Source organism: Primulina tabacum, chromosome 7 (genome assembly GCF_025594145.1).
Source record: "Primulina tabacum isolate GXHZ01 chromosome 7, ASM2559414v2, whole genome shotgun sequence".
Classification (NCBI taxonomy): domain Eukaryota; kingdom Viridiplantae; phylum Streptophyta; class Magnoliopsida; order Lamiales; family Gesneriaceae; genus Primulina; species Primulina tabacum.
The window spans coordinates 8,134,243-8,206,331 of record NC_134556.1 but is presented as its reverse complement, the minus strand read 5'-3'; the positions used below and the strand labels follow the sequence as shown (position 1 = coordinate 8,206,331).

General features: G+C 36.0%; 2 protein-coding genes across 4 annotated transcripts; one reads left to right on the top strand and one right to left on the bottom strand.

Annotated features, from left to right (window-relative positions):
- Positions 1-34,213: 34,213 nt before the first annotated feature.
- LOC142551097 (putative enoyl-CoA hydratase 1, peroxisomal) lies at positions 34,214-35,619 on the top strand. Its single transcript, XM_075660146.1, has 3 exons — positions 34,214-34,716; positions 34,964-35,246; positions 35,376-35,619. The coding sequence occupies exons 1-3, from the start codon at positions 34,310-34,312 to the stop codon at positions 35,478-35,480; spliced, it is 795 nt and encodes a 264-aa protein (XP_075516261.1). The 5' UTR covers positions 34,214-34,309; the 3' UTR covers positions 35,481-35,619.
- Positions 35,483-49,525, bottom strand: LOC142551096 (hydroxyproline O-galactosyltransferase GALT3). Of its 3 annotated transcripts, XR_012821481.1 has the most exons (9): positions 48,586-49,524; positions 47,529-47,764; positions 47,117-47,392; positions 40,290-40,418; positions 37,144-37,320; positions 36,939-37,046; positions 36,528-36,812; positions 36,194-36,451; positions 35,483-36,111 (listed from the first exon to the last, which is right to left on the bottom strand). XR_012821481.1 is itself a non-coding variant. In XM_075660143.1 (7 exons), exons 1-7 carry the CDS (start codon positions 49,331-49,333, stop codon positions 36,603-36,605), a joined length of 1,884 nt encoding a protein of 627 aa, XP_075516258.1. In that variant the 5' UTR covers positions 49,334-49,524; the 3' UTR covers positions 36,483-36,602. The 3 variants fall into 3 exon arrangements, 2 of the variants coding, with proteins under 2 accessions (XP_075516258.1, XP_075516259.1); XM_075660143.1 differs by lacking the exons at positions 35,483-36,111; positions 36,194-36,451 and having other exon boundaries at positions 36,483-36,812; XM_075660144.1 differs by lacking the exons at positions 35,483-36,111; positions 36,194-36,451; positions 40,290-40,418 and having other exon boundaries at positions 36,483-36,812; positions 48,586-49,525.
- Positions 49,526-72,089: the final 22,564 nt, after the last annotated feature.

Genomic DNA, 72,089 nt, shown 5'->3' with positions numbered 1-72,089 from the left:
GAATTTGGTTTTTTAAAAAAAAAAACCAAATTGGCTTCGGCCTATATGAATATATATACATATATATATATATATATATATATATAAATATTTTTTCTCAATTGCACCATTTAAAAATAATCCAATCAACTAAATACTTAAAATTCATAACTGCAGTAAAAATCATAAAATCCAACCAAACCTAAAACTAGCATTTTTAAAAATAGCATGAACATCTTAAATCCTCTCAAAAATCACTCATGCATATAAAGTCATAAAATTATTCAGAGTACTGTTAAATCATCAATTGTGCGGAAAACTAGCAAGGTACTCGGGTTTCATTGCACCATCAGCCCAATAAGTTCAATTATCAACGCCTCCTGTCTCCACAAAAATATCATCATATACATCATTCACACCAAGTGAGTCTAATTAGTCAGCAAGCCTTAACCATAATAACAAGTAATACGTACACATCCACATGCAACAGTGAAAATTACATTTATAAAATAACTTTAACATTAACATTTGTATAACCTTAAACATTATCTTTCATCCTTATACGTATACATTTCTTTTAGGGTGAAATCAGTTCATTAATTATGACCATCATTTCATCTTTTGGTCTATTGATCAATCTTAGTTGTAACCATGGTACCAGGCGATGGGGAAACAGTAATCACTTTTCCATTTTTTTCCTTCTCCTATAGTTCACGGGGACACCAGCAACCACATTTCAATTACTGGGCCGTGGCCTATCGAAATCTGGTATTGGGTTCCCTCGGGGCTTTGTCCCGTAAAAGGGTTCCACTAGGGCTTTGTCCCTCACGAATCCCCATTTATTTACCGTCACAATCAAATCACTTTATTCAAAACATTTTTACCATTTTCGTCACTTTATAAAAATACATGCATAAATATCATTTTTTTTTAAACAAAGGATGCAACACGTCTTTTAGCATTTAATATTTTTCATCATAAAATTTCATAACCTTTCAAAATAAAATTTTTAACGTTCATTATAGTTATCAGGACACTGTCAGGACTCCTAAAATTTTTCAGGTGTAAAATGAGTGTTTTGCCCCTAAAACCCTAATTTTCCCATTTTACCTCTTGACCTTAAAAATTCGACCTAAATCCATCCAAACTTTCATAACACCTTAAAACACACTCATGAACATTTCTTAGACCTAAAATTAAGCTGGTTGACTAACTTTCGTAATCCATTTTAAAACTTGGACCGGAGTCTCGGTTTTAACCCGAATCATTTAGAAACTTAACCAAACTTTCCCAAACTTTAATCATAGCTTAATAACACCTAATCAACCCATATACAACAAAATTAAACCTATTTAGAACCCTTAACAACGCCTATAATCCTACTAAATTTTTCTACACAAATCAACCAAACCTTATCCCCAACCAATCACATGTTCCTTTGATCCTAGCTCCAAAACGACGAGACCAGACCCTTACCAACCCCCCTAAGACCATGACTGAACCCCTAGGATGCTGTTGGACCGGCCGTAACAAGCCATGGGCTCAACCAAAACCTGCACGCGCATGGCTAGGTTGTGCCATAACCATGCGTTTACCCAACCGCACCCATCCAGTCGTGTATGGACCATCATGGCTCGTGGCTCAGACCCTCATGAGCCAAGACCCGTGCTTGGACAGCCCTTACGCATCCCCCCTCTCATTTTTTTTCCAAAATTGTCGTGCTCTTACCCTTCAAGCCAAACCGATCGGCCCTCCTTCCTTGCACCATACCAGACCTAAATCATTCACCTAAGGGCCATTAAACCTTTTGTAATTCAAGCCCCTAACAACGGAAACCTGGCAGCCCCTTCATACCATCAAGAAACATGAGTTTCATATAAAAAATTCCAAGTTTTCCAAGTATAAACCGTAAAAATAAAAATAATAAAAAGATATCAGCTTTTTCATGCAAACATATATATTCACACGTATTATGGCATGAATGATGAGAAAAAAAAAGAATAAGGCGTGCCTTTGTGTGATTCACTCACAAATAGTCGAGTATAGACTCAAAAGAACTTTTGGAGGCTCTTAGCAGTTCATCCTATCTCGGATTTTGACTACTAGCTCTGTTGTCTTTTTGACCAAGTCTAGGCCTAACTCTCCTCTTTCACCAACCTCATCCCAATGTATCGATGATCTGCATTCCTCCCATAAAGCACCTCGTAAGGAGTCATACTTATAGACGACCGACAACTATTGTTATAGGTGAACTCCACTAGAGGTAAAATCGGTTCTCAGCTGCCCTGGAAATCGATCACACAAGCTCGGAGTAGATCCTCCAGAATCTGAATCACCCTTTTGGACTGACCATCGGTCTGAGGATGAAACGGTGTGATGAACATCAACTTCGTTCTCATAGCTGAATGCTAACTCTTCCAGAACGATGATGTGAAGCTCGGATCTCTGTCTGAAACAATAGACAATGGGATTCTGTGCAATCTAAATATCTCTCGGATGTACAGATCTGCATATTGAGTGATGGTGAATGTCGTCTTAATAGTATAAAATTTGCTGATTTCGTAAGATGGTCAAATATCACCCACATGACATTGAATCCTCTGATAGTCCTTGACAATCTCACTACAAAATCCATAGTGATATTTTCCCATTTCCACTCGGGAATGGGAAATGGCTTAAGCTTTCCAGCTGGCCTCTGGTATTTTGCCTTAACCTACTGGCACGTCAAACACTCAGACACATAACACATGATCTCTCATTTCATGCCCGGCCACTAATACAATGATTGCGAATATTTGTACATCTTCGTACTTCCAGGATGAATGGAGTACGGAGTATTATGGGCTTTATTCATAACAACATCTCTTAGTGAATCACCATTAGTAACCCAAAGTCAATCTCGACATCAAACTATGCCATCCTACTCTTAATACGATTTTCGTTTTAGATTCATCTCTCAGTCTCCATTTCTGTAACTTCTAATCAGAAAACTGACCTGCTTGGATTTTATCTTTCAGAGTCGACTGAAATGACATAGTAGAAATATTAGGAGCCTTGCCCCTAGCATACACTGCAAGCTCGAATCGCTGAGTCTCTGCCTGCAATGGTCTCTGAACTGACAACTGACCAATAACTGATGTCTTTCTACTCAAAGCATATGAGACCACATTAGCCTTTCTCGGATGGTAGCTAATCTCGCAGTCGTAATCCTTTACCAGCTCTAACCATCTCCGATGCCTCATGTTCAACTCTTTTCGGGTGAAGAAGTATTTCAAGCTTTTATGATCAATGAAAATCTTGCACTTCTCCTCATATAAGTAATGTCTCCTGACCTTCAGAGCAAATACTACTGCTGCATGCTCGAGGTCTTGAGTCGGGTAATGTTTCTCATGAACCTTCAACTGTCTAGACGCATATGCTATCACTCGATCGTTCTGCATCAGGACTGCACCCAAACAAAGCTTCGAAGCGTCTGTATAGAGAATATACTCTCCTTGCTCTGATGGCATCGATAGGACTGGCGCTGAAGTCAAAGCTTGCTTCAATTTCTCAACTCTCCTGGAAGTTTGATCCTCAAATGAACTTCGCATTTTTATTCGTGAAGGTAGAAGAAAAGCCTTGAATGAACTTTCGGTAGTAGCCAGCTAGACCCAAGAAACTGCGGATCTCAGTTACACTCCTAAGTACTGGCCACTCTCTATCTGCCTCGACTTTGCTTGGATCGACCTCAACTCCATCTCTAAAGATAATGTGGCCTAAGAACGCCATTCTCTCGAGCCAAAACTCGCACTTGCTGAACTTAGGAAATAGCTTTCCATCTTGCAATATTTGTAGGGCCGTCCTCAAGTGCTGACTGTGCCCTTCTCTGCTCCTCTAGTAAATAAGAATAAAATCTATAAAGACTATGATAAACTAATCTAGATACGGCTGAAATATGTGATTCATGAGATCCATGAAGATCGCTAAAGCATTGGTCAACCCGAATGGCATCGCCATAAATTCGTAGTGCCCATATCGAGTCCTGAACCCCGTTTTATGAACATCTGATTCCTTCACCTTCAATTGATGGTATACCAAACGAAGATCAATCTTCGAGAAAACCGAAGCTCCCTGCAGCTGGTCAAACAAATCTTCGATTCTAGGAAAAGGATACTTATTTTTGATAGCGACTCTGTTCAGCTCTATATAGTCAATACAGAGTCCATACTAACATCCTTCTTCTTCACGAATAATAACGGTGCGCCCCAAGGAGAAAAACTTGGGCGAATAAAACCCTTGTCTAGCAACTCCTGAATCTTAACATTCAGCTCTTTCATCTCGGCTGGTGCTAGACGATAGGGTGCCTTAGAGATTGGCACTGTACTCGGCATCAACTCAATAGAAGATTCCACCTCATGGTCTGATGGAATGCCAGAAATGTCATCAGGAAAGACGTTAGGAAAGTCTCTGGACACATCAACATCCCCTAGTTTGTGACTGACCGAAAAAGGTACTGAAATAACACTCGCCAGAAAAAATCTTGGCAGCCTCGCCTCATAAGTTTCCTCGCACAGATGCGTGAGATAATGTTCAGCATTTTCTTGTTCCTCACTGCCTCAAAGACAAAACATTTCCCGCTGGGTGGTCGAATAGATACTTACTTGATGCGATTATGGTAGGTCAAGCTTTGAGGGAAGCGTGGGATCCTTTAGAGTTTCCGAAAGGACCAATCATGAGGGGGCTGATGAATAGATCCAATGAAGCATTGCATGGATTCAAAACAATCGAGAGGAGCTTACAAGCAAGGTTCCAAGCCTCAAATGAGTCGTGATGCATAGGAGTGATATTGAAGGCCAAATGGATGTTATTAAGTCTGGAGTAATGTGGGTTGACCAGCGCCACAACACCCAGGAAGAAGCGCCGCAGCGCTAAGAAAAGTTGATGAGCGCCTAGGCGCTCCATGGTGTGAACCTGTAGCGCCTAGGTGGTACAGAGAAGCACCTAAGCGCTGCCTCTGTCGTGGGTTCAGCGCCTAGGCGCTGTTGGAGTTTGCCTCTTCAAGGGAAAGTTCTTCTTGAGACATTGGAAATAACGCTTCTTTCCCCTCCCATGTGGACCAGTCTTCGTACCAGATGAAGAACCCATATAAAGAATCGACTTCTCTTTCTTTATGGAGGACTCAAACGTAACAAGCATTTTCACCAACTTCTCAAGGGTAGATTCCAGCTTGTTCATGGTGAAATTCATCACAAAAGGATCAAATGATATAGGCAGCGACAAGAGCAACACGTCAGTGGTAAACTCCGATGGCAATGTGAGATCCGTACCAACGATCTTGTCTACAAGCCCAATCAATCTTGGGCCATGCTCATTGACCGAAGCCCCATCTCACATACGTAAATTGATTAGCTCCTTGACGGTATCATGTCTAAGAGGTCGTGTTTGCTCACCAAAGAGCTCTTTGAGATGCAAATGGATGTCAGCAGCACTCTTAGCATCCTCAAAACGCCTCTGCAGCTCATCATTCAAAGAAGCATGCATATAACACTTTGCTCGCAAGTCATGGTCACGCCAATCCTTGTAAGTCTACAATTTCTCAGGAGTGCAACTAGTCGGAGCCTCAACAGGGGGCGACTCAGTCAGTGTATATGCTATCCTTTCCAAATTCAAGACGATTTTTGGGTTTCTTAGCCAATTGGGGTAATTAGGTCTGGTTAAAATGTTTTTGTCGAGTATTGCATGTAATGTACCGTTTAACTACTTAAATTTGCGGAAAAATTAAGAATTTTCTTAAAATAAATCTGAACCTTCAAAATTCGAGAAACATCTGTTCATCTCAACAGAGTAGCAACCAAAGATCTCAAAAATAAATTTTGCCAAAGTACTTGTTTAAAATCTCATAATCAGTAACATAAATCAGAGTATTTTGAACATTTCATAAACTCAAAAAAAAAAAAAACTGGGCGGTCCTCGGGTCTAGCCTCCTGCTCAGTCCAAGCCAGCTCCATGGTCCCCACCTCTCGTCTCCTCAAATACATCCTCACCTACATCGATCAAGTCTAGTAAGTCTAAAGACTCAACACGTATACACTGGGAGTAACGAGTAATACGTAATAAAATAACATGCGACTTTAAAATAGATCATACATACTGGAACTTTAACATGCGTATAAAAGCTTGAACTTACATACATAACATAGACGTGCCATAACGTGAACTTTTTCTTAAACTTGCATACTTGTACATACATGAACATACATAAACTTCATCATTTTGCGTAGAGGCATGTTTCAAATCAAGTGACTCATACATAAATACGCTTGATCAGACTAAACCACAGTACTGCGCTGACAGGGAAAATCCACTGCCACATACATGAGATCCCCGTTCATGATTTAACGGGTGGATTGGTCCCTGGTCATATTTTACCGCTTTTCAATCCTGATCTAAACCCGTTCATGCTTTAACGGGGTGGAGAGGTCCTCGGCCATGTTCACTGACTTCCAAACCCATTCATAAATTGGTCACATGACATTTAGCATACCTCAAAAATGGAACATTTTCTCTTTTGCACATCAAACATACTTACTTGGCATTGAGGGATTCGTTGGATCTCACTTGGGGTCACTACTGCACATACTAACATGAACTCAACCACTTATCTTGCATAACTTAGACGTAGGTATTCGTGCTCACCCCCCCCGAAACAACTAAATAACTCATGACATTCTAGATTACTCGGGACTTGACCTCGTTTAATCATCGTACTAACCGTGATCTTGAGCCCCAAATCAAAGCTTAATGTTAAATTAAAATCATTCCAAATGAAGGTACACGGACCCCGTGCCCAGGTCCGGCTCTGGGTCCGTGTAGGTACTGGAGTGACACACCGAAAAGAAGGAGGACACGAACTTCGTGCTAGGGTCCGTCTAGGGGTCCATGTAGGCACTGGAAAATGACAATGCGAAGGAAACAAATACACGGACCCGATGTCAGGGTTGGGGAAGAGGTCCAAGTACCTACTGTAAATGCAAACCCACGAAATTTCAATACATGTGTTGCTTAACATTCGAATCTCGATTGTACGGACTATGAACCGATACCTCGAGACCCATCCTAGGATGCTATGACATTGAACCAAACCCGTTCAAACACCCCAAAGCACGACGTCCACCCTACGACACATTACAACTCATGAACACGGACTTTGACACCAAATCAATTCCTACGATTCTAAATGAATTCAATTGCATATCGACACTAACCGACCCATCAAATGCAATCCCAACACCATTCTCGACTTACTTAAACGCAGCAGTTATCACCCGTCGATTCCCAACAAATCCTGCAACAAATAAACTTCAAGAACACAATTTTCATAAAAGTCGCAGTTGAAGCAGTCCCACAAAAATCATCATAAATCACTCAATTTTTATCCAAATATTTCGAATTTTATATTAAATCGAAGGGATTAAAAAGTTCTACAATTTTTATGTTGAAATTTTTCTCATCACTATCGAAAAATCTCAGTTTTCAAAAGAAAAGTAAATTTCGAAATTTTAGATCTAAAAACGTTTCAAAATCGATCCAACATGTTTCTGCCCAAACCTTGCACATCATACATGAATTTTTACGCATAAAACAACGCAACACATACTATGACATGATCGATGCAGGAAAAAATAGAATATACGTGCCTTTTGATATGAAAATACCGAAACGACGATACCGACGCGAGAAGGAAGCGAGAGACGATCCGGGACGAACGTGGTGCAAAATTCCTTGAAGAAAACTCTCGAAAAGTTGCTGGATTGCTGAAGGGAATGGGGCGGCTGCTTTCCCTTCTAAAAACCCTAGTTTTCTCTCAAGAATAAATTTCTGAAATTGTGATTTTTTGTGTGTGTGTGTGTGTGATATCGGTTTTGTGTGTGTGTAAGTGTGGGTGTGTGCGTGAGTTTAGTGGTGTAATTTAGGAAATTAGAGCTAATTAAGTTATTTAAATAAATAATAACAAATCACAAGATAATTAAAATGCTATTATCCAAAAAGTAAAATAATTCACACACGTGTTTAACTTTAAAAGTTTGAAACTCTTAATGCTAAGAACTAAATAATTCATTTAAAATGCCCCAAACTCAATTTAAAATAAAATACCATATTAAAATTTTGCCAAAAATCGTCACCGGTATTCTCCTCGATCCCGCCTCGAATAATTTAAATAATGTATTTAAATAAATCATGCATAGCTAAAACTCATTTTAAATTAAAATAAATTATTTATCAATTAAATAAATGCATGGGTTTTACGTGTACTGAATTTTGGGCTCTACAGCTCCTCCCCCACTTATATAAATTTCGTCCTCGAAATTAAACCTTACCAAACAACTCTGGATAGCGATTCCTCATATCTGCTTCGGTCTCCCAAGTGACCTCCTCCACTGATTGATTCAGCCACTGGACTTTGACCAGCTTAATCACCTTGTTCCGAAGTCTATGCTCCTGTCTGTCTAGGATTTGGATGGGTCTTTCCTCATATGACAGGTCTGGAGCCAAATGTAACGGTTCATAGCTCAACACGTGCGAAGGATTAGCTAGGTACTTCCTCAGCATCGAGACATGGAACACATTGTGTACCCCGGCCTGATTCGATGGTAGGGCAACACGATAAGCTAGTGTCCCAACCCTGTCAAGAATCTTGAACGGTCCAATAAACCTCGGACTCAGCTTGCCTCTTTTCCCGAAACCTCATAACACCCTTCATAGGTGCTATATTTATAAAAACATGATCACCTACGGCAAACTCAAGTTCTCTCTTCCTCTTGTCAGCATAACTCTTTTGACGACTCAGGGCGGTCTTCATCCTGTCTCGAATCTTGACCACCACATCTGCAGTCCGCTGAACAACCTCTGGACCAAGTTCTGATCTTTCACCAACCTCATCCCAATGAATTGGAGATCTGCACTTCCTTCTATACAACATCTCGTAGGGAGCCATACCTATAGATGATTGGTATCTGTTGTTGTATGTAAACTCCACTAGAGGTAGCTTCGATTCCCAATTCTCATGGAAGTCAATCACACAAGCTCGTAACAAATCTTTCAAAATCTGAATTACTCGCTCAGACTAGCCATCTATCTGCGGGTGAAAAGCTGTACTAAAAAGCAACTTTGTCCACATGGCTACATGTAAGCTCTTCCAAAAGGACGATGTAAATCTCGAGTCCCTGTCGGACACAATAGAAACTGGGATTCCATGCAAATGAACTATCTCCCTGATATAGAGCTATGCATACTACGTCATGTAGAAAGTCGTCTTCACTGGCAAGAATGCGCTGACTTAGTGAGTCGATACACTATAACCCAAATGGCATTAAAACCTCTGACTGATCTTGGCAACCCTACGACGAAGTCCATGGTAATATTCTCTCATTTCACTCAGGGATAGGGAGTGGCTTAAGCATCCCTGCTGGCCTCTGATGCTCAGCTTTCACTTGCTGACAAGTAAGACATTCTGATACGCATCTGCGGATGTCTCTCTTCATACCTGGCCACCAATACATAATCTGCAAGTTTTTGTACATCTTGGTACCTCTCGGATGGATGAAATACGGAGATGCATGTGCCTCTGACAGGATATCCTCTCTGATGGAGTCAACATTAGGCACCCACATTCTTACCTCTGCATCTCACAATTCCATCAGACACTGAGTAGAGTACGCTGCCCTTGGCTTCATCTTTCAGCCTCCATTTCTGCAACTTCCCATCTGAAGACTGTCCTTGACGGATACGGTCTAGCAAATCGGACTTGACTGTCAGATTAGATAGCCTGGGAGCTCTGCCCTTATGATAAATCTCTAGACCAAATTTCTGAATCTCAGTCTGAAGGGGTCTCTGTACTGACAACTGTGCTATGACTGCAACCTTTCGGCTCAAGGCATCTGCCATGACGTTAGCTTTCCCTGGATGGTAGCTAATCTCGCAATCATAGTCTTTTACCAATTCCAACCACCGTCTCTGCCTAATGTTCAACTCTTTCTGCGTGAAGAAATACTTGAGACTCTTGTGATCAGTAAATATCTGGCATTTCTCGTCGTACAAGTAGTGTCTCCATATCTTCAATGCAAAGACCACGGCGGCTAACTCAAGATCATGAGTCGGGTAGTTCTTCTCATGCACCTTCAACTGTCTGAAAGCATAAGCTATAGCCCGACCATGCTGCATCAACACTGCGCCTGACCCGAGCTTAGATGCATCGGTGTATAGCACAAAATCTCCTTGCCTTGATGGCATGGCTAACATTGGCGTTGAAATAAGAGCTTGCTTAAAGGTATCAAAGCTCTTCTGACATTCATCACTCCACACAAATTAAGCATTTTTTTCTTGGTCAGTGAAGTGAGCGGCACTGCTATCGAAGAAAACCCCTGAATGAACTTACCGTAGTAACCGGCTAAAACCCAGAAAGCTGCGGGTCTTTGATGCATTCTTCGGTTCAACCAATTCCTTAACAGCTGCCACCTTTTCTGGATCCACCTCAATCACACTGCTAGACACTATGTAACCCAAAAATGCTACCTTCTCCAACCAGAATTCACACTTGCTGAACTTCGCAAATAACTTGTGACTCTGCAAAATCTATAAAACTGTCCTCAAATGCTGGCTGTGCTTCTCATGGCTCTTCGAGTAAATAAGAATATCTTCAATGAATACTATGACGAATTGATCAAGGTAAGGCTGAAATACTCGGTTCATGAGGTCCATGAAAATAGCTGGAGCGTTCGTCAGTCCAAATGGAATCACTATGAACTCGTAATGGCCATATCTGGTTCTGAAGGGTGTCTTATGAACATCTGCATCTTTAACCTTCAGCTGGTGATACCTTGATCGAAGATCTATCTTAGAAAACAAAGTGGCTCCCTGCAACTGATCGAACAAGTCCTCGATCCTTGGAAGTGGGTATTTATTCTTGATCGTTACCTTGTTCAGTTCTCTGTAATCGATACACAGCCTCATGCTCCCGTCTTTCTTCTTCACAAAGAGCACTGGTGCGCCCCACGGTGAGAAACTAGAGCGGATGAATTCCTTTTCAAGCAGCTCCTGAATCTGCCGTTTGAGTTCTAACATTTCAGCTGGAGTTAATCGGTATGGTGCCTTAGAGATTGGCACAGTTCCTGGCATAAGATCAATGGAAAACTCCACTTCTCGCTCTAGTGGAAGACCTGCAACATCTTCTGGAAATACGTCAGGGAATTCTCTGACCACCGGTACCTCATATATAGATAGAGTGGGCACATCAGGTGTTGAAATGAGGCTGGCCAAGAAAGCCTGACACCCTTTGGAAATTAGTCTCCGCTCCTGCATGCAAGAGATTGTGCGAGGGAAACTCCTCCATCTAGCTGGCTCGAAGAGGAACTGCTCCATACCCAAAGGTCTTACTAACACTGGCCTTTTCTGGAAATCAATCAGGACTCTGTTCTTCGTCAGCCAGTCCATACCCAAAATAATATCAAACTCTAGCATCGGCAACACTATTAGATCGGCGTATACCAGGTGGCCCTGCAGTTCTAGATCAATATCTCTGACCACGCTAGTAGCTAACAGTTCTTCCCCTGATGGGACTGTCACCGAGTAGTTCACGTCCAGGCCGATGGACTTGATGTCTAAATGATTAGCGAATGTCTCCGAGATAAAGGAGTGAGTGGCTCCTAAATCGATCAGGGCCTTCGTGGCTAATCTCTTGACGAAAATATTTCCTGAGAGTCGTTAGTACATCACAACTTATATCCCAAAGGTTCTAATATTACCCTGATGCTATGAATGACACCAAAATACCAACTAAAACACTAATGATTCCAAATCGATTCAAACATGCAAGGCAAAAATTTATTACTGTTGAATTAAATAAGTTACCAGTCAACAATGTCGTGTATGGGTTCGCCTCGTGAGCATGCATGGCAAACACTCTCCCCTGGGTTGTCTGCCTCCACTGTGGGCACTCCTTTAACATGTGGTCACTGGATCCACATTTGAAACATTTCCCTGACCCATATAAACACTGCCCCGGGTGTTGTCGGTTGCACATCGGGCATACTGGGTACTCAACGGGCCTCTGAGGAGCCTTTTGCTGCTGCATTGGACCCTTGCCCTTTGGCGGTCCCTGATAGGGCCTCTTCCCTGGCTACCCCTGGTAAGGCTTCTTAAACTGAGGACGTTGTTGTTGCTGCTTCTGCTGCTGTGGAGCCTGATAGGGCCTCTTGCCCTGCCTATCAACCTCGATATCCTTCTAGTCCTGCTCTGCCGCCAAGGCTCTAGATACTGCAACGGTATAGGTAGTAGGACCAGCAACCCTCACATCGCGGCGCAAGATCAGCCGCAAACCATCCATGAAATGCCTCAGCTTTCCCTGGGCATCATTAGCTATCAGGGGCACAAAGTGACACCCCCTCTCGAACTTCCTCACAAACTCCGCAACGCTGCTATCCCCCTGACGTAACGTCATGAATTCCCTGGTCAATCTGGATTGTACTTCTTCATTGAAGTACTTGGAGTAAAAGACCTCTTTAAATCCATTCCATGTTAGTGTCTGCAAGTTAACTGACACTAATGCACTTTCCCACCATAGCCTGGTGTCTCCAGTCAACAAGTAGGTGGCACACCTAACCCGGTCTGCATCATGCAGCTCCATGAACTCGAATATCACCTCGATGGACTTAATACATCCCTCGGCTATCATCAGGTCAGTGGTCCCCGAGAACTCCTTTGGGCTCATCCGCCTGAACCTCTCGTATACTGCCTCTGGTCTGGGTCTCGCCTCCGTGTTTTTTGCAGCCTGGTTCCCTGCAAACTATGTAAAGAACTGCGTCATACCTGCGAGCATATGCGCCTGCATATCAGGAGGTGGAGGTAGGGGATTGGCCATCCCCTCATCTCGAAGCTCTCGGCCCTCATCCCTAGCTTCCCGGTTAATCAAACGTCTAGGAGGCATACTGTTTCAGAATTTACCCAACACTTAAGCCCAACATGCATGAACATGATGTCAATAACATAAGATGCACGTACTTGAACTCAAAAATATGCACATGCTGAAATCAGAACTTAATGCTTATTACATAACATAAATTAAAAAGCTTAAAACTTACAGACTTGAGTTGTGACTTCGTGAGGTTCTTACGACTGGCAGTAGACATAACCCTTTACAAGAACACCGCTCTGATACCAACAGTAACGTACCGTACTTTTAACTACTTAAATTTGCGGAAAAATTAAGAATTTTCTTAAAATAAATCGTGAACCTTCAAAATTTGAGAAACATCTGTTCATCTCAACAAAGTAGCAACCAAAGATCTCAAAAATAAAGTTTTCAAAAGTATTTGTTTAAAATCTCATAATCAGTAACATAAATCAGAGTATTTTGAACATTTCATAAACTAAAAAAACTGGGCGGTCCTCGGGTCTAGCCTCCTGCTCAGTCCAAGCCAGCTCCTTGGTCCCCACCTGTCGTCTCCTCAAATGTCTCCTCACCTGCATCGATCAAGTCTAGTGAGTCTAAAGACTCAACACATATACACTGGAGTAACGAGTAATATGTAATGAAATAACATGTGATTTTAAAATAGATCATACATATTGGAACTTTAACATGCGTATAAAAGCTTGAACTTACATACATAACATAGAAATGCCATAACGTGAACTTTTTCTTAAACATGCTTGCATACTTGTACATACATGAACATACATAAACTTCATCACTTTGCGTAGAGGCATGTTTCAAAGCAAGTGACTCATACATAAATACGCCTGATTAGACTAAACCACAGTACTGGGCTGACAGGAAAAATCCACTGCCACGTACATGAGATCCTCGTTCATGCTTTAACGGGTGGATTGGTCCCTGGTCATGCTTTACCGCTTTCCAATCCTGATATAAACCCGTTCATGCTTTAACAGGGTGGAGAGGTCCTCGGCCACGTTCACCGACTTCCAAACCCATTCATAAATTGGTCACATGACATTTAGCATACATCAAAAATGGAACATTTTCTCTTTTGCACATCGAACATACTTACTTGGCGTTGAGGGATTTGTTAGATCTCACTTGGAGCCACTACTGCAAATACTAACATGAACTCAACCACTTATCATGCATAACTTAGACGTAGGTATTCGTGCTCATCCCCCCGAAACAACTAAATAACTTATGACATTCTAGATTACTCCGGACTTGACCTCGTTTAATCATCGTACTAACCGTGATCTTGAACCCCAAATCAAAGCTTAATGTGAAATTAAAATCATTCCCAAAATGAAGGTACACGGACCCCGTGCCCAGGTCTGGCTCTAGGTCCGTGTAGGTGCTGGAGTGACACATCGAAAAGAAGGAGGGACACGGACTACACGCTAGGGTCCGTGTTGGCACTGGAAAATGACACTGCGAAGGAAACAAAGGCACGGACCCCGTGTCAGGGTCTGGGAAGAGGTCCGGGTACCTTCTGTAAATGCAAACCCACGAAATTTCAATACATGTGTTGCTTAACATTCTAATCTCGATTGTACGGACTATAAACCAATGCCTCGAGACCCATCCTACGATGCTATGACATTGAACCAAACCCGTACAAACACCCCAAAGCACGACGTCCACTCTATGACACATTACAACTCATGAACACGGACTTTGACACCAAATCAATTCCTACAATTCTAAATGAATTCAAGTACCTATCGACACTAACCGACCCATCAAAGGCAATCCCAACACCATTCTCGACTCACTTAAACGCAGCAGTGATCACCCGTCGATTCCCAACTAAGCCTGCAACAAATAAACTTCAAGAACACAATTTTCATAAAAGTCGCAGTTTGACATGATCGACGCAACACATACTATGACATGATCGACGCAGGAAAAATATAATATACGTGCCTTTTGATATGAAAATACCGAAACGACGATACCGACGCGAGAAAGAAGCGAGAGATGATCTGGGACGAACGTGGCGCTAAATTCCTTGAAGAAAACTCTCGAAAATTTGCTGGATTGCTGAAGGAAATGGGGCGGCTGCTTTCCCTTCTAAAAACCCTAGTTTTCTCTCAAGAATAAATTTCTGAAATTGTGATTTTGTATGTGTGTTATATCGGTTTTGTGTGTGTGTAAGTGTGGGTGTGTGCGTGAGTTTAGTGGTGTAATTTAGGGAAATTAGAGCTAATTAGGTTATTTAAATAAATAATAACAAATCACAAGATAATTAAAATGCTATTATCCCAAAAGTAAAATAATTCACACAAGTGTTTAACTTTAAAAGTTTGAAACTCTTAATGCTAAGAACTAAATAATTCATTTAAAATACCCCAAACACAATTAAAATAAAATACCCATATTAAAATTTTGCCAAAAATCGTCACAGGTCTTCTCCTCGATCCCGCCTCGAATAGTCGCCTGAAACATGAAACTCGAGAAATATTTTAACGTGCATCACAAAAACATAAATAATTTAAAATAATGCATTTAAATAAATCATGCATGGATAAAACTCATTTTAAATTAAAATAAATTATTTATCAATTAAATAAATGCATGAGTTTTACATGTACTGAATTTTGGGCTCTACATTGCAGATAACGGGTTGCGAATTGAATACATTGTCAAATTTGTACTGAAAAGCAAAAACAGATAAATGTTAATGACTATTTTAAAATATTTAGTAAGATATAAAGTATGGACTTTTACTTCATAAATTTTCACTCCCACTGTTTTGACATTTTTCACTACCCTCTAGTGAAAACGGGAAACTCCTTTCTCAGTAGGTACGTAAAGTCGAATTAGCAAATTATGATCCTGAATAATATTGGCCAATAACATGACGTCATTCATCTTTACGTGTCAAGCCTTACCCATCGATATTGAACCTTAATGGACGGTCGCCATGAGTTTCCTCAATAATATGAGCCGAAATCATGGGAGTTCCACGTAGTTCACATCACCCTGTCAATGGATGTCACAGCTTTCCGGCGTCTAGGGCTCCCGCAATAATATGAGCCGAGCACTGAGCACAGGTAGCGTTCTATCATGCATCCATTGTCGATGGAAGATATGGAAATTATAAACACCTTTATAATTCCCCTTTTCAGGCTTGATATTAATTTTGAATTTTATTCAAAACGAGGGTTTTTTAATTTTGAAAGGTCTCATCATTAATTTTATTTAAAAGCTCGCCATGTTTGATCGTATGTTTGCCGGATTCATGCAACTTAGTTATTATAATAATAACAACGCACATACTCATTATTTATAATATATCATGCATATATTATAAACAGTAAACTAACAAGAATGACCAATCGCCCAATACTAATGGCCCGTGTGAACTAAGCATGTGCCTAGGTCCAATCCTAGGAAATGCATGGAATGCAAATACACAATTACATAAGCTTCTAATTTTTACATGTATTTGATCTTCATAATCATCAAGACCCACCATCTTCCAATCTTGATCTTCCTCTATACTAATATTTACAAATAAATATCCATGGCAAATAAAGATACATCTCATGGGGTGGGAAAGAGCTATAAACCAAGCCCACATATAAATTGATAATTATTACAATCATTCAACACAAAATATCCTAACATACACCTAGCGAATTGGGCTTGGGCTTTTGATCATCCTTCATGCATAATATCACATATCATATCCAATCAATTAGTTATCACAATAATCAATTGATCCAATATTATATGTCTTGATTCCATCACTAATCGCCACGATTATAAATTAAATCAACAAAGTAAACAAAATCCTTTGTTTACTTTCTAATTAATTTATTTATAACCGAATTTCTTTTAAATCACAATTTACTATAAATAATTAAAATCCAACTTCAATTATTTATTTTATGAAAAAATATATACAGATTGTGTAAATTTAAACTTAAGGGACCAAAAAGACAGTTTTCACCAAAAATTATTTGGCTCATTTAAATTTCACAAAATATGTCAACCATCTAATGGCCGAACCACTCAAGGCTCATGACACTTTGATATTCTAAAACACTTTTGGAAACCTTAGTCGTCATCGTCGTTGCCGGAGCTCCGTCGCCAGATTCTAGCCAACAACAAAAAAATTTTTTATTAAAATTGTTGGGGGACGTTTCGGGCAGCCCCATGCTGCCCGAAATGGGCTGCAACAATTTGCCCAAAACAGCCTCTCAACGGCCCTCGATTTTTTGTGACGAATTATCTCATGTCGTTAGAAATAGTTCTCAATATAAAATCATGTATTTGCTACACAAAAACTGATATAAGCTCTTTATACCACTTGAAAGGGGGATCGGTTACGGGTGCCCAAATGCGCAACAGAAATTCTTAGAAAAAACATATTTTACAATAGCAAAAACAAGCAACCCTCACTATTGTGTAGCAAATACTAAATAAAAACACAAACATAGTGTGTTAAGGGTTTTACCTATCAATCACAAGGATTGATGATTGGCTCCAACTAAGTGGTAAATAACTTAGCTCTTGAATGGGTAGACAATCTACAAGCTTCCTTGAGCACTCTTTGCTCAAAATCAAGCCCACCACCAACAAGCTAGAACCACATCACACTTGCACTAGGAAATGCAAGGCATTTCATTGAGAATTTTGATATAAATTCATCTAATGAAGAAACAAAAATTTTTAAGAAAAAGATGGAGAATTTCGGCCAAAAGGAGAAGAAAAATGAAAAGGGAGACTTTTCTTGGTCCTTGAAAAAGTTAAAAGTTGCATGTGCATGACATTCCTTGTTTATTGAAAAAGTTGTCTTCCAATTCTTCACCTCCTTGCATGCAATTTATTTGGGCTTGTGTTGCGACTCTGATTGTTGCACTCCTAAAAGCAGGTTGTCCACAAGTAGTATAATTCGGTGAGTCCGAATATCGTATTCACAGGAAAGCTAAGGTAATTACAAGTCCACTACAATGTCTTTTTGTTTTTGTTTTTTATTTGTTTTAATGGTTTGAATCTTTAATTGGTAATTTTTAATTGTTCAAATTTTAATTTAAGTAGTTGAGATTAAAGGATCCACTCTTGGTATTTTAATAAAGTTAACATTAACGAACAACATTGAAATCCACTTAATAAAATGGTTCCAATATATTAAATAATCATATTTATATTATGTTATATATTATTATCTTATAAGTATATAATATATACCAAAACTTATAAATGTGGTCAAGTATTTATTGTGCTATATATATTTGTAAACACTAAATCAAGGTTCCACTTTAAATGGTTGGTAAAACCAAACTAACATTTAAATGGTACCAAGAAATTAATATTATGATATATTTATATATAGTAAATCAAGGTTCTCACTTTAAATGGTTGGTAAAACCAAACTAACATTTAAATGGTACCAAGAAATTAATATTATAATATATTCATATATAATAAATCAAGGCATCCACTTTAAATGGTTGGTAATACCAAACTAACATTTAAATGGCTCCAAGAATTTAGTGTAACATATAGCAACAATAAATCAAAACTCCCACTTATAAGTAGGATATAAAAATACTTAAAGAAATAAATATAACATAAACAATAAATAATGATTAAATAATATAAAACATAGATTCTTACCTTTTAGTAACCTTATTAACATGCCAAGAGTTTCACCTTTTCATCTCAACTTTAGGAAGTTAGCTATTCATTATTCAAAGTGTAAAACTTTGAATATGAAATTATCATGCTAATTATATTTAAATGAAGAAATAAAGGAAAAATATAGAGAGAAATATTATGAACTCAAAGGTTTTTTCATAGAATGAGAGATATCTCAATACATTACAATGCACCCCTATTTATAGCCAAATTTGGGGAGATAACCACAAATAAAATATTATTTTTTTACACATAAGTCTTCATTGGTGTTCCAAGATATTATATTATATTACACATCACTTTTGAAAATCTTCTTCTCCGAATTTGCTTCTTCACATAAAAAGAAACATGTGGATAATTGATTTGTCTAGTTGTGGTATTTTTTTCAAACCATTTGACCAAGTAATTTGAGAGATATGGTGAAAATACTAGAGCATGGTAAAGCTGTCATTCCTTTGGTAACTTTATTTGTTGCTTAATTTGATCCCAATTGTGAGAGGATTTTTATCTCATGCTTGCCATCAATATTGTAGATATTAACATCAACTTTCTACAGGTCCAAGAATCATCTTAATCTCATTTGCAACGTCAAGTTTATTCTTGTTTTATCGAACCTCTAAAAATAGTAAAAACTTGTAATTACACAACTTATATTTTATACAATTTATTATAAAACATATAATATTTAAACATTTAATAAAACAAAAACTATATATTTATATTATAAAACTTTTAATTAATGTGCAATTTTTATATTTATCACACCTCCCAACCAGCTTATTGCTAGTCCCTAGCAATTTAAGCGTTAATAGCAATACAAACATATTGATTAATTTAAATAGAAATGTAATCAGAACTATCTAAGTGTTTAAATTAAATTTGAAAATTGTCAAAGTTATATCAAGATCATCATAATTATAATTTATGAAATAATTTGAGATGATCAATTCAAAGCTTATTTCAGGTAGTTAAATGTACACGGCCTTCAGAAATTCCTAATAAGAGTCTCAACTCCATATCCTCACAGGTTAATAAATGCTTCAATTAATGGCAACGATTTCTCTCATGGAGTTGGAATACAGATAAATGCTCAGAAAAATGGTTTACAGAATGCAGACAGACAAACGAGCCAAACTAATCAAAAGATAGAAAATCCATTGATTCAAAATCTAGTTGTTCTTATTATATATTTTTTTCCTGATATATTTTTTTCTTTTTTTTTCGTAACATCATGGAATCAGACTAAGTTTATGCTTCTTGACCACATATTTATTTAATTTGTACAATAAATTTCTCTCTTTCTTTTTTTTTTATTTTTTATTAGAGATATATGGGTCGTAGCATATAACTTAAAAATTACATAGATCTTCAATATTTTTTTTTTTTGTATTTTTTTTCAGGAAATATCAATTTTTTTTTTCAAAATAAGAACTCAAGATATAAACAATAGATAGTCTTTCTCATGATCAATAAAGGCTCGAAAGCTGTTTTCTCAGTCTTCTCCACTCACTCACAAAATATGTGTGAGTTTAAAATTTTAGACACTCTTATAAGGTATATCTTGGGACATATACTTTAATACCTGATTTTATCAAAATGGTTAATCACTCAAAAAGATTTCATAAATCATATTTGTATAGTGATCAGAATATAAAAATTGACCTTTTTTTTCCAAATAAAAATTAAACATCCTTAGATAGATTAATACATTTTCTAATTTTAACCTTTCAAATATGTAATGTATGATATTTTTGCAAAAATTACAAAGATACAAGCAATAAACATGATTTTATTATAAAATATATATATATATAATTTTTTTTTAATTTTTTATCCCCCCAATCAGAATATGACATTGTCCCTAATGTTGAAATAACTATTAATAAAGAGTACATAATGAAAGAGATATCACCTGAAATTTTATTGAAGATAACAAACTGAAACAAACGCAAACCAATCCACGATTTTTGAATCAATGATCCAACTTTCTTTTCTTACTGCTTGATTGCGACCAATTGATCTTTGTTATCATCGGATCAGGCTTATGAACAAAAGCTTCCAAATCATTAACTAATTGGTCGGCAGTCGAAGCACAGATGAGCATCCGTCGTGAATTTTCTGAAATGAAATTCTGTTCCACAGCTTTATCAAGAAATGTCAACAAACTGTCATAATAATTATTGATATTCAACAAGCCCACAGGTTTATTATGGATATTAAGTTGTGCCCAAGAAACAGTGTGAAAAATTTCTTCTAATGTACCAAAACCACCTGGTAGTGCGATAAAAGCATCAGAATTTTTAATCATTTGAGTGATTCTTTCATACATAGAAGAAACTTTTAATTCCTCCCCAATCGTAACACCTGTAATGTTTCCTTCAGCTAAAGTTGTAGGAATAATACCCAAAACCTGACTACCTCCAAGATGAGCAGATGTTGAAACAGATCACATTAACCCAATATTACCTTCCCCATATACCAAGTGAATTTTTCTCTCAGCCAATATCTTTCCAAGATTATTCGCTGCTTCTACAAACACTTCATTTTTTCCAGGACTCGACCCACAAAATACACAAATATTTTTCAATGTTTGTGTAGAGGATCCAGCCATGTTTTTACTTTCTTTTTTGGTCTGCGAAAATAGAGAGAAAGATGAGAGATTTTATCGGGGTAATATGTTATCATAACAAAACTATGGGTCACAGCTGTAAACAGGATAAATATTAAAAACAATAATGACACACGTGCATATAAACAGCAGTGTGATTGTGGCTCACAATTTTCCTCTGGTTTTACGTCCAGAAACGGCTTCAACGCCTTCTATGAGTCGAGGATATGCTTCCCATCCAATTTTCTTATAAATTGGCAATCAGGGTCTTTTTTAGTCGGATTCCCAAGACTATGACGCTCATCTTGGAATTGTTTCCATAAACGGAGAAGTTCAATATGCACATATCCACTAGAATGCGTCCCAAGAGTCAATAAGATGTTATCTAAAGACTCCTTACTCAGCCCATTCTTAATGAAACCAATTTTATCTTCTCTGTTATTGGAAACACATCCCAAAGATCTGCATCGTTTGTCACAAGTCCATCTTGCACACTTATGACAAACTCCTAAACTTTTGGCCCTTCGTTTTTTCGCATAAGTGCTTTTTCCTAATTCAAGCAAATACCGAATGAGCAATGATTGTGGAACTTCTCCTCCTAATTGGACCTTAGCTTCTATTACAAGACGAATATCTTCTGGAATTCCTTTTTGCATTAGCAATCTCAATCTTTCACACCTTCCTGCATAAATTTTTCTTAGAACATTTTCAGAAACAGAGGGAAAATATTTACAAATTTTTGAGAAAATTTCATCCATTTTGAAAAGAAAAAAAAATGATTTTTTTTTATTTTTGTATCAGCAATTGTGGGAAACTGATTTAACCGACTATGAGAGTCACGGAGTACCGTTATCCGCCATTTAACCGGGAAATAAAAAGATTAAAGAAACCTGAAATAAAAATAAACAAAATTAAATGCAACATAAAAATTTAAGGATCAGAAAGGGAAATAAACTCTTCTTGAAAGATTTCATTTTCCAAAAATGGTTTAAGCCGTTGTCCATTCACTTTAAAAACATCACCATTTTTAGGATTCTCAATATCCACAGCTCCATAAGGATATACATGCTTTACAACATATGGGCATGTCCATCTTGATCGTAATTTTCCTGGGAATATGTGAAGTCAAGAATTATAAAGCAAAACTTTTTTACCAATCTCAAAAGATTTTCTAAGAATTGTTTTATCGTGAAATGACTTGATTTTTGCTTTATAAATCCTTGAATTCTCATACGCGTCATTTCTGAGTTCATCAAGTTCATTAAGTTGCAATTTACGCAATTTGTTGGCATCATCCATGCTTGAATTTAAGTTTTGATCGCCCAATAAGCTTTATGTTCCAATTCCACAGGCAAATGACAATGTTTTCCATAAACTAACCTATAGGGAGACATATTCAATGATGTTTTAAAAGCTGTTCGATATGCCCAAAGTGCATCATTAAGTCGCAGAGACCAATCTTTTCTATTGAGTTAACAGTTTTTTTCCAAAATTTGCTTTATCTCCCTATTAGCTAATTCAACTTGTCCATTTGTTTGAGGATGATAAGCAGTAGTTACTTTATGAGTAATACCATATTTTTCATTAATGAAGCAAATGGTTTATTAACAAAGTGAGTTCCCCCATCACTTATCATGGCTCGAGGAATTCCAAATCTACTAAAATATTTTCTTTTAAACATTTGATGACGATTTTATGATCATTTGTTCGACATAGAATTGCCTCTATCCATTTGGAAACATAATCAACTGCAACTACAATATACAAGTATCCAAACGACAGGTGGAAAAGGTCCCATAAAATCAATTCCCCAACAGTCAAAGATTTCAATTTCAATGATAGGATTCAAAGGCATCATGTTTCTTTTTGAAATCGCAACCAATTTTTGACAATTTTCACATATCTTGCAGATTTCGTAGGTGTCTTTAAACAAAGTGTGCCAATAAAATCCACACTGCAAGATTTTTGCAGCCGTTTTCTATGAAGAAAAATGTCCTTCGCATGCTTGTGAATGACAAAATTTAATGACACTACTTACCTCATTGTCGGGTATGCAACGTCGAAAAATTTGATCTGGACAATACTTGAACAGATACGGATCATCCCAATAAAAGTTTTTTACCTCATTCAAAAATTTTCTTTTATCTTTGGAACTCCATTGCGGTGGCATTTTTCCTGTCACAAGAAAATTTACTATGTTAGCAAACCAAGGTGTAGTAGTAACTGAAAATAGATGTTCATCAGGAAAATTATCGTTAATTGGTGTCATTTCACAAGATGATCCTGTTACTAGTCTCGATAAATGATCGGCTACGACATTCTCGGTTCCTTTTTTATCTTTGATCACAATGTCAAATTCTTGGAGCAACAAAATCTATCGTATCAGTCGTGGCTTTGCATCCTGTTTGGTCAACAAATATCTAATAGCAGAATGATCAGTAAACACAATAGTCGTTGATCCATTCAAATAAGAACGAAATTTATCTAATGCAAATATTACAGCAAGTAGTTCTTTTTCAGTTGTGCAGTAATTCATTTGAGCATTGTTTAAAGTTCTACTTGCATAATATATCACATAAGGCTTACCGTTTCTTCTTTGACCCAGTACTGCACCAACTGCATAATCACTCGCATTGCACATGATTTCAAATGGTAAAGACCAATCAGGAGGTTGCATGATAGGAAGCTGATGTTAAATGTCGAATGATTTTATCAAAAGCATTTTGACATTCTTGAGTCCACTCAAATGCAATGTCTTTTGTTAAGAGGTTACAAATGGGTTTAGAGATTAAACTAAAGTCCTTTATAAACCTCATATAAAATCCAGCATGTCCCAAAAATGAGCGAATTTTTTTAATGGTTTTTGGAGGGGTAAATTGGCAATGACATCAACTTTTGCTTTATCAACTTCAATTCCATGAGATGACACGACATGTCCCAAAACAATTCCAGAAGTAATCATGTAATGACATTTTTTCCAATTTAAAATAAGACCTTTTTCCTCGCATCTTTTTAAAACTTTTTCCAAATTTTCAAGACAATTTTCAAATGTATTCCCAAAGACAGTTAAATCATCCATGAAAATTTCTAAACAATTTTCAACCATGTCGCAAAAAATGCTTAGCATATATCTTTGAAATGTTGCTGGGGCATTGCATAATCCAAATGGCATCCTTCTAAATGCAAATGTTCCAAAAGGACATGTGAATGTAGTTTTTTCTTGATCTTTGAGTGCAATGGGAATTTGATAATAACCTGAATATCCATCAAGAAAACAGTAGTATGGATGACCTGCTACTCTTTCTAAAATTTGATCCAAAAATGGTAATGGAAAATGATCTTTTCTAGTGGCGTCATTTAATTTTCTATAATCAATACACATCCGCCAACTAGATGGGACTCGACTTGTTAACAATTCACCTTTTTCATTTTTTATCACTGTGATGCCAGATTTTTTTGGAACTACTTGTGTTGGGCTTACCCACTTACTATCAGAAATAGGGTAGATAATCCCAACATCGAGTAGTTTGAGAACTTCAGTTTTCACAACATCTTTCATGTGTGGATTTAATCTCCTTTGTGGTTGTTGAGATGTTTTAGCATTTTCTTCTAAGTGAATTTTGTGAGTGCAAATTAGTGGATTAATGCCCTTGAGATCTTTTAGTGTCCAATCAATTGCATTTTTATGTCTTTTAAGCATATCAACTAATTTACCTTCTTGATTACTTGATAGTTTGGAAGAAATTACCACCGGATATGTTTCATCTTCTCAAAAAAATGCATACTTCAATTCTTCTGGCAAGGGTTTTAACTCCAATATGGGTGGTTCGTCTTTGTTCTCATATTTTGCATCAAATTCTTTCTCTGATCCTGGTAACGAGTGATACCTGATAAAATCATCAAGATCAATTTCAGCATTTTCTTTAACAGTTTCAATTGAACAAATATCTAATTGATCACGAGTACTCCCTTCTTGAATGTTTTCTTTCACAAGAGTTTCAATAAGATTTTCATCTTCACTTTCATCTCCTTTGACATGTGGTTGCTTACAAAGATTAAACACATTAAGCTCCAAGGTCATGTTACCAAATGACAACTTCATTATTCCATTCCTGCAATTTATAAGAGCATTAGAAGTTGCTAAAAACGGACGACCTAAAATTACAGGAATTGCATTACAAGCTTCAATAGGTTGTGTATCTAAAACTATAAAATCGACAGGATATACAAAGTTATCAACTTGGACCAACACGTCTTCTATCATACATCTTGGCACTTTAACAGATCTATCAGCAAGTAAAAGTGTTACCGAAGTAGGTTTTAACTCGCCTAGATTGAGTTCTTGATAAACTGAATATGGAAGTAAATTCACACTAGCTCCAAGGTCAAGCAATGCTTTTTTTAATTTTTCGTTCTCCAATAATACAAGAAATAGTAGGACAACCTGGGTCTTTGTATTTCAAAGTATTATTATTTTGAATGATTGCACTTACTTGTTCGGCTAAAAATGCTTTCTTTTTCACATTCAATTTTCTTTTCACAGTGCACAAGTCTTTCAAAAATTTGGCATATGATGGTACCTGTTTTATTGCATCTAATAAAGGAATATTAACTTTTACTTGTTTAAAAATATCATATATATCAGAATTCAAATTTGATTTTTTTGTATTTTTCAATGCATGAGGGAATGGTGGTGACACTGTCTGTTGAACCTCCTCTTCGCAAGTTATGGGTTCCACTTCCTTACCCTTTGAAGTTGATTTATCATCATCTTCACAAGGTTCAAGAATGGATTTTTCCACAACCTTACCACTTCGAAGGGTAATAACAGATTTTACCTGATCCATCGGTTGAGTTCCAGAAGTTCCAGTTTGTGAATGATGATCCTTGGGATTAGGCAGAGGTTGTGAAGGAAATTTACCTTTTTCATGAACATTAAGTGCAGATGCAAATTTAGCAAGAATATCTTTCAAATCTGTCATGGTTTGAGCAGTTTGAGTATTGATAGACTCTTGCTTTGCAATGAAAGAATTCAATAAATCTTCCAAATTCCTTTTCGGTGGAGGAACATAAGGTGCATAATTTTGAAAATTTTGTTGATTTTGAAAATGTGGTTGCGGAAATTGTGCAGCATTATCATTCCTCCAGCTAAAATTTGGATGATTTCGCCAACCTAGATTGTAATTTTGAGAAAATGGTTCAAAATTTGGCCTTTTGAAATTGTTCAAAACATTGACTTGTTCATGGAGACATTATTTAAAAGAGGGCAAAGTGGGACAATCTTTTGTAAAATGATCACTTGTATCACAGATGTGACACGCAATTTCTTGAACAGATTTTAATTGACCATTCTTTTTCAATTCAAGTGCCTCAACTTTTCTTGCCAAAGAGGTAAATCTAGCTTGAAGATCATGTTCATCTTTGAGAGTGTACATACCTCCACCAGATGTAGGAGATTGAATCTTGTTTGATGGTTCGATTGTACCTATAGTGTCTCAATTTTGAGCATTTTCAGCTAATGAATCGAGATACTCAATTGCCTCGTTTGGATCTTTATCTTCAAATGTTCCATTACACATAAATTCAACCATTTGCCTATCTTTAGGTGTTAAGCCTTCATAAAATTGAGAAACAACCCTCCAAATTTCAAAACCATGATGTGGACAAAGATTAAGCAATTCTTTATATCTATCCCAATACTGATAAAAAGTTTCTCCTTGTTTTTGAGTGAAAGTGATGATTTGCCTTTTGAAAGAATTTGTTCTATGAGATGGAAAATTTTTTTTCAAAAATTGTTGTTGCAATTCATCACAAGTTCGAATGGATCCCGATCTAAGATTTTGTAGCCAAGATTTAGCTTTATCTTTTAAAGAAAAAGCAAAAAGCTTAAGTCGAATGGTGTTCATGCTACAATTTAGATCATTATATGTGTTGCACACTTCTTCAAACTCTCGTAAATGCATGTATGGATTTTCAGAATCTAAGCCATGAAAATTGGGTAAAAGTTGGATAATACCAGGCTTAAAATTGAAATGAGATGCATCAGGGGGAAAAACTAGACATGAAGGTGCACTAGTACGTGTAGGATTCATGTGATCTCTAAGTGTTCTTCGTCTATCATGTTCATGTTGAGATTGAATTTCATCTTCATTTTCTTGGATGGGTTCTTCCGCCATGTTTTGTAAAAATAAAGGGTTATTTCGAATGAGTCGATCACTAAGTGTATGTGACCAAATGCTCATGCAAATGCAAATGCAAAAGAATAAAAACACACAAAAGCAATAAAAATTCAAATAAAGAAAAATAAACTATAAACAAAATTAAATAGACTTGAAATTAAATTATACTTCCCCGGCAACGGCGCCAAAAACTTGCTTGCGACTCTGATTGTTGCACTCCTAAGAGCAGGTTGTCCACAAGTAGTATAATTCGATGAGTCCGAATATCGTATCCACAGGGAAGCTAAGGTAATTACAAGTCCACTACAATGTCTTTTTGTTTTTGTTTTTTATTTGTTTTAATGGTTTGAATCTTTAATTGGTAATTCTTAATTGTTCAAATTTTCATTTAAGTAGTTGAGATTAAAGGATCCACTCTTGGTATTTTAATAAAGTTAACATTAACGAACAATATTGAAATCCACTTAATAAAATGGTTCCAATATATTAAATAATCATATTTATATTATGTTATATATTATTAACTTATAAGTATATAATATATACTAAAACTTATAAATGTGGTCAAGTATTTATTGTGCTATGTATATTTGTAAACACTAAATCAAGGTTCCCACTTTAAATGGTTGGTAAAACCAAACTAACATTTAAATGGTACCAAGAAATTAATATTATGATATATTTATATATAGTAAATCAAGGTTCCCACTTTAAATGGTTGGTAAAACCAAACTAACATTTAAATGGTTCCAAGAAATTAATATTATAATATATTCATATATAATAAATCAAGCCATCCACTTTAAATGATTGGTAATACCAAACTAACATTTAAATGGTTCCAAGAATTTAGTGTAAAATATAGCAACAATAAATCAAAACTCCTACTTATAAGTAGGATATAAAAATACTTAAAGAAATAATATAACATAAACAATAAATAATGATTAAATAATATAAAACATAGATTCTTACCATTTAGTAACCTTATTATCATGCCAAGAGTTTCACCTTTTCATCTCAACTTTAGGAAGTTAGCTATTCATTATTCAAAGTGTAAAACTTTGAATATGAAATTATCATGCTAATTATATTTAAATGAAGAAATAAAGGAAAAATATAGGAGAAATATTATGAACTCAAAGGTTTTTTCATAGAATGAGGGATATCTCAATACATTACAATGCACCCCTATTTATAGCCAAATTTGGGGAGACAACCACAAATAAAATATTATTTTTTTACACATAAGTCTTCATTGGTGTTCCAAGATATTATATTATATTACACATCACTTTTGAAAATCTTCTTCTCCGAATTTGCTTCTTCACATAAAAAGAAACATGTGAATAATTGAGTTGTCTAGTTGTGGTATTTTTTTCAAACCATTTGACCAAGTAATTTGAGAGATATGGTGAAAATACTAGAGCATGGTAAAACTGCCACTCCTTTGGTAACTTTATTTGTTGCTTAATTTGATCCCAATTGTGAGAGGATTTTTATCTCATGCTTGCCATCAATATTGTAGATATTAACATCAACTTTCTACAGGTCCAAGAATCATCTTAATCCCATTTGCAACGCCAAGTTTATTCTTGTTTTATCGAACCTGTAAAAATAGTAAAAACTTGTAATTACACAACAACTTATATTTTATACAATTTATTATAAAACATATAATATTTAAACATTTAATAAAACAAAAACTATATATTTATATTATAAAACATTTAATTAATGTGCAATTTTTATGTTTATCAGCTTGTAACATTTACAAAACCCATAGACTTTTATTTAAATATCTCAAATACATTTGAGATCAATTAAAGCTTACTTGAATTTACTCAAGACCACTAGTTGAACTATTATTTCTAATTGGGCTCTAAAAGACTCAATGTTATTTAATTAATTCAACATTTGAATTAATTTAATTATTTGGACTCTACTAGGTCAACTAATGTTTAATTAATTCAACACTTGAATTAATTTAATTTAGTTCATAACAATGTTTATAAAAATCATAATTTCCAAATACATTATTTATTTGAGTCAAATTTTAATTTAAGAACACTTCCACAAATTAAAAGTTACATTCCCCATAATCCTCTTATAGAAGTCATATTTCTATTTTTCTTTGAGCTTATAAACTCCTTTACAAGCCGTTCAACACATTGAACTAATTTTCTTCTCAACTAGATCAAGAAAGTTAGCACTTATGTGGCCCTCAAAGGTTCATTGATACAACTAGCAGTGAGTTCACATCTCTATGTGATTCGGGACTAAACATGTCCTTATATGAGCATACCCCAATTGCTCCACTCTTACTTATCAACTCCTTGATAATAAGAACGTCAGAACTCAAGTCTGATAGTACCTAACCAATCATGTTAAACGCCTAACGGCATCGCTTACAAGATTTCCTAGGCATCAAATGATAGTGCCTGCAAGAACCATTCCATTATAGTTACGTACCGTACGGTCCCTTCATCTCAGATATCCCAACCGATTCAACAACTATTGGTAAATCGAGATTTGTCAAAGAATCGATACTATGTGTCATGTCGTAGTTGCATCGATTATGTAATCTAAGAAACCCCTCTCTTAATTACCACCAACATTCTGATCAGAGATTTCAAACTACATATACATGAGAACACATAAGATATCCATACCTGAAGGTAAACGGTGAATCCCCGATACAATGCATCGACTCCTATATGTTTCGACAAAACACCCAACATTGCCACCTGATGACCCTATATGAGTCGGTAAACAAGTCAAAGTGAAATACTAGCATATACAGTTTCAATGTTGTCTCAGGTTATAAGGACTAATGATGTACAATCATTTACTAGGACGTTTCCACTCGATAAGTAAGAACCACTTGAAAAGCCCTTTATGGAGGGTTGTTCAGTGCACTCTACAAGGAGCACCTATCTGCATGCTCGGACATCACAATGTCCCCTACCAATGAAATATGGTGCTCACACCGCAGATACTTGTTTCAAACTCAAGCGGCCTTTATCCTTCTTAGCAGCTGCTGAATCGACCAGGAACTGTTTCGAATAATACAGTATTCCAAATATTACTTTCATGATACTCATCATATGAGCATCTCATATTCTTTTGACTATTTGTATATTCAAGGACTTTATCTATGCAACTAGAATGGGTATACAGATAAAGATGTGCCAAAAAAATAATTTCAAATATTATTAAAATAAAGATTTTTTATACATTGAGTTTCAATGTAAACCTTTGGCTGCCCCTCCCCAACATTCAGCATCTCACTTTCGAATTCCATCAGCTCTTTTCCTTGATTTTTCTCAGAGGGTTTCTTCCCCGTCTCTCCAGTGCAAGTTCTACGCGTATATCTCAAAGGTTTCGAGCGTAATAACGCAAAAACATGCATATATCTCGTTTTTATCATCATTCACGTCAATATATATTGGGTTGTATGTTTTTGCATGAGAAAGTCTTAGTGGTTGTTGTGTAAGTTTTATTTGATTTTGACTTGAAATATGCCTATAATTTTTATGTAACTCATGTTTTCATGTTTCTTGTGCAAGGGGCTGCTAGGGCTAGGTGTTAAATGGATGTACACGTCGAGGGCTAAGGCGTCAAGGTTTTGTATTCGATGTGTGATCGAGTTTGGTTGAGGGACGATCGGGTCTAGGGCATAGGTTGATGCATGGGGCGAGATCGGGCAATGGGAAGGGGAATCGGCTGTAGAGGATCGATCCAAGCCATGGTGCAGACCCTAAGGGGTCTAAGACGTGGTCCAGGAGGGCTCAAACACGGCTGGTCACGCTCTAGTAGCCGATCGTAGAGCAAGGTGCAAGCAAGGTAGGGCGTTGGCTTGTTTTCGGGTGAATCACGTAAGGCTGAATGAGTAAGGGCTGGTCCAGGAAAGAGTCCGCGGCCTGATCTTGGTCCTAGGTAACAATGGTTCAAGGCTAGTTCGGGTTGGTTAGGTCTAGGATCGAAAATTTGAAGGTTAGTGAACTAGGGTTTTCGGTGCATAGTGTGCAGAAAATTCCAGCAAGTGGCAGCGGGTTTTAAGGGAATCAAAATGGCTGGAATTGGGTTGTTTAGGGGCAGTTATGGTGTGAATAAGTTGTGGTTAAAATTTTGGAAAGTTTAGTTAAGTTTTGGATTGATTCAGGTTTAAACAGAGACCCCAAGTTTTAAAACGAATCGTAAAAGTTATGGAACACGCTCGAGGTTACATCTAAGAAATTATTAATTATGTATTGAGATGTTTTAATAAGTTTGGTTGGATTTGGGTCGAAATTTTGAGGTCCTGAGGTAAAATGGTCAATTCGGGTTTCTAGGAGCAAAATGGTCATTTTGTATCCAGGTCGAGTTAGATGTCTTAGAAGCACTCTGAACACTAAAATTGCATATTTAAAATGTATATGATATTAATAACATGACTTTTTATGAAAATATGAAAAATCCGTTACATGCTTGGTTTGACGAAAATTTACGTATATGCATGATTTTTATAAGTGATGATGATAGGATCGGTTAGGGGGAATCAACGTTGAGCTACAATTACTCGGTTCTTGAAATATTGAACACGATGAATTAAATCGAGTTTGGTGTTCAATCCAAACGAAAAATAGTCGAAATAATCTTTCGTAGAAATCGATTAAATATTTTGTAAAGTATCCAAAATATATGCAAGTTGAATGAGTAAAAATATTTCAGTTAAAGCATTTTATCAAACACTTGGTATGCAATATTTTGGTATTTGAAGAACATACAAAATGCTTCAACAATGCTTCTTTAAAACTATCAAAATGATAAGTAAATGCAATAAACAAATAGACACGAATTTGTTTATGGATGTTCAGAGACTTCAAATGCTCCTACGTCACCCCTTCTTCCCCTTGGGAAGTTCCCCTTGGGAAGGATTCACTAGAAAACTTTGATTTAAACAACACCTTGTACAAGCCCATTCAGCTAGGACTTACCCACTGCCTAACTGAACTCCTAGCTATCAATATTGTAGGCAGCACCTCACAATCATCATATTGTTTAATGTCTCATATGCAAAGACTACATACACAAGTTTATTGTCTTTGTGCAAGACTCACTCAACTAAAATTTGAAGTTCAACTCTCTTGTATATGTGTGAGTGATTGTGTGTGAGGAATTTATCCTTTACAGTGTACATATCAAATGTATCCTCACACAAGGGCTCTGTGCTCTCAACTAGCTAATGTATTCAAGCTAAGTGCCCATGCTTTGAATCCTCTTCAAAAGCTCTTGTTTGATCTTCAAGATGTTGTATTTATAAGCCCCAACTATGATATATACGTTAGACACAAGAATAAGACCGTTTGGAAAGTTTCGGTACTGTTTCTGAAATTGCAACGGTAAAATTCGTCTTGCTGGGCATTTTTCCGACTGGTCGACTAGTCAACTGGTCAACTCTGGTCAACTCAACTGATCGTTCAATTCAACTGGTTCAGTTCAGCTGGTTCAGTTGGTCTGGTTCAGTTCAACTGGTTCGGTTCAGTTCAGCTGATCTGGTTCAACTGGTCTTCAGCGGGTCTGGTTCAGTTCAGTTCAGTTTCAACTAGTGTGCTGTAATCAGCTTAGCTGATTTCAGTTTCTGCATAACCAGTAAATTCATCGTCATTTATCAGCTTCTTAGGCTTCGATTCAGACTTTCACTTCTGAAGATGATTTGTAGATCATCGTATTATATTTCCAACTCATACTGAATCGCTTCATTTCGATAAACGAGCTAAGAGATATGACCAGAATACCGCAACTGCTCAAACCCAACTGATTGCTGTTTTCGTGTGATCAGTTCGATAATGCAGCGATCAGTTAGACCATGATAACATCTGATTTTGCTCAACTTACGTGAAATACGACTTGTTCCAAATTGAGTTTTCAGATCAGTCCAGTTGGCGGATTGTCATTTGGATCATCCAGCAGAGAGATATCTTCCAAACACCGAAGCTCGCCAGAAATTCAGTTTGTGCAGAATTCAGTTTCAGCTTGCTTCTTGTTTTAACAACTTCACACTTGAGTAAATATGTTAGAAACACAATAACAAGTTTTGTTAACATCAAATCAAGATTGCGAACTTGAAAAGTTCCAACAGATGAATACGATGACATGTTTTGAAAGAAAGGAGTTGGTTGTGACTAATACAAACACGAACACGAACATATAAGACCAAATCTCAGTGGATGGGTAATACTGTCGCTGATGTCCCCGTCGTCGGGTACCGCGGTTATACGTAAATGGATCCATCGACTAGAGCTGATGTAATGTCTTGGAGATCATTGAGACCAATAATTTCTAAAGTTGTCAATATATTAATTTATTTTCTAAGACATTTTTAATTATACTAATCGTTTTATACTTCGTCAGTTAAAGGTTTTGGCTTTACCTTGGTCGTCCCTCTTTGATGTAATAAGGATTTAGTACCAAATAACAGTGGTCACCCTTATATCGAAGTTCTTTTACTAGAAATTGTTGTTGTTCTAGCTTGAATTCTTGTTTGAATTATAAGAATTTCTTATTGTTATTAAAGGATTTCTTCCATTTTTGTGTCATCTAATACAACATACTGTTATAATCGTGTAACTGTACTTTAAATTTCTCTAAGATCTCAAGAGAAATTATGAGAATTCGGTACTATTTAAAAAACTTGTTAAACTGAATCATAAATTTGACAATCAATTCTGATAAATTCCAATTTAATAAATCCATATTTCTCAAACCACCATTTCTAATAGATAGATGGTAAGAGGAATAAAAAAAAACAAAAACAAAAAAAAACCAATGTAACGTGAGTGAGACGATAAGGTGGTACGCATACCAATACAAACAAAACAATCTCTCCCCGATCCATTATAAGTTTGTACATCTCAGACAATAAAGTACAACCAAATGGAGAACCCGCCGGAGAAGCTCATCTGGGTGAAGCAAGACCCTGACGGAGTGGCCTACGTCATCATAAACCGGCCCCAATCTCTCAACTCTTTGACCCGGCCCATGATCGTCGATTTGGCCTGCGCCATCAAGACTCTGAGTTCTGATGATTCGGTCCGGATCATCATATTGTCTGGGATCGGCAGGGCCTTCTGCTCCGGCGTAGACCTGACGTCGGCGGAGGACGTGTTCAAGGGGGATTTCAAGGATATGGAGACCGACCCGGTCTACCAAATAGAGCGCTGCGCCAAACCCATCATCGGAGCGATCAACGGCTTCGCAGTCACGGCTGGTTTTGAGATTGCTTTGGCTTGTGATTTCTTGGTGGCTTCTAAACAAGCTAAATTTATCGATACCCATGCAAGGTACTAGATTTCCTACTTGTGTTCCAATGAAATTGCTGATTTGGTTGGTGGTATTGGCTGTTTAATTGATTGTTGAATCATCGAACTTATATCCAATCTTCACTAGTGTTGTTTCACAACTGAAGGGAGTTGCAAGTCTTGATTTTTATTCAGATGGATTTGAATTGATTTTGGGTATAATAATCAGGTTTCTTTGTGATGTTAAATATTGTTTGTAACTTTTCAAGTGATTAATGGCTTAGCGCAGGTTTGGAATATTTCCTTCTTGGGGTCTGTCTCAGAAGCTTTCTCGCATAATAGGGCCGAATCGAGCTCGCGAAGTGTCTATGACGGCGATGCCTGTAACTGCTGAGCAAGCTGAAAGATGGGGTTTGGTTAATCATGTAGTTGAAGAAAGTGAAGTACTGAAGAAAGCTCGAGAAATTGCGGAATCCATGATTAAGAATAATCAAGACTTGGTGCTGAGGTATAAAGCAGTTATAAATGACGGATTCAGAATGGATCTGGGTCATGCCCTTGCGTTGGAGAAGGTAACAAGTGTTTCTGCAGTTTCCTTTTGCTGCTATAATTTTCCTTTGATTTAACCATTGTTTTGAAATTGAGTTGTATGTGAAAATGCTGGATTGGATTGTTATATATCATCATGATTTTGTTCACAGGAAAGGGCTCACCAATATTACGATGGAATGACTGCTGATCAATTTAAGAATATGCAAGAATTCATAGCCAGCCGGAGCTCAAAGAAACCATCTTCCAAGTTGTGAAATTTTGAGTGTTTTTATTGCAGATTATTAAAATGTTTAGTAAATAAATTTGGCGGATCCAGATACACAAATGCCTATTCATTATGCTCCTTCTGTACAGTGCTCATGTGATGGGAGGTAAATGAACTATTTTCTCTGAGTTTTGTGTAAGGTCTTATTTCTATTTAAGCTAGAAAGGTCATGGTATTGGTAAAACACACCTCCCTTAACTTGTAAATAATATTCACACGACAAGCTAATCTGGAACCTAAGCATCCTCAAAACTGAGAAGGATCTTGAACAAGCAGAAACCAACCGGGGAATGGAGCTAAGGCTTTCTGTTGTTCGTTAACCGAGAAGAAACAACAGATGGTGCAACACCACCGGATACAAAAACTTGATCCAGATAAAACAAGGTCCAATGGCTACATCAGTAATAGTAGCTTTTGCGAAGCTGCTGAATGGCTTGGGAGTGAACGGAATTGGGAAGCTGATGGTAGCTTAATCTCTCCGTAACTCCAATTGCTCGTGAAATTTTCTTTGATAAAATCTCATTTGGGAAGTCCGGGTACTGCAACATGCGGGTGTTGTATGATGTCATCTCCTATTTGCTGAGAAGGTTCGGAATTGCTGAGGATAGGGTGGATCCATCCTTGAAAATTTATAGATATGTACATCAAACATAAGCAAATATTTTTACTTACATTGCATAATAAAGAGTAAAGTACACATACCGGACATTTCCATCCACAAAATCTGATGAAATCCTAGCAACCACCACAAGTTCACCAACGATGATCTTCTTCACATAGATTAAACTGGCCTACAGCATTTTCTTGCCACGAGTAGATATATATCTTCCAAGAATCAACACTGTTGTCCCAGTACCAAGCCACACTACTCTTTTCCATTCATTGAAAAACGCATTGCAACTCGTGCAATCTTTTTTGCTCACCGATTCAGCATCTTTAAGTAAAAAACCCAAGGCATTCCTTTTTGAGAAAAAAATGGATGCGATGATGGTTGAAATATCAAAGAAAAACACTCATTAATCCAAGTATAAATTACCAAGGTTATATGGTAAAATTCAAGTCACTCTCTAGTCTTGTAATCCATTTACTATTTAATAAATAATTCATGAATTCAGTCTTCACAGCATTCAGGTTTCTGGTCTTTGTGAAGCTTCTCCCACAGGCACAACATCTTTCTTGGATTTTGATAATGAGCTAGAATATAATCTGACTCGCATCCAGCATTGTGAAATCGGTCATCATTTACGTACTCAATTTTGTTACCATGCTTTTCAAATTGCTCAACCCATATCCCGACACCAACATCTTCAAGTTTAAATAGCTGCCACATATAAAAATAGATAAAATTTGGAGAGTAGTTGGGAAAAAAAACACGAAAAATTTCATTCCACTGGTTCTCAGAGGGGAATTAACAGTGATAGATTTAACTCAAGATTTGAGATCCTACCGTGAGTTCCCTCTTCATGTGACCATTAACTATGAATTTTGCTATGTCCTGGGAAATTATATAACCTGGACCATGAGCCCATGGAGGATACAGAGAATGCGGCCACTCCTACCAAAGAGATCCATCAGCACCACAATTATAGATGACGTATGTTTAAAGTTAATAGTGTCGTAGGGGAGTAAAAAAAATTTCTTTTCGGTTATACCTTGTCACTTATGTACCATTTATTGTCCTTGTCTCTGTGGGGTTCTGAGTCAAAAGATATGCTGCCATACAAGAGTCCATTTGATGGTTTCCCCTTGAGACTTGACAAAACTTCATTTATCCTTACAAAAGCATCGTCGTCCGTTTTCATTATAAATTTGGCAGACAATATTTTTGTCTGTTCAATAGAAAACATGATGCGATCAACAGGGAGAAATAAAGTTTAGTGAATTGTATTCACAAGAAGTATTTCACTTCAAATATAAAACAAACTAACCAACTACATCAAATAATGAGGACTCACTTACTCTCCATATAATCATAGGACTTGATTTTGCTAATTTATTCAATTAAATTCTCAATCATAGCTAACTCACTAAATTTTCATAACTTAATCAAAATAATCCCCGTCATAGCTAAATTGCGAAGGGTCCTCCTCAAGAGAGTGCAAAGATATCTGTAACTTGATAACTCGAAATAGGCCCTTGGTTGAAACGCCTACCACCTGATGTGTGGTTAGAACTTTTTCAAGCTTTTCTTTTATCAATTGTCAACATCACACCATGCTTAGTTCTATCACGTAGAACAGAATTATGAGCACTCATGATGGCAAACTTCTCATCAAGTGAAGACTTACTTGCACATTTTGTTCTTCTAGAATTCTTTCCAGCCAAAGATCCCCACACACTCTTTGAGTCAGTTATCTAAATTCAACTTTTGCACTACTTCTAGCAATGGCATTTTGTTTTCTCCTCCGACAAATGACTTTAACTGTCCCGTTAAATGAACAGTACCCTAAAGTTGACCTTCATCAGTAACTTAACCTGTCCAATTGGCATTTGTATATACTTAAATTTCCCTTTTATTCATTTTCCCTGAAGAAGAATTGTTTTCCTGTATTCTTTTCAGATACCTAAGATCGTCCAAGCTTCATATCAACTTCTATTGGAATGTTCAATGGTTATCTACACTCGTCCCAATTTTTTGCAGGAGATCTTTGATGTACTTTCATTGAGACACTACAATACCATCCTTCGACCTGCTACTTCCATTCTAGAAAATGCCTCGACTGGCCCAAATCATTAACCTCAAACTCCTTGGCTATACTTCAATCTGCTCACCAAATGTGTGTTTGTTGGATGTTGTCCAACTCAGAAAGATTACAAATGTTACAAGACAAAACAGCTGAAAACGAAAGAGGACTCTACTCTGTCACATAGTCATGACTTTGAACACAGACGAAATCAACCAATAGAACCTGTGCAGCCTATCAGGTAATTCTTCATCTCCTTCAGCTATTCACACAGAATTTAATGATCTTGAAATTCTTATTGCTCATAGAAAAGGCACTATGTCTCGTGCCAAACAGCTAATATCAATATTTATTTTATATGACAAGTTGTCTTCTTTTATTGCTTTCACTTCACAATGTCCAATGCAAAAATTCCTAAAAATGACCATGAGGCTCTTCAAATTCCAAAGCGAAAGGAAGAAATCCTTGAGGAGATGAGAGCTCTTGAGAAGAACGAGACTTGAAGTGTCATGACACTACGAACTGGAAAGACAAATGTCGGTTGCAAATGGATTGATACAACTCTGATGGGTCGTTGGAGATATACAAGGCAAAACTTGTAGCCAAAAGCTTCAAGCAAACATATGGAATTGATTATGAATCTACATTTGCACCTATTGCGAATTCAAATCAACACATGTTCTATTGTTGCAGCAAACCTAGAGTGGGAACTACAACAACTTGACATAGAGAATGTCTTTTTGAATGGAAATATGGCTGAAGAAGTACATGAAAATTCCACCTCGATTTCATTCAGAAAGTGAGAACGAAAAAGTTTACAAACTCGAGAAATCTTTATATGCCTTGAAATAGTCTCCAAGTGCATGTTTCATCAGATTTACTCATTCGGCTAGGATACACTAAGGAAAGGTTGATCATGCTATATTCGTCGATGATGAGAAGTTGGAATGAGGGTCATCCTCATCGTGTATGTAGAGTACATTCTTGTCACAAGTGATGACACAGTTGAGAACGATAAACTCTAGAAAAAAAATTGATAGAAGAATATGAAGTAAAAGATCTAGGATTCTTGAGATAATTTCTCGGTGTGGAGATACCTATTAATTAAAGAAGGTAGTTTCATCCCTTAAAACACTCTTCGCTTACTACAAGAAACTGGAAAATTGGGTTGTAAGCACGTACGAACACCTCTAGAAAAAAAATTGGGCAAGCAGGACATTGGAAGGTATGTCTGGTTGGTAAGCTAATTGTTCCTCACTCGACCTACGTATGTTGCATGTGTTGTAGGTTAACACAAGCATTCACCCACATAGAGACATTTAGAAGCTGTGAACTATATTTTGAGATATCTAAAGGGAAATCTAGGAAGAGAATTTGTGTTCAAGCAAGGTGATAACAGAAGCATCGAAAGATGTGTTGATGGGAGTGAAGGTTACAAATCAACTTCTGGATATTGCTCCAAATTGTGGAGAAACGAGAAAGAAATCGTTGTGGTAAGGAGTAGTGCTAAGGCTAAATTTTGCGCCATTGTTCAAGGAATGTGTTGACTTATTTGGCTGGAAAGGTTAATGTAAGACTTGAAGATTATTATCAGCACACCTATAAAATCGTATAGCATTAGCAAATCTGTCATTAGCATCATGAACAATTCAATCCAACATGAAAGGATGAACATTGAAAGGATAGACCAAAGCTTCGTTGAGAACGAAATAGAAGGAGGCATGCTATATCTCTACTCATGCACAAGAAATTAACGTCTTGACCAAGAATCTGTTAAACCCAAGTATTGGAAGTCTTCTTAGCAAGCTTGAAATGCAAAATATCTATTTGTAAGCTTGATGGAGAATGTTGAAAATTTAGTAAATAATCTAGAAGATATGATGGGGGTGTGTGTGGTGTGTGTAATTTCCTTTAATGACTAATTAGAATAGGAACGATTATTAGGCTAATATTATAGAATCAATTAGAGATTTAAATTATTTATTATGTTAATTGTAAACGTGTATACAGGCTGTAAAAGTTAAGCAGAAATGCAAACAAGTTTCTCACAAATATTCTTGTTTCAGTTGCACACATTTCCTCTTTTTTGTCTTTAGGTAACATAAAAGGCGTACCCCCAGGATGCAAATCGCGATGGTTTTATAAGTGAGAAGGCTATAATAGTCAACGAAAGGCATCAACTGGATATCTTTGTATGCTTGTGCTTCCTTCCATAGCTTGAAGTTCACTTCTTTATTCACATGCTGCGATTTTACATCAAAATAAAAAGAATACAATTACAAAAGAAAAAGACAAATGATCTTTAGATACATTTATAATCTATATACATACACACAATTGCCCTTCATATGGTTCTGCCTCTTTCGATTTTGAAATGGCAATAATGTCATCTTATAATTGCCTCTTTCTATTTGAAATGACAGGTAATGTCGTTTTTCGCTTACATTATTGATCATTTTTTAACTTTCCTTCAAATTGATTTTATTGTATCAATGTAATTCATAGACTTTATAATTGTCTCTTCTTATTGGCTATGGAAATTGACATGAGAGGATGAAGAGGAAGTGCCTTTTGATGCTCTAAGTTAAAGTTAATAGACTTGAATGTTAAATAAACTGACAAATGTTGCTTTTCTACTAGTTTTCAACATTTATAGATATCACATATACCAATAAAATGTTAATGATTCAGTTTGTTCTCTCATTTTTATGGTTGAATATTAACCATTGTAAACTTAATGCAACATAGGTACACATACGGAGTATTATATATGTTATGATGGAGGGAAAGAGAGGGCGTCCCAAGAAGTGCGCACCAAGAAAGTGTTAGGTTATAAATCCAAGAGGAGTTTCATCCAAAATACTTGCCTATTGGGCGGTGTAACCTATTTGGTTTATAAGTCACTCTTTATTCGGTTTAATATTCAATTTGGGACAACTGTAACACTGCCGACCCCTTGAGAAGTCGATGTCCGCGGCGGCCCACTGTAGATGGCTTTCACTCAACTTTCTTTTTTTTTTTTGATAGAAAACTAATTTTATTATAATACTTGGATAGTACAATTTGTGTGTGGATGAGCTCTCCACGACAACATTACAGCCACATTAACTTGAAAATACACCAGAATTACAAGGATACACAGTATTCATGACCAAATAAATTTCAAGTCCCTCACTAAATCTGAAACGCATAAATGGTTGAACTTTTGCAAGATTGTTGTCCAAGATGCGACTCTAAATTTGATGTTTTCCCATATTTGCTCAACAGAGTCCGATTGGTCTTCAAAAATTCTGCGATTTCTCTCCAACCAAATGGACCAAAACATACCGTGAATGATCATATACCAAAATTCGCTGTATTTTTTGTTGAAGGTACCCCCTGAATTCAAATGAAATAGATCTTTAGCATGCCTCGGCATAACCCATTGTATTCCCAGCTCATTGAAAACTTTAATCCAAATCCTTGTGGTGAAGGAACAGTGTAGAAGTATATGATCTTGGTTTTCCTCGTGTTCTCGACACAAGCAACACCACTGCGGTCTCAAAACAAAATCCTTCCACCTTCTTTGCACTGAATCACACATAGGCAACTTCCCCAAGGCGACGATCCACGAGAAAATCATAATCTTTTGTGGGACATGCACTTTCCAAATGGTATGAAAGAAATCGAACAGTGGAAAGTTTGAAATAGGGAAGAAAGAGGAATAAAAAGAACTAACAGAGAACAAACCTAAGTGAAATAGGCTTTCACTCAACTTTCAGTACTCACTGCATGTACCATGCACCTTAATCCAACCTATAATATGTCTTATTTGGGAAGGGAGGGCATCCCAGGAAATGAGCACCAATAAAGTGTTAGTTATAAACTAAGAGGTTTGGGTGGTGTACCTCATTGGTTTATATGCAACTTTTTATTAGGTTTAACATTCAAAGTAAGACAATTGTAACATCGTCGACCCTTTGAAAAGCCGACGTCCGCACCTTTCATTATTCAGTGCATGCATCATGCACCTTAATCCAGCCTATAATATGTCTTGTTTTGGAATAATTATCGTCACTGATCCAATGATAGTCTTTTTTCTAGATTGCCCCTTCCGCTATGCCGTCACTCAAGAAGAGCACCAATGTTAGGTTATAAAACCAAGAGGTGTTCCATCCCAAAAGACTTGCCTATTGGGTGGTGTAACCTCATTGGTATATAAGTCACTATTTATTAGTTTTAATATTCGATACAAGACAATTGTAACATAAAGAGTCAAGAGAAAGCTGGATCAATGGGCTGAACATATTAAATATTCCATCTTATTTTAAACAATTTTGTTGTTCATTTATTGTCTCTTAAATATCAATAGCATGTTCACTTAGCTTATTTAGCTTAAAAACGCAAATCTTACATCATTTTGTATAGTTTCATGAATTTAAAGTATCATTTTATTTAAATTTGAATATATTCATATTATATTATTTAGTTCACTCAGTTTTTGTAATCAAAGTATGGTGTCTTTGAAAGTTGAATATATTCATAATTTTTTGTTCAAGTGTACAACTACAAATCATAATGTTACTTCATAGCATTATTTATTCTATTGTAGTTAATCAATATCATATCCATTGTTTGCTCAACAATTCGACTACCATAAACGTTATGCTCCATTCATACTTTTCTTCAACCAAATCCATTGCAACATTGCATTTTAAAATTTAGTAGAAAATAACAAGTCGTGAAATAAAATTCGCAGCAACTCAAAAGTCACAATATCATTAAGAAACTAAAAAAAAAAAAATCAGTTAACCTTCGAAATAATGTAAATAGAGCAAAATTTGGATGCTTTTCTTTTACATTGCCAAATGATTTTAAATGTAAATCGGTTGATGTTTTGGCTATATTTTGAAATAACTTTAGAGTTACTCAAATCATTTACACATGAATATAGTTGGATTCAGTTATGACCTGTTTCACAACAAAGTATCAAATTTGTTGCTCAAACTATTAAGATAGGTAAAAGACGTAAATTAATAAATAGATAATTAAAAAAATGACAAAGGAGTTACATCATTAATATATGAGAAATGATAAATATAAAAGTTGGTAAAAGTATAACTAAATAGCCAAACCATAAATATATAAGAAATTTAAAAATCCAATAACTTTATACCTTACTGTAAAAAATTTATCTTATTGTTTACTTCTCGAATCGGTTATGGATCTTTGTTGATGATTATGATAGTAGTTTACTTGAATAATATAATTTATTTAATAAATTCTAACAAAACAATAATTAACAACAATATAAAAACAGTGGTACTAAATAAGTTTGAAGATATAATAAATTTATAATTATTTAAAATACTGGTCATGGAAACTTTTTCGATGTTTACATTTCAAAATTGACAATATAAAGTATGTAACTCATAATAGGATTTATTTGAGAAGTATCTCGTTTAAATTATATAATTGTAGTGACCAAAAACTAGAACGCGTAAATCTCATGCATGATTCCGATTAATTTATTTATTTAGTTAACAATTTAAGTAATGCATGCTATGTGTTAAATTATTTTAAAAGTCTATATATTTATTTTACTATGCAATTTTATACTTAAGATGTTTTCATGAGTTTTAGTTTTTCAGGCTAATATTTGATACTGAACCGGGAAATGAGACCGAAGACGATTAAAATGTTAAAAATTTAAGTTATATTTTTATTTTAAGTCAAGAAAATAGTATTTTAAAGGATTTATAAATTTTAGCATTTTCGGGCAAAATTTATTTTATCGGGTGAAAAAGAAACATTAAGCATTTTAATTAAAAAAAATTCAAAAATAAGGGATTTAAATACATCCACTCAAAAAAAAAATGTTTTAATAATTATTTTATGACTTAATTAATTAAACTAGGTAGTATTTAATTATTGGTAGAATTTAAAATTTATAGGACCATTAATTAAAAATTTTGGAAGACTAAATTAGTAATTTAAATTGTAAGGGTTTAATTAGTAAATTTAATGAGTGTTTTAATTAAACTAAAACACCTAATAAACATCCTAAGTAATCTATAAAAGAATCCTACCCTAACTCTACATCATCATTCACATAACACACACACACTAAATACACATACTTGGCCAAAAGTTGCATCACCTAGCTTGGATTTTTTTTCTATTTTCTCCATCAGCAAGCTTAAGCCATCTATCACACAAGTACAACATTCCTTGATTAATCTACTCACTTTTAGAGCCATAAAACATAGCAAACCGTCTTTGTTCGGCCTTCGTTTTCTCACGAGTTCGTTTGTCGATTATTCGTGCGTTTTAACGCAAAGGCATATCTAAACATTTCTTTTATGCATCGATCATGTTATATATTGTATTTTGATATCAAATACGCATGAAAACTCATTCGTTTAATTATATATATGTTAGAACTTGATAAAAACTCGTTTCGATACATATTACGCATGAACTTCTTCGTTTTCTCGAGTTTTTAATCGTCGTCTTCGCTGGACCGATCCTATGGCTTGCTGCTACGTATGTTTATGTTTTAGGAGGTGTTTATATGTCGTTAAGTGTCCCGATAGAAAGTCGAGAAGCTGCAAGTGCAGCAAGGGACGAAACAGCGCACGGCCATGCATATTGGTGTTCGCGACTTTGTGTGGTGTCAGGTTGGTTGTTGGCTGGACCAGGGTTTGTAGCTAGGGTCTATGCGGAGTCTTAGGGTCCCGAGGTAGGTCTGGTAATGGTTGGTTAGGGTCCGGTTGGGTGGAAATAACTGCTGGAGCCGTAAGTTACAAGCTTGCACGTATGGGGTGTTGTTCGCAACATAGGGCTGCTGTATTGGGTTGTTTTAAGGGCTGGTGCATATGTATGGGCTAGAACGGGCCGGACCAAGGTCGTACGTTATGTCTAAGGGTCGAGTCTAGGGCTTGTTTTGGGATTGGTTTGAGTTAGAATCGATAGGAAGTCGTACGGAACGCAGAAGTGCTATAGCGTCACTCTTTGGGTAGCTTGTGTCTATTTGGTTTGTTGTGCATGGTACGGGATTCGGGCATGGTTCAGGGCTGGTCTAGAGCCTTGGGCAGTAGGCTAGGATGTATTTCATGTATGGGTCGAGTCCTGAGTCGATTGGTACGTCTTAAGTAGTTCTATTGAATTCGAGAGTCGTATGTGTCAAAATACACCTTAGTATGTTTGGGCGGGCAGCAAGCCCGAGGTCGATCTAACGAGGTTCATGATGTTTGTAAGAATGTATGACGTGCAAAATAATTATTTTTGAGATATGTGATTTGTCTTATGGCCAAATTATATTACGGGTTTGGAAGTCGGAGAATGTGTCCGAAGACCTCTCCAACATTTTCGGAGGAATCATGTTATGTTAAGGAGCGGAGATCTAGTCCAAGGGCTGTGGTGATCCCTGCCGCCCAGTACTGTGGTTTAGTTTGATCAAACGATTTATTTGTATAGGTCACTTGCATTGAACCGAACTCTACGCAAACTGATTTACGATTATGATGATTATGACGAGCACGAAAATATGATTTTATGGAAGTTTTTATGCAAGAAAGTCGTGTTATACATATTTATGCTTATATTATTCTATGTACGAGTTATGTTTAAATTGCATGGATTTTTATCGTGTATTACTTGTTATTCACGATTTATGCATGCTGAGTCATTAGGCTCACTAGACTTGATCGATGCAGATGACATAGTTGAGGAGATGGGAGGCGGTGACCAGTTAGCAAGCTCGGACTAGTGGCAGTGCAAACCCGAGGACCTTGTAGTTTATGGGATTTTAATTATGCACGTTTAAAGCTATTTTCTCAAATTTTATTGCACGGGTTTTGGTGATTAGTAAGTTGGGATTTTTTATTTGATTTTTTCAAATTATGGTGGATGTTTTAAATTAAGGATTTTATAGTTTTGGTATGTAAATAATATTATGCTTGGTGACCGTTATTTATTTTACGAGTTATATTTATAATAAATTATTTAATAAGAAAACTCAAAATTTTCCGCAAATATTAAAATAGTACTATTTTAAGACACGGTTCGTCATAATAATTAACATGAAATTTTATTTCACAATTATCGTAAGAGTTTCCTCTAATTATATTCATAATTTCAACAACTAATAATAATCCTACAAGAATATAAATGAAATAATACAATAAAGAAAAACATTTGTTTTCTTAATTTATATAACTCTTAATGTGTATTCATGTGCAGGCATTTGTTTCTTGCTACTGTAGGAAAAAAGCAATATCCAATTTTTTTATGTCACGGGCATTTAGAAGGGTCAATAAATAATAAAGAGAAGCAAAAATTGCACATGCAGGTACATTATCAGAGACATGGTTTTTCAGCAACAAATTCAACATTTCCGAGAATTCGAGAGAATTACTCGAATTCTTTGTTCCATATTATTTTTAGCTACATTCAATTACATAAATGAAGATGAAAAACCGTCTTTCCCAATATTTTCCACAATCTTGTATGGACTCGAGAATCAATCACAAAACAATATTTTTAGCTACATTCAATTACATAAATGAAGATGCAAAACCGTCTTTCCCAATATTTTCCACAATTTTGTATGGACTCGAGAATCAATCACAATACCATTGAATTGTATTATACCTATCAGTAGTACATAATTCACTCGACTAATCAATCACAAGCATTGTGTGAGAATAAAAAATTTATGCAAGTATTTTTAGTACCCAAATTAAAATTAATTTTGGAAAAAAAAACATATTTTCCCACTAAATTTAAAGGTAAAAGATTTGTTCCTACATAATTTTTAGTTGGAAGAGTTTATGACAAATTTTGTTTTACCAAATTTTAATCTAAACCCTCCCCTTGAATATATGATTGTGTCATTTGAGGTCAGTAATAGATTTTGAGTGATTAAATCAAGTCATCTCAGTTGAAGTGATTGACTTACAAGTCCAATGAAGAAGCGGACAGCCACATCCCCAGACTCTATGGAATCATATTTCATCCAAGTTCTTCTTATGGCCATACGCCTCTCAAAGTTAATCCCAGCAGAGAAAACCCCAATTAGAACTGCAAGCCTTTTATTAGAGAGTGATGGGGCTCTGAGGTTTTGAGCATCAGCCAAATCTACATCTTCAGTAACAGGAAGACCTTTTGCTAGGAGAGACATAATGGTCAAGCCACCCTTCACACTGACTCTATTAACTAACCAGGGTTCGAGATTCTACAATTGCATAATAATAATCATTAGTAATTAGTATATAGCAAGAGCGTGATGGCAAACCAATCTAGGGTGCTCTTAATTATTACATAGCCCAAGCAGTTGCTACCAACATTTTGAAATGCCAAAAAAAACTTACATCTCGATGTGCAAATGATGTTTCATGCCTTCCATTCACTGTCATGTGAAATCCCTCGGTGCCAACCCACAATGAGGCTGTAAAGGGGTTACCTTCAACAAAGTGGAGGGCAGTGCTTGCACTCACAGTCCCTCCAGAAACATTAGCAAATTTTCTGTATGTAGGGTGACTGGCATTTAAACTTTCCTCTGCAGTTCTTTGGCCAATTTGAATGTTGCACTTGATCAGTCCATCGACTGGAAAATACATACCAATGGAGGTTAAATTGACAAAAGAATTAGTGTTCTTTGGCCGATTTAAATGTTGCACTTGATCAGTCCATCAAGGAAAATACACACCAATGAAGGTTAAATTGACAAAAGAATTAGTGTCAAATTTCAAATCTCAACACTTATATGGAGGTTCTAAAGAAGCTGACTTTAAGCATGAATCATGCCATGCAAAGGAAACAGATTAAATTATTAAGCAGAGCGGATCCTACTGAGCAAAGGATGCATTGTTATGACTTATGCAAAAGACTACCATTATCCACTTTTGGCATGGTCACTTTGCAGCTAATATCAAGTGTCAAAGCCAACAAAACCACCAAGTACAAATACATGAAATCTAACTCAGATCCTTATCAACTTTAATTTAATGTGGTCACTCATCAGCTGATAAATAACGTCAAAGCCAACAAAAATCACCAGGTGGAACCACATGAAACCCATCTTCCGCGTTACGTACTTATTCAAGAAAAGGGCAATTCAATCCCAGTACAAAGCGTTTCTTACAATCAACTCTAGTACCACTAGAAAAATTAATTTGTCAGTGACCATATTTTAACTAAGCGTTGCTAATCTTTAAAGGCTAGAAACAGTATGTTCATTTGTCACAAATCAAATCTATAACGTTGATCTATCTTAAAGTCCACTGTAAGGTGACTAGTGCTATGCAAGATAGAAACAGAAATGACAACAGAAGATAAACGAAAACTTAAGGATAAATATTTAGAGCATTTCTTTTAATTATCTATGTATCTGTATTTTCACATTGTAATTATCTCCCAAATGAGTACCTCTTAAAACACCAGACATACGATGGTCAGGACACCTCTCCTCCATGCCCCACCCAGATTCTTTAGTCCACGTATTCTGAATAGTAAAAGGCTCTTTTGTCAAGTTCTCCCCAGGTAAAAAGACCTTGTATTGCAATACAATTGGGGGTTTCAGCTCTCGTTGGCCTATAAGTTCAATTTGAAAACTGTCTTTCTCGGAATTTGGGATCCCAATAAGAGTGATAGAAGAGTCCTCAAGTAGACCACAAGGGATCTCAAGTTCATTATTAGATGCTTTGACAAAGTAAGGGCAGTTTTCAATTTCATTTGCAGTAGTGTCACCAAGCCTTAAAGCCTTGTCTTTCTCAATCATGGGCAGTAAATCTTTCCATATAGCGAGAGCCTCTTTAATCCCTTGAGCTGTTTCAGGCAATGCATCTGATCGTGTAAATAAAAATCTCATATTCCTCCACACTAGCAAGGCATCAGACTCTTCGTCTGTCACATTCTCGCTCAAACTGTATAAATCACTCAGCCCTTGAAGATGTATCAGCTGGGGTTTTTTCTGAACAACCCGTAGCCTTTCTTTCTTTGCCAAAGATAAATTATCATCGCCATCTGAATTACCCTCTTCGGGTGGATGGGGGTTGAAAAATTCATACGCAGAAGACTGCTTCCTGGGAGATTCGGGTTTTCCAATAAAACTGTAGCTGAGCACCAAAATGAAAGCTAGGCCTACAATCAATAAACCACCGGTCCATTTCTTCATCCCTTAACGATTCTCTATCCACTACCCATCTATAAGATCTTCTTCAAAGAACATTTTCGCAAGATTCACGAGGAACCGGCCGATACAGCTCCCTCCTCAAAAGATCAGAGAAAAGTGGGTCGCTCTTCTTGCGCATGTTGGTCTCGCACGTTTGACTTGGGATAATTATGTTTCGCGCACACATATATTACTAGGCAGGGCACCTCAATTTATTTATCTTACCTAGGCTAATATATATATATATTATCATTTATATATTTTTTTTTCAAAGAGAAACTTGTTGAAAAATATATTTAAAATATGTGTATTGAATATTTGAATGTTAAAAATAAGAGTTGTAAATATTGAAAATTAGTGTGTGATGATGTAGGTAATGATGTATTTTATTTTTGGATTATTTGTAAAGATTTCCTATAAATAGATATCTCATTTGTGAAGAAAATTACAATTGAGTAGAGAGAAAAATATTATAAAGTGTGTAGTTTGGTAAATTTTGAGAGTTTGAGATTTTTACTTTTTACCATAAATTTTTACTTTTTCACAACACGTTATCAGCACGAAGCTCTAAAAGTCCTACATACTTTTCCAAGCTCCAAACAGAAGAAAAAGGTAACAAAAATAATTATATTTATTTTACTGTTATTTATTTATTGTGTATTTATTTAATATACAATATAATGTTATTATTAGAAATAATAAAAATAAATTTTTCATAAACTTGTTATAAATCCTGGGAGGATGTTAAGACGACATCCCACACTCCCGGTAAGGGATACGACAAGTATAAAAGCCTATAAGGTTTTTAAACAAAATAAATTATGACACTCATTATAATATTATGATATGATATACATAATTATTTAAACATGTCTAATATTATATATATCATATTATTACCATAAAATTATACAAATACATACCTTTATTTTTTTAGTACCCCAATGGTCATAAATGGTAAAAAACGGCTAGTTTTTGCCCTATAAATATGATCTCACAAACACATTCCATCACTCCAACTTTCTCTTCTTCTCTAAAAATTATTCATCATCAAATTTTTCGAAGAAAAAAGAAGATGGCTTTCTCAATGATATTTTTAATTATTTTGGTTGTCATAGTCACGAGTCTTGTATTTATCGGAGAATATCCTCCTCGTGCGTTTTCTTTATTTTTACAAATACTTGTACTTGTTGTTTATCCGTTACTTTGTATTGCAATAATTATTAACTAATAAAATGCATCGTAATTTTTTTTAGTACCACCATGTCAAATTTAACAAAGCTCGAATTTGTTGCGCTCGACATCACGGGAAAGAATTATATGCCATGGACTCTAGATGTAGAAATACATCTTGAGTCATTGGGTCTAAGCGAGACCATTAAAGAAAATGGCATATGCACGTCACAAGAAAAGGCAAGAGCCATGATATTTTTGCGTCGACATCTCGACGATGGATTGAAATGTGAATATCTGACTGAAAAAATCACATGGCTTTGTGGAAGGGATTAAAAGAAAGATTCGAACATATAAGAGAAGTTATACTTCCGACCGCCCGGGATGAATGGAATACATTGAGATTCCAAGACTTTAAAAAAGTCAGTGATTACAATTCGGCGATGTATAGAATAATCTCGCAATTAAAATTTTGTGGACATGAGGTCACAGAATCTGAGATGCTTGAAAAAACATTTTCCACGTTTCATGCATCAAATATTACTCTACAGCAACAATATAGAGTACGTGGATTCGCGAGATATTCTGAACTCATCGCCTGTCTTCTTGTGGCGGAAAAAAACAACGAGCTATTAATGAGAAATCATCAGTCCCGACCCACTGGATCAACAGCATTTCCAAAAGTAAATGCTGTAAATAAAAATGAATTTAAACCTGGAAACCAAAATCAAATTCAAAGACAAGGTTTTGGTCGAGGTCGAGGTCGTGGACGCGGACGTGGACGTGGACGTGGAATTGGCCGTGGTCGTGATCAAGGCCGTGGTTTTGAAAATAATCGAGATAGTTATTTTTATAACTCATCTCAAAAGAACGTCCCAAACCATCCACAGAAAAGGCATCATGAGAATACAAGTGTTAATGAGAAGCACTCAAAAAGATATGAAAGTTCTTGTTACAGATGTGGTACTCCAGGACATTGGTCCAAAGTTTGTCGAGCCCCTGAGCACCTTTGTAAACTTTATAAAGAATCATTAAAGGGGAAAGAAAAGGAGACCAACTTCACTGAACGCAGTGACCGTTTGAGTGATTCAACTCATTTTGATGCTGGTGATTTTATGAATGATTTCTCTGGAAATGATCAATATGTTGGTGGGATAGAAATGAACAATATTGATGCTGCAGATTTTCTCAACGATTTCTCTGAAAATGAACAATATAATGGTAGAATATAAATGTACAATAATCTATTTTTCATGTATTCATAGAATAATATTTTATTGTATAATTATGATTTGTGTTATATTTAAATATATATTGCAAGTAATTTATTTCATTGCATATTTTTTTTTGAAGTTCAAATATGGAAAATGCTATGAGCAAAGCTGAAGTTTGCATACCCGATAGTGGTACAACGCACACTATCCTCCGAGATAAAAGATATTTCTTGGAACTGAAACCAACAAAAACAACGGTGAATACAATATCAGGTCCTGTAGACTTGATTAAAGGATGTGGTAAAGCACAATTTTTGTTACCTAATGGTACAAAATTTTTGATCAATGATGCTTTATATTCACCACAATCGAAAAGAAATTTGTTGAGTTTTAATGATATATATTCCCATGGGTATGATACTCAAACAATGAATGAAGGGAATGAGAAATATATGTGTCTTATCACATATAAATCAGGAAAGAAATATGTGATTGAAAAACTACCAATGCTCCCTACTGGATTGCATTATACATATATAAGTCCCATTGAATCAAACATGGTAGTTGATAATTCTTCGATATTAACCAATTGGCATGATCGATTGGGACATCCTGGTTCAACAATGATTCGAATAATTATAGAAAATACACATGGTCATCCACTGAAAGACCAGAAGATCTTTCAGAATAATAAGTTTCAATGTAAAGCATGTTCTCTTGGAAAACTTATTATAAGACCATCACCAGTCAAAATCCAAACTGAATCACCAATGTTTCTTGAACGTATTCAGGGTGATATTTGTGGACCAATCCATCCACCATGTGGACCATTCAGATACTTTATGGTATTGATTGATGCCTCCAGCAGATGGTCACATGTATGTTTATTATCAACTCGAAATGTTGCATTTGCAAGATTACTTGCTCAAATAATAAAATCGAGGAATCAATTTCTCGATTATACAATCAAGAAAATTAGACTTGATAATGCTGGTGAATTTACTTCCCAAACTTTCAATGATTATTGTATGTCTATGGGAATCATTGTTGAGCATCCTGTTGCTCATGTACATACACAGAATGGATTGGCTGAATCATTGATTAAACGTCTGCAAATGATTGCTAGACCAATGATTATGAAAACAAAGCTCCCTATTTCTATATGGGGACATGCAATTTTACACGTTGCTTCATTAATTCGCATCAGACCAAGTGCATATCATAAATACTCCCCATTGCAGCTTGCATTTGGTAAAGAACCAGACATTTCTCATCTGAGAATTTTTGGATGTATGGTGTATGTGCCTATTGCACCACCGCAACGAAAGAAAATGGGACCTCAAAGAAAGGTTGGAATTTATATCGGTTATGATAGTCCATCAATCATTCGATATCTTGAACATCAGACAGGCGACGTGTTCACAGCACGTTTTGCTGATTGTCATTTTAATGAGGAAATCTTCCCAATGTTAGGGGGAGAACAGAAACATACCGAAAAAGAAATTACATGGTATGTATCATCATTGTTACATCTGGATCCAAGAACAAAACAATGTGAAAAAGATGTACAACAAATTGTACACTTGCAAAGAATAGCAAATCAAATACCAGATGCATTTGCAGACACAAAAGGGGTAACTAAATCATATATACATGCTGCAAATGCCCCTGCTCGAATTGAAATTCCAAAGAAACAAATGGAAGATACTCATGATGTCATTAAACGCCTGAAGCGTGGAAGGCCAGTCGGTTCCAAGGATAAAAATCCTCGAAAAAGAAAATTCATAGAGAAACACGATGATCACAAAATAAAGAATGACGTTTCTGAAGAAACACATGATGATCACAAAATAGAGAATGGTGTTCCTGAAGAAACACATGATGATGAAAATATTCTGTCAGAACCACAAACTGACGAGAATCATGAAATCTCTATCAATTATATTAATACTGGAAAAATATGGAACCGAAAAGATATAGATGAAATTGATGATATATTTTCTTATAATGTGGCAATCGACATCATAAATGATAACGAAGATCATGAACCAAAATCTTTTGGTGAATGTAAAAATCGGCAGGATTGGATAAAATGGAAAGATGCCATCCAGGTTGAATTAAATTCGCTAAATAAACGTAATGTTTTTGAACCTATAGTCCTTACACCTGAAGGTGTAAAACCTGTTGGATACAAATGGGTTTTTATTCGAAAGCGAAATGAGAAAAATGAAATAGTAAGATATAAAGCTCGACTTGTTGCACAAGGTTTTTCTCGAAGGCCTGGAATTGATTATGAAGAAACGTATTCTCCTGTGATGGATGCAATTACGTTTCGGTATTTGATTAGCTTGGCGGTATCTGAAAATTTAGAAATACGTCTTATGGATGTTGTTACAGCTTACTTATATGGATCACTTGATAGTAATATATATATGAAAATCCCTGAAGGATTTAAGATGCCTGAAGCAAAAAGTTCAAAACCCAGGGAATGTTATTCTGTGAAATTACAAAGATCATTATATGGGTTAAAGCAATCAGGTCGAATGTGGTATAATCGACTAAGTGATCACTTGATGAAAAAGGGATATGTAAATAATTCAATATGCCCTTGTGTTTTCATTAAGAAAACAACATCCGGATGCGTAATTATTGCTGTATATGTTGATGAGTTAAACATCATTGGAACGAATAAAGAAATTCAAGAAGTTATGTCATACTTGAAGGAAGAATTTGAAATGAAGGATCTTGGAAAAACCAAGTATTGTCTGGGTTTACAAATTGAACAAAAAGAATGTGGAATGTTTGTTCACCAGACAAATTATACAGAAAAGATCCTTAAACGTTTTAATATGGATAAAGCAAATCCTTTAAGTACTCCAATGGTTGTTAGATCATTAAACATAGAAAAGGATCCATTCCGTCCATGTGAAGATGATGAAGATATTCTTGGTCCAGAAGTACCATATCTAAGTGCCATCGGTGCCCTTATGTACCTTACAAATTGTACAAGGCCTGATATATCTTTTGCCGTGAATCTGTTGGCAAGATTTAGCACATATCCAACAAAGAGACACTGGAACGAAATTAAACATATATTTCGTTATCTACGAGGAACGACAGACTTGGGACTTTTGTATTCAAAAGATACTAATCCAAGTATAATTGGTTATGCTGATGCTGGATACTTATCTGATCCACACAAGGCACGTTCCCAAACTGGATATGTATTTACTCGTGGAGACACTGCAATATCTTGGCGTTCTCAGAAACAAACGCTCGTAACAACTTCATCAAATCATGCCGAGATTATTGCACTACATGAAGCAAGTCGTGAATGTGTGTGGTTAAAATCAATGACCCAACATATCCAAATTTCATGCGGATTATCATCTGATGAGAAGCCTGTGATACTATATGAAGATAATGCTGCATGTGTTGCTCAAATGAAAGAAGGATACATAAAAAGCGACAGAACTAAACATATTCCTCCTAAGTTCTTCGCATTCACCAAGGAGCTTGAGAAGAATAGATGTATTGATGTTCGTCACATTCAATCAAGTGAAAATTCATCAGATCTCTTCACAAAGGCGCTTCCTACGTCAATATTCAGAAAGCATATATATAATATTGGGATGCGCAATCTACGAAATTTGTGAAGAATTGTTCGTGTCAACATGAGGGGGAGTTTACGTGACTGCACTCTTTTTCCCTTGCTATGGTTTTTATCCCACTGGGTTTTTCCTAGTAAGGTTTTTAACGAGGCAGTATAAAAACACGTAATGAAGACAATCATTATGATCATCATCACAAGGGGGAGTGTTGAAAAATATATTTAAAATGTGTGTATTGAATATTTGAATGTTGAAAATAAGAGTTGTAAATATTGAAAATTAGTGTGTGATGATGTAGGTAATGATGTATTTTATTTTTGGATTATTTGTAAAAATTTCCTATAAATAGATCTCTCATTTGTGAAGAAAATTACAATTGAGTAGAGAGAAAAATATTATAAAGTGTGTAGTTTGGTAAATTTTGAGAGTTTGAGATTTTTACTTTTTACCATAAATTTTTACTTTATCTTCATATTTGTGAAGGTTTTATTAAATAATTTAGTTTAATAAAAGAAATTTGAAAACATTTTAACATAGACCGGATCTTAGCAGATATAAGGTTTTTTATTTAAGAAATTATTCGGCATATTTATGAATTTAGTAACCTCAATTTTTTAATATGTTTAAATATGAGATTTAATTTAATTAGTAAGACAACCGAACAGATTGCTACAATGAAGGATTAATAAAAGAAATTAAGTATATAAATAGAAGTTGTTTGGTAAAAAAAATAGAAGTTGTTTGGTAAAAAAATTCACAGAGAGACGATTGATGTACTATAAAAAAAATAAAAAGTAAAAACACATAATTAAGAAGGGGGAAGCATTTTTCATATACTCAGGTTTGATAAAGTATAATCTAAAACTTTTAATAAGTTTACACATATGTTTTACAACTAATCATTTTCGATACTATAAGGTAACTGTTTTATTATTAATTTAATGTACATGTTGGTTTTGATGGAGCTCGCTTATATTTAGATCTGTTTCAATGCCATTTGTGTAGTCTAGCAGAAGCGAAAACTTTGATTACATCTTAAGTACTCTTTGTAAGATGACGGTCCATATTGGGTTGGAGTAAAATCTTCTTATTAGTTCTTCAACTTCTTAATAAAATAAATAATTGTAGTGACATTGTCCGTAGTAGATACATGTACAGTAAAGATTGTCTTCCATTGGACTTGATTTATACATTGCATTTATAGTTTGTAAAAGGATATGTATTGGGAAATTAAAACACAGTAATTATGTTAAACTTCAAGTAATTAAGCATATATATAAGGTAAGATGGAGGAAGCTAAGTCAATTTTCATATATTATATGAAATATGTTGAGTCATAGATAATTTATAACAAATGCTATGATTGTTTTTGTCAACTCCAATAAAAGTAGGTCAGTCACCTGTAACTATTGACAAATGTTAAGTTGCAATTTATTATTTTAAAATAGAAACCTTAGTCATCACATCATTTATTTTTTTCTGCCATATGTGTTGTCCGAAAAAAACTAGTTATCATTTGTTCATGTTACGCATCAATGAAATGAACATTTGAAAGGATCGCTGAGTAGGTGATAAGTGTTTAGAAGGGGGGGTTGAATAAACACTCACTGATTATGTATTCTTTTCGTATAAAGGGTTCAGTTTAGTGACAAACTGACACTCGGTATCTTGTTAATCGATAACAATCAGTTTAACTGAATATCAGTTGCGGAAGTAAACTGACTGAAAGATAGAATAGTAGATAGTAACTGAAATGAAATGCACACGATTTTGTTTCTGGATATTCGGAGAATAGAACAACTCCTACGTCACTCCTTCTATCACGAAGATAGGATTTCTACTAAAAGACTTTGATCGAATACAAACGTTGTATTGACCCACTTCAGTTTGGACTTAACACTGCCAAACTGAAACTCTTATTTCACAAAAGCTTTACAGTGCGTGACTGAATACAACACAACTTGATTATAAATCTAACAAAGATTTCAAGATGCTAATAAGCTCGTAAAGGTAGCCTTGAATGCTATTGATAAGTCTGATAAGAGTGAGCTTTAATATATGAATGCGAGTTGTGATTTTAGCAGAGTGACAATAAGCTTGAATAGAATAGTAGTTCATGTGTTATTTTTCTCAGCTGTCCTCTTCACCTATTTATAGGCTTCCCCCTCAACGGTAATATTAAATATCATTTGAATCTTTATATCCGTTGATTGTCATGTCGATATCTTCTGACATTCGTACACTGCAATCTCTGAAATGCAGCGTCCCACTACTAGTCGCAGTCTGTTTGTACTATTTGTTGGTTGTCATTCTCAACTGATGACATGTACAGTTGAAAGATCAGCTGAAAGATACTTTGCTGAAATACTCACAATTGATTTGATTCAACTGATCAGTTCCCAACTGTCAGTCAGTTATATTTCTGCTTCAGCTGAAGATGTGTATAATTTATAGTTGGTACTCATTAATCTTCAGGTAGTGGCAATAGATCAGTTAGCTCGTTGCTACGTTGCCTTTGATCAGTTTATACAAATGCGTTTCGAAGTTTATTTTGTTGAATCACTGAAATTTAGTTTCCAACAATTTCTCCCTTTTTGGTGATTGACGAAACTCAGAATATAATAAACTGATCTTTTGAATAAAGAATCTTTGTAGATATATTAATTTCTAATGTACAGATTCATACAAAGAAAACAAATAATCTTCAAGTAATAACCGATAAAAGAGTGTCTCTTCAGCTGTATCCTCTCTTATTCTTTCATTGACCTGGCTGCTTCTCCTTTTTTTTCAAGCACATCGACCTTGAGAGACAAAACTCGAACATCAGCTGCAATATCTTTGACAGCTGATTAAACAGTTGTTTGCAGCAGATCGATTTTTTTCGAGACAGATGCTTCCATAGACTCGACTCTCTTGCTGATTGAATCTTGAGTAACATACAGACTCTCAGCTATGCCTCTGTTCTTCTTGAGCTCGTCGATTGCAAAGGTGATGGAAGTCACAGCTGATTGAATGGATTTCAGTTTGTCTGAATCGAATTCGCTGGAGGAGTTCAGTTTCAGAGAATGAGAAAGCTGTGTGCTTTGAATCTCCTTTATTTCTCACATTATTTTGGACATGTTGAGTTGAATGTCCTGAATTTCTTCAAGGACCAAATCCATGTCTGAAGAAGGATGAGGAGATACTGGTCCAGACGGCCCTGATTCCTATGTAGATTGATCAAAAATCACCAAAGACCGGTCAGAGACTTCTGTGACCTCATGTGTCATTGTTGGCACGTCTCCCACGTTAACTTCTTGTTGCACTGGAGAAGAAGAATGATTAGGAGCAGTAGATGGACTGCCGTGCCGAGTCAGTTGCGGATCTGTAGCAGTTTCAGTTGGAGGGTCAGTGATTGATGGCTCTGACTGTTGGTCAACTGAATCTTGCTGCAGTTGTTGAACATGCAACTAAGCTTCCTCAGTGACGACGTTTTCCTCAGTTGGCTCATCATTTGATTGAATGGGCACATTAGTTTGAACCTCTTCTTCAGTAGAGACAGGGATAAGAGATTCATTAACTGCTTGATCAGTTGGGATATCAACTGATTCTGTTGAAGGCGCATTTGCTTGAAATTCTTCTACCACTGACTGAATGATTTCATCAATATTAGCAAGTGTCAAGTCAGCTTCTGAGTATATATGATGATCATCAGCAGTAGATTGAGGCACATCCTAGACTGGTTCTTCAGTTGAAGCAGCAGCCTGTACAGGAGATGGCTCTCTAGGCTGAGAAGGCGATTTATCTTATTCATCTTCTGAAGTGCCTTCATAAATGACTAACTCTTGATCTATTTCCCAAAATTTTATATGAGATTGTAGAGCCATGAGATCATTTTCCAGCTGTGCGAGCACAGCTCGATCATTGTGGGCAGTTGGACTAGTGGGAAGGTAGTTGGTCTTCAGTTTTCTCAATCAGTTGGCCCAACTTCTTGGCTCTGATTTGATCAAAGAAATAATTCTTCCGCCCCAAAGCCTGAATTATTGTAGCAGCCTTGACCATTCATAGAACAGTTGCCTCCAGCTTGATAAATGAGTTTAGCTTAGATTTCATCTTCAGCTTCTTGGCAAAAGTATGTGTTCTAAACCTCGTCCAGGCTTCAAAAATTTTCATCTTTGATGCAACAAAGGCATTGACCTATTCCCATACGAGGTCAATGTGAGTTTGAATGGCATTTGAGGGCCTTGGCTCTTCGATCATCTTGCCCTTTACTTTCTCATCAGTAAGAATGTGTGAAATGTTCAGTTCAGAGTGAGTAACATCCACTCTTTCCTAAATAACGATTCCTTTTTGTCGAGCAGGAGCAAGAATTGAAGGTCGTGTGATTTGGATCAAGGGAACTGAAGCTTTTGCTGATTTCTTCTTCTCATCAGCAGGAATTGCTTTTAAAGTAATAGCCTGAATAGGCTGTTGAGCATCTGAGGGCTTTAATCTTTCAGCAGGGAAAGAATTCCTCAGAATCTGATCCATTGACGATCAGTTTCCTCTTGGATGATTTCAGTTGTGCCAGAGTCTTGGCCTTTTTGACTGATTTGGGAGCAGCCTGCTGAGTCCCAATCTCCTTTTTGATTTTAACAAACTGAGTAGGAGAGATGTCCAGCTTAGTCTTTGGTGGCTGAACATTTTTGGCATTGAAAACTTGAACTTTGATGATCTTACTGAATCATCAGCCACCAACCTGTTGACTTTCAGCAAGTAGCTCAATTGAATAGCAAATCCCTTGGACTACTTGGTGGACTGGAACATATTCTTCAAAATATTGAAGATAAGGCGCTTCCAGTTAAGTCTTCGCTCAGCCATGATGACAGAGATGGCTTGAAATTTCTCCAACGTAAGTGCAGCAAAGGATCCTGCCTTCGCCAAAAGACCTTTGGCCACAATATCGGGCAGCAACTGAACTCCATGCTTAAGTTATTTCTTTGGATCGGAAACCTTGATTTTACGTCCATCAGCGGAGAGAAGGGTTTGCATCTCTTCAATGTCAGATGCTTTCACCTCAGCAAGATGTGCCATACCATCAAAAGGTAGAGAGAATAATTCTCCGAAGGAAACTTTAGAAATGGTCAACAGCTGACCATTGATAGTAGAAACGATGTTTCCATCAGAGGTGATCTTTCCAGTGGAGTAGAATTCTTGAAGCTCCTTTGGGTAAATCTCTTGTGACGTTTGCCCCAAAAACGTCCTTAGTCCAGCTAATTCGAGCTTTAGAAAAAAGTTTTTGATATCGGCTTGTCCAACTGTTAGGACTGATCCAAAGTTGATCGCCATTGCATTCAACATATGTGCGGGAATTTGATTGGCCATCTTAACTGTATGATTTCCTGCGAAAACGAATGCTTGAATTTGCTTTTACTCTGAGAATTTTTAGTAAGCGTAAGGAAGAAGAACTGAAATGGAGCGGGTAAAGTACTAAAGTACGTGACCGTTCGAATTATTGGACACGTGTCAGTCCATGAAAAATTTGAGTTTAAAAATGTGTGTACGCGTGCTGCAAGCGTGTGTACATATTTAAATGGTTCAAATGTGGCCACATGTTTTAAAATTGCTAACAGCAATTTTAAGAAATACAGTCATGTAACTTGATTTTGAATATAATGTGGTTAATTTGTTAACTTATGTGAGAAGATTAGTGAAATAATCAGCTGAACGATCAGTTGATAAACTGAGTCTTTTCAGTTGAGAATTCCCTAACTATTGTCTTTTCAGTTAACCTTTTAAACCAATATTCTCCCTTAATACATGCATCTATTAAAGACGAGAATTTAAGCATGATAAATCATGATGAATCTGATGCTTAGCAGATGGATCGTCTGCCGTAATGACGTTGTCCTTTCATCTTCCTTGACCCTGGGCTATAAATAAGAGTAGCTCAGTTAGTCGCACATATCAGCAAGTAATATTTAGCAGCTAAAATGGCAGATGCAAGCAGTTCAAAGGCTCCAGATATGGCAGAAGACTTTATGAAAGCCGCTTTGGAGAAGCGAAAAGTGGATATCGAAGATGAAGTCTTTCATCAAATCCTTCGCTACTGGGAGGACCTGCAAGAACTCCAGTTTCTCTGGGAGAATGAGATGGCTACCACCCCCATTTTGTTGGAGAAACTTGAGAAATATCGAGAGCGCTTGCACGTTGCTTATACGGTGAGCATTTTCGAACCAGACCATATTTACGAGATGATGATCTACAAGGAGAGAAGAATCCTAGAGCTCATAGCTGAGTCTGACAGCTTCCTCAAGACTTCCACTGGAGATATAAGACAATGGATGGCTAAGTGGAGAGCTTTTGTTCAGGAGGAGTTGCATAATGTAATTCGTATCAACTTCTTTAAGTGAATAAAAGAATATTTTAGTTCATCTTTTTCTTTTATTTTCCTGTATGGTTTAATCTCATCAGTCGACAAGGAATAACCAATAAAAATTAACTGACAAAATATCAACTGACATCAGTTGAAGTTTAAATGGATAAAACGAACTGAACATAAAAACTGATAAGAACTTAACTGACAGATGAGTTAACAACTGATATATTAACAGCACAAATTGGTTAGGATAAATCAAATTAAACCAAGTATATTGCGAAAATGAGAAAACTTAGTCTCGGGCAATGGTTTGGTGAAGATATCAGCTGCTTGCTGCTCAGTTGAGACGTATTCTAGTCTGATGTCCTTCTTCAAGGCATGATCTCTGATGAAGTGATGTCTGACATCTAATGTTTGGTCCTCGAGTGAAGAACTGGATTATAAGTAATGACAATCGTGCTTGTATTATCACAGAATATGGGCGATTCTTGAGCATCAACTCCATAATCTCTCAGTTGTTGCTGAACCCAGAGCAGTTGAGCACAACAGCTTCCAGCAGCAAGATATTCTGCTTCAGTTGTGGAAGTTGCTCTGGATGTTTGCTTCTTGCTGAACCAAGAGATCGGTCTGTCTCCTAGAAACTGACACGATCCACTTGTACTTTTACGATCAAGCTTACATCCTGCATAATATGCATCTGAATATCCAACTAAATTGAAAGAGTCTTTAGAATACCATAACCCAACATTTTGTGTGCCCTTAAGATATTTTAAAATACGCTTGGCAGCTGAAAAATGTGATTGCTTAGGGTTTGCCTGAAATCTAGCACACATACAGACATCAAATACAATATCAGGACGACTAGCAGTTAGATACAATAATGAACCTATTAAGCCTCTGTAAAGTGTCACCTCGACTGATATTCCTCCTTGATCAGTGTCCAGTTTTACTGATGAGCTCATGGGAGTATTTGCAGTTGAACACGATTCCATTCAAAATTTATTCAGCAACTCCTTCGTGTATTTAGTCTGACTTATAAAAGTCCTTGTCTCCAGTTGCTTCAGTTGTAGTCCAAGAAAGAATGTTAGTTAACCCATCATGCTCATTTTGAATTTGTCCTGCATCAACTTTACAAATTTCTCGCATAATTTGGGGTTAGTTGACCCAAATATGATGTCATCAACATAAATTTGAACTAGTAGAATGTGATCATTCTTTGAAAATTTGAACAATGTCTTATCAACTGATCCAACAGAAAAATCGTGATCAGTTAGAAATTTTGAGATAGTTTCATACCAAGCTCTTGGAGCTTGTTTAAGACCATATGAGACTTTGTTCAAATGATAGACATGATCAGGAAGAAGATGATTGATAAAACCTGGAGGTTGTTCAACATAGACTTCTTCTTGCAATTGGCCATTTAGGAATGCACTCTTTACGTCCATTTGGTAGACTTTGAAATTTTTGAATGATGCATAGGCAAGGAATATTCTGATAGCTTCCAGTCTTGCAACTGGTGCATATGTTTTATCATAATCAATTCCTTCTTCTTGTCCTATATCCTTGTGCTACCAGTCTCGCCTTGTTGCGCACAACTGAACCATCTTCGTTCAGTTTATTCCTGTACACCCATTTTGTACCTATAACATTTTTTGAAACTGGTCTTGGAACTAAGTTCCAGACATTGTTATGGACAAACTGATTCAGCTCCTCTTGCATTGCATTTATCCAGTTAGGATCAGCAAGAGCTTCATCAGTTTTCTTCGGTTCCAATTGTGATACAAAGGCTGAGTGAATAAATAAGTTAAGCATCTGATTTCTAGTTCTCACTGGATCAGATGAGTTACCTATTACCAATTATGGAGGATGTGATTTCTTCTATCTGAGTTCAGCGTTTGTTGTTTCCAAGTCAGCAACTGCTTCAGTTTGCACCTAGGTGTTTTCTTCAGTTTCAGTTGCTGTATCAGTTGGTATTTGAATATCTTCAATAGGCTCTTCCAACTGATTATCAAGAACAGTTTCATGTTCAACTGGTTGATCCAACACTTCTGGTTCAGGTGTTTGGAAATTGTCTCGATGGATATGATTCTCTTCTTCATCATCATCTTCAAAACTAATATCTATAAATCTATCAACTAGCTCAACTGGATTAGTTGGCTTATCAGTTAGTACAGATTCATCAAAAACAACATGTATAGATTCTTCAACGTTTAATGTGCTCTTGTTAAAGACTCTATAAGCCTTGCTAACTGACGAATATCCCAGAAATATTCCTTCTACAGATTTGGCATCAAAGGCTTTTAAATGATTTTTGCCATTGTCAAGAATAAAACATCTGCAGCCGAATATTTTGAAGTAAGAAACCACACTTTTTCGTCCATGCATGATCTCATAAGGTGTTTTCAAATGATTCTTATTATTCATTGATCTGTTCTGAGTATAACACGCAGTGTTTATTGCCTCTGCCCAAAACCTTTGAGAAATACCAGAATCAGCAAGCATTGTTCTAGCAGCTTCTTTAAGCGTTCGATTTCTCCTCTCAGCTACACCATTTTGCTGAGGAGTTCTAGCTGCTGAGAGCTCACGCTTAATTCCGAGCATTTTCTAAAAAATTTGAAAGAATTTGATTGATGAATTCAGTTCCTCGATCGGATCTGATTCTATAAATTCCAACTGATTTCTCATTTAATATTCTTTTGAAAATCTTGATCAGTTGAGCAGTAGTTTGGTCTTTTAATTTGAGAAATATAACCAAGTAAATTTCGAAAAATTGTCTACAACTACCAAGGTGTATTTCATTCCCCCTAAGCTATGACTGATATTGGACCAAATAGATCCATATGTAACAGCTCTAAGCATCGGGAAGAGGATTTACTGTCCTTGTTTTTAAAAGAAGATTTAACTTGTTTACCAAACTGACATGATAAGCAAATTTTATCTTTGGTAAAATCCATTTTGGGCAAACCAGTGACAAGATCATGGTTACTCAGATAAGCAATAGATTTAAAATTCAGGGGGTTTAATCTTTTATGCCACAACCAGTTTTTAGAATATTTTGAAGCAATAAAACATACTGGTGCATAAGCTTGATCACTCCAACTGACTTTGTACATGTTTCCACATCTTTTTCCAGTTAGTATGACTTCATCAATTGCATCTTTGACTGAACATGAATGTTTGTCAAACTGTACTGAGAATCCATTATCGCATAACTGACTAATGCTAATCAGATTATACTTAAGGTTCTCAACTAATAAAACATCATTAATGATAAAGTTACCATGGATAAGCTTATCCTTACCCATAGATTTACCTTTGGAATTATCTCCGAAACTGATGTTTGGTCCAGTGTAACTGATCAGTTGAGATAGCAAGTTTGCATCTCCTGTCATGTGTCTTGAGCATCCACTATCCAAGTACCAAATAGAGTCCTTTTTTATACCTGTTACCTGCAATCACACACAAGATATAATTTCTGGTACCTTTTCTATTTGGGTCCAAAACTGATTAGTCCTTTAGGAACCCAGACTTGGATCAGTTTAACTGACTGTCCAGTTGCTGTATTTCATATGGTCTTTCTCGATCTGTGTGTGCTTGATGTGTAGTGTGCAGGTGAAACAACATGTGATTTGGCTCTGTTTAACTAATTGTTCGGCCGATATCTTTTTTGAACCGGCTTATTGTTATAGTAATTGGAGTAGCCATTTGAATGATTCCTGCTGAATCTTTTTGATGGCTGACTGCTCGAGTCAGCTAAAACCTTTGGGCTATAACCAATACCATATCTTTTAGTCTTGTTTGTATTTTCAGTAGGCTCTTCAACCAGTTTACTTGGCTCTGTTTGTTTTTTTACCGCGACTGATTTGACAAAGTGAATGTATTTCCCTATGTCCATATTCAGTTTCGGTTGAGTAACATTGGAAGATATTTCATCTTGGTTACTGAACCCTAAACCAGTTTTATCAGTAACTGATTTCTGTGAGTTCTGTATATCAGTTAATGCAATAGATGATTTGTTCCAAGCCTGAATAAGCTCAGTTTGCTTTGAATTTTCAAGCATTAACTTTTGAATCATTGATTGATTTCTGCTTCTTTCAGCGTCGAGCTCAGCAATTTCCCCTTTAAGACAACACATAAACTAATACATCAGTTGTAGTTTTATTGTCCATAGGATCATTTTTCTTTGCTCTATCCTTTTGAAATGATAAGGCAAGCTTATGGTACTCACTAACCATGTCATGCAAAGTTGAAATGAGTTCTTCTCTGGTGAAATCAGTTGAGCTAAAGTCAAATACCTGTTGACTGCTTGACTTCAGTTCTGTATCACCAGCCATTAGACATTTCAATTCCTCTTCACTATCACTGGAACTACACGATGTCTCTGGCTCTGACTCTTCGCTGTCAGTTTCAGCCCATTTTGATTTGCTCTCTTCAGCTAAGAGCACCTCATGCTTCTTCCGGAAGGACTTCTTCTCATCCTTGGGTCTTCTCTTGTGCTCATAAGACTTCTTTTTTCTTTCAGTTGAGCCTTGACTGTCCTTCTTGGGTTTGGTACAGTCAGCAATGAAGTGACCGGGTTTGCCACAGTTGTAGCAAGCGTTTGATTCCTCTTTGGAATTTCCTCTCTGATAGTTCTTCTGGAAGTTCCCCTGATTTTTCCTCATAAATTTTCCGAACTTTTTGATGAACAATGACATGGCATCATTGCTTAGTTGATCAGCAACTTTCTCTACTGAACCAGTTGGTTCTGTTCTAACAGCAGCTAGGGCAGTTGAGACTGCTGGAGTAGAGGGTTCTCCTTCTCGAGTTTGTAACTCGAACTTATATGCCTTCAAATCAGCAAATAGATCATGAAACTCAACTTTGTTCAGATCCTTGGATTCCCTCATTGCCATGGTCTTTACGTCCCATTCCTTGGGAAGACCTCTGATTACCTTTAAGGCAAATTCTTTGTTTGTATACACTTTTCCAATTGTATTTAATTCATTGATGATGCAGCTGATTCTTTTATCATATTCATGCATCGTTTCACCAGCTCTCATTTTGATATTGTCAAACCTCTGAATAGCAACAAAAATTTTATTCTCTTTGGTCTGTTCATTCCCTTCGCAATGCTGGATCAGCTTCTCCCAAATCTCTTTGGCTGTCTTGCACATTTTGATTTTACTGAACGTTAGTTTGTCCAGTGTTTTGTACAGTATGTCTTTTGCTACATTGTCCAGATTTTCTTTTCGTTTGTCCTTAGCAGTCCATTCATCTCCGGGCTTTCAATTCTTTGAGGTGCCCCCTCGGTGATTGCAACTGCTGTGTTGGTTTTCAGAATTTTCATTGGTCCGTCAGTAATGACGTACCACATATCATCGTCTTATGCAGCTAAGTGTGCCTGCATCCTGATTTTCCAATCATCGAAGTCTTCTCTGGAAAACATTGGGATCTTGTTGAAGGAAGACATGATGAATATTTTGAGTATAGATATTCTGAGACAAGATACAACCGCTCTAATACCACTTGAAAGGATTGGTGAGTAGGTGATAAGCGTTTAGAATGGGGTTGAATAAACACTCACTGATTATGTATTCTTTTCGTATAAAGGGTTCAGTTTAGTGACAAACTGACACTCGGTATCTTGTCAATCGATAACAATCAGTTTAACTGAATATCAGTTGCGGAAGTAAACTGACTGAAAGATAGAATAGTAGATAGTAACTGAAATGAAATGCACACGATTTGTTTCTGGATGTTCGAAGAATAGAACAACTCCTACATCACCCCTTCTATCACGAAGATAGGATTTCTACTAAAAGACTTTGATCGAATACAAACGTTGTATTGACCCACTTCAGTTTGGACTTAACACTACCAAACTGAAACTCTTAGTTCACAAAAGCTTTACAGTGCGTGACTGAATACAACACAACTTGATTATAAATCTAACGAAGATTTCAAGATGCTAATAAGCTCGTAAAGGTAGTCTTGAACGCTACTGATAAGTCTAATAAGAGTGAGCTTTAATATCTGAATGCGAGTTGTGATTTTAGTAGAGTGACAACAAGCTTGAATAGAATAGTAGTCCGTGTGTTATTTTTCTCAGCTGCCCTCTTCACCTATTTATAGGCTTCCCCCTCAACGGTAATATTAAATATCATTTGAATCTTTATATACGTTGATTGCCATGTCGATATCGTCTGACATTCTTACACTGCAATCTCTGAAATGAGCGTCCCACTACTATTTGCAGTCTGTTTGTATTATTTGTCGGTTGTCCTTCTCAACTGATGACATGTACAATTGAGGGATCAGCTGAAAGATACTTTGTCGAAATATTCACAAGTGATTTGATTCAACTGATCAGTTCCCAACTGATCAATCAGTTATATTTCTGCTTCAGCTGAAGACGTGTATAATTTATAGTTGGTACTCATTAATCTTCAGCTAGTGGCAATAGATCAGTTAGCTTGTTGCTACGTTGCCTTTGATCAGTTTATACAAATGCGTTTCGAAGCTTAGTTTGTTGAATCACTGAAATTTAGTTTCCAACAACATTGTTATAAACAATAGGACAATTTTAAAGACGTGTGTAATAGTTTCATTATGAAAAAATTCATGTTCTTATCCAATTTTAAAAATAATAATATATGTATGATTAATAAGAAAAAGATGGACAACCGCATATAGACTTTAGAAGAAGCTAGAATTAACAGAATTATGTAAACTTTTTATACAAAGAATGTAACAGTATTTAGATATGAATAGGAGAAAAAATATTAATTAATATCATGTAACTAAGAAAAACAAAATGTTTTAAAGGGAAAAATCACAATATGAAGTTATATCATCTAACTGAGCAGTTTAATGTTTACTTATGTATAAAAGTAAATAAGTATCATAGTTTAAAATATATTAACTGATATTTTTATGTTTAGAAAAATTAATTAGAACCGTTGAAACACTTGGAAAATTTTATATATTATCAATAATAATATATAATTATTATTTATATTTTTGAGCTGATAGTTTTAATATGACATTATATATATGGAAATTTATAAATTAACTAATTTTGAATACCTTGAAGGTTTAAAGTTGGAAAAATTGCAGACACACACACACAAACATATATATAGGAATCTACGAAAATTTTATCTATTTATCTGGAAACTGATTTAGTCAACCAAGTAGGATGACCTGATTATTATTTTTGGTTTGGAGTTATATTTATTTTAATTATAATGGTTTTTATATTCTTTCATATACGTAGTAACATAGTTATTATATCATAGCGGAATTGCGCCAAAAGAAATAAATATTAAGAAGTGGAAGAAGTATGTGGAGGCAGAAATTGAAACGTCCCTTAATTTTAACTTTAAAAATACTAAGAATTTTTTTTCATAAACATTGTCTTGTATCCTCAAAACCCTCCAACATAAAAATAATATTTAAAAACTCAATTTCATAAAAATACGTAAATCGTCAACCACAAAATCGTACTTCAATTTTGAAATAACCTAACGACTAAGCTTCAAAATAAAGTATATAATCTTTAAATAAATAATCTTCAAAATCTTTACTTCAAACTTTAAGTCTTAATCTAGTGATGAAAATAAAGTCGCTCGGGAGTGTATTGTCGGACTCGATCCACTCAAAAATCAGCACCTTGATCAAAATCATCATTGCCTGGTATCATCCAAACCCAGTGAGTCTAATGACTCATGACGTTCTAAACATTCGTAACAAATAATACATATACATGCACACGCAGCTCTAAAATAATCTTTTAAGAAAATAAGTTGGCGTAAAAAAACTCGTAATCATATATCATATCATAAATCATTAATTCAATAAGCTTTTTATCATTGTATATCATTTTTGGGTAAAGTTTGATCCTTGAAAGTGACTAGATGTAATCGTATCATCATGTGGTTGATTGATCAGTTTTAGCTCACCGTTGTACATGGGGCCGGCCAACAGTAACTTTCGTCACTGGGTCCTTAGCCAAAAGTGGAAATATGATCGTCGGGCTCCCTTTGGGCCCTTCTCTCTCATTATATCCTCAATCATATCATATCATGTTTGTCACAGTCAATTCACATACTTCAAAATATTTTCTTTCCTTTTTATTCGTAATATATCGTATCCTTCAAAATTTGTAAATAGCATTTATCGGGAAAAATTGAACAGTTTTAGCATACATTATAAAATCCAATATTTTCATCATAAACGTTTTAGAATATCATTTAGCATGTATTATGATTCTTCGGGACACTGCCAGACCTTTCGTACTACCCGAGACGCAAAATGATCATTTTACCATTGGACTCCAAAATTCCTGATTTTCACTTTTTCTTACTTTTATTGACTCGAGCCTATCCCAAATCATCATATAAGCTTAAATTTGATTTCTAACATTTTTCTTAGACGTACACCCGAGCCTTTTGATTTAATTACATAATAACTAAACCGTGAAACATTTTAAACCCGAATTAATTCCAAATTTAATATTTTCTTCCCAAATTTAATCATGGACTTTTCATACCTAAACTACCCCCGTGAGTCATGTACCATCTGTAACGCACCGTATTTTGAACAACTTTAAATACAAAATCAATCTTCAAACTGAGATAACACTAAGCCGTTCATCCAAAATTATTTGCAAAAAAAGATCACAAATAAAGTTTGCTAAAAATACTTGTTTAAACATCGTAAACAAAAACGTGAAATCAAAGTGTTTGAACATGCATAAAGTCTGAAAACATGTGCGGTCCTCGGATTTAGCCTTGTGTCCTCAAAGTCATCCTCACCTGCATCGATCAAATTTAGTGAGTCTAAATACTCAACACGTATAAACTGGATATAAAAAGTAATACATAATAAAATCACATGCATCTTTAAAGTAGATCGTACATACTTGAAACTTGAACAAAATAACATAGTCATAGACGTGCCATCAATGTAAAACTTTTCATAGACATACTTTCATCATACATACTTGAACATGCATAAAATTCATCATTTTGCGTAGAGATATGTTTCAAAGCAAGTGACCCATACATAGATGCGTTTGATCAGACTAAACCACAATACTGAGCTGGCAGGAAAAATCCACTACCACATACATGAGATCTTCGGTCATGCATTACCGGGTGGATTGGTCCCTAATCATGCTTTACCACTTTCCAATCCTGATCTAAATCCGATCATGCTTTACCGGGGTGGAGGGGTCCTTGCCACATTCACCAACTTCCAAACCCGTTCATAGTTGGAAAGGTCCCCGGACACGTTCTGCGACTTCCAAACCCATTCATAATTGGTCAAAAGAAATTTAGCATACCTAAAAAACTTAAAATATTTTCTTTTGCACGTCGAACATACTTACTTGGCGTTGATGGATTCGTTGGATCTCGCTTGGGGCCACTGTTGCACGTACCAACATGAGTTCAAACACATATCTTTCATAACTTAGATGTATTAGTCATGCTCACACCCAAAATGACAAATTTCCTTATGTCGTTCTAAATCTCTCGGGACTTGAACTCGTTTAATCATCGTGCTAAATCATGACATCAAACCCCAAAACAAACCCTAAAAAAAATATAATTTTTTTTGGAGGACACGAACCCCGTGTAAGGGTCCGGGTCTGTGTAGACGTTGGAAATTCACACTTCGAAAGAAACAAGGGCACGGACCGCGTGTCAGGGTCCGGGTCCGGGTCCGTGTACCTACTGGAATTGTAAACCAACAGAATTCACTACACTTGCGGCTTAATCCTCCTAAGTCAATCATACGGACCATGAACCAACACCTCGAGAACCATCCTAGGATGCTATGACAATGATTCAAACTCCCATGACGCCTCAAAACAACGATGCAAATCATACAAAGCAACTCAAGCTGTGAACACGATATTTCAACACCAAAATGTTTCCTTCGACTTCTAATGCAACCAAATGCTTATCGACACGAAACGAAGCACCAAAATTCATCCCAATATCATAATCTCAATACTTAAACGCAGCGACGATCACCCAATGGTTCCCAACAAAGCCTGCAACAAATAAACTTCAAGAATTCATCAAGAACATATTTTCAGAAAATTGCAGTTTGAAAAGTCCCACGAAAACGATCATAACTCACTCATTTCTTATCCAAAAATTTCGAATTAATGTCAAATCGAAGGTATTGAAAAGTTATACGTTTTATATGTGGAAAGTTTTTCCAGAAAATCCACCGAAAAGTCATATTATTTTAAAGGACATCAAATTTTGAGTTTTCAAATCTAAAAATCATTTCAAAAAGTGATCCAACCATTTTTTCTCCAACGTTTGCACAACATACATGAATATTTTCACATAATAAACATATAATATAAAAAGATCGATGTAGAAACAAAAGATTATACACGCATTTTGATATTTAAAGTTACCGAA

What these genes read in the sequence shown, in the direction of transcription:
- LOC142551097 (XM_075660146.1), top strand. Translation starts at nt 34,310, where the DNA reads ATGGAGAACCCGCCGGAGAAGCTCATCTGGGTGAAGCAAGACCCTGAC. An exon ending in TTTATCGATACCCATGCAAG is followed by an intron (nt 34,717 to 34,963) that starts GTACTAGATTTC and finishes GGCTTAGCGCAG; the next exon opens with GTTTGGAATATTTCCTTCTT. An exon ending in ATGCCCTTGCGTTGGAGAAG is followed by an intron (nt 35,247 to 35,375) that starts GTAACAAGTGTT and finishes TTTTGTTCACAG; the next exon opens with GAAAGGGCTCACCAATATTA.
- LOC142551096 (XM_075660143.1), bottom strand. Translation starts at nt 49,333, where the DNA reads ATGAAGAAATGGACCGGTGGTTTATTGATTGTAGGCCTAGCTTTCATT. An exon ending in CATCATTTGCACATCGAGAT is followed by an intron (nt 47,393 to 47,528) that starts GTAAGTTTTTTT and finishes ATGCAATTGTAG; the next exon opens with AATCTCGAACCCTGGTTAGT. An exon ending in AATGGTACATAAGTGACAAG is followed by an intron (nt 37,047 to 37,143) that starts GTATAACCGAAA and finishes TCTCTTTGGTAG; the next exon opens with GAGTGGCCGCATTCTCTGTA.